At 48.2% G+C, this 71,402-nt stretch overlaps 1 protein-coding gene across 1 annotated transcript; it reads left to right on the forward strand.

Moving 5' to 3' along the window:
• The first annotated feature begins 5,947 nt into the window (after positions 1-5,947).
• Positions 5,948-54,799, forward strand: LOC135525493 (N-lysine methyltransferase SMYD2-A-like). Its single transcript, XM_064953165.1, has 12 exons — positions 5,948-6,488; positions 23,253-23,316; positions 30,102-30,209; positions 31,282-31,342; positions 40,843-40,967; positions 41,867-41,934; positions 42,227-42,329; positions 43,407-43,517; positions 46,863-46,983; positions 48,588-48,762; positions 54,237-54,345; positions 54,690-54,799. Exons 1-12 carry the CDS (start codon positions 6,304-6,306, stop codon positions 54,771-54,773), a joined length of 1,314 nt encoding a protein of 437 aa, XP_064809237.1. The 5' UTR covers positions 5,948-6,303; the 3' UTR covers positions 54,774-54,799.
• Positions 54,800-71,402: the final 16,603 nt, after the last annotated feature.

Here is a 71,402-nt window from a genome sequence, read left to right on the forward strand (position 1 = left end):
TTATATCTGATATTATCTGATGTTCAAAATGATTTCTTATCCTCTTTGTTGTGCGGAGCTTCCTTTTCTGGTAAATGTACGGCCGTTTGTCTTTCCCAATGGAAATTGCCTGAGCAATAATGAAATGATTAAAGTAGTTAGCAGATGTTTCCACTTAGCTCATTTAGATGTGCAGATAGACCAGTTTTACCAGATCATTTAAATAAAGGTTAAATAAATAAATCACTTACAAATGTAACAGCACAACATCATGCCACTTCTCCTAAAACTATTCATTAGCCAGGTGAATTTGTAGATACAGTATATCTAGCCAGCCAGTTTAATTGGAATGATTAACTGACAACATTTAAATTTAACTGACAATATTTCAAATTAACTGACAACATCAAAGCAAAAGGCATCTGGAATCATCCCCCATTACCATTCAACTCCAAATAAGAAGTAAGTCGAGTTGGATAGGATACACCCATCGAAAATAATATGGACTGATTATATGAGTGAGTGAGTGAGTGAGTGAGCGCGAGAGAGCGAGAGCGAGAGAGAGAGAGAGAGAGAGAGGGGGGCAGAGAGAGAGAGAGAGAGAGAGGGAGACAGAGAGAGACAGAGAGAGACAGAGAGAGAGAGAGAGCAAGAGAGAGACAGAGAGAGAGAGAGAGAGAGAGAGAGAGACAGAGAGAGAGAGAGAGAGAGAGAGCATCTAAGGATGGGAGAGACATTACTCCCAGCAGATCTCCTTGCGGGGTGTAGTGTGGATCATGCACTGCTTCTCGTGGGGTGATCCTGATGTTCCCCATGTCACACCTCATGTCTAAAACATGGGGAAAAGGGGACATGAAGTCAAAATGTTGATGCATCTACAAATTCAATGTTTTTACACAATATCGTATCATATTGACTTACTGACCTGTTTGTCTAATATCTTTTCTGGTAAATACAGGGCAACTTCTCTTTCCGGTTTACTAGCGAGGTTGATAACATCGATATTAAAATTACCATAACCCATAGACTTGACTCGAGTAATGGTAAAATAGACTGGACTTTGGTCCATCTCCATGTCTAAAATCCTACTATGTGGATAGGACATTTCTGCTAAGATGGAGGAATTACAGTGCCTTGCGAAAGTATTCGGCCCCCTTGAACTTTGCGACCTTTTGCCACATTTCAGGCTTCAAACATAAAGATATAAAACTGTATTTTTTTGTGAAGAATCAACAACAAGTGGGACACAATCACGAAGTGGAACGACATTTATTGGATATTTCAAACTTTTTTAACAAATCAAAAACTGAAAAATTGGGCGTGCAAAAGTATTCAGCCCCCTTAAGTTAATTCTTTGTAGCGCCACCTTTTGCTGCGATTACAGCTGTAAATCGATTGGGGTATGTCTCTATAAGTTTTGCACATCGAGAGACTTTTTTTATATCTTTATGTTTGAAGCCTGAAATGAGGCAAAAGGTCGCAAAGTTCAAGGGGGCCGAATACTTTCGCAAGGCACTCTAACTGGAATGCTCAACAAGATGATCAGGACAGTCTAGGGTAAATATTAGCCCGAATAGGTGAAGTATTACAATGCACTATATGACTGTACTTCTGATTCTAATTCTGAAGAGAAAAGTTAAAAACCCTTTGAGATCACTGAGGAAGACCAACGGTGACAGTGGGATCGTCTGAATGGGATGTAAACTGAAGGATTTTGGGCACTTTACCAGCAGACTTCCAAGTCCTAAATCTGTGATGTTTCCTGTGTCAGGCTAGTTTGGCACATTATCTACTAGCCCAGTCTGAAAAGTATTAGACTCGGGCTAGTTTAATTTCCATCCCTGCTGACATGTCTAACTGTCCTCACAGGTCATTTGATTAGTCGTGTACAATAGATGCACTCGTGGAACAAAACTGTTTGTGTTTTGTGAGCTAGCTAGCCAGCTAGGTGATATTAGCTCACTGTTCGTGCAGTCACTTTTCCACGTGGTGACATGCTAGCTAATGTTATTTCACCAGGGCAGGAGTATTTAGCTCAACTTTAGCTACCTAGTTATTTGTTAGTGTAACGGATGTGAAACGGCTAGCTTAGTTAGCGGTGTGCGCTCAATAGCGTTTCAATCGGTGACGTCACTTGCTCTGCGACCTTGAAGTAGTAGTTCCCTTTGCTCTGCAAGAGCCACGGCTTTTGTGGAGCGATGGGTAACGATGCTTCGTGGTTGACTGTTGTTGATGTTTGCAGAAGGTCCCTGGTTCACGCCCGGGTATGGGCGAGGGGATGGTTGAAAATTATACTGTTATAGTCAGACTTTCCCCCAGACCCCATGGATGGTCAGATGCTAACTAGTCCATGAGGGCAGGGATTTTCAATGTTTGCTAGTTAGCGCTAATCGGTATCGTTAGGCTCATTCACTAGCATTTCACCGCCTTTCAGGAAAATCTGACTGCACCATGGTGAGATACGGTGCAACCAAATATTTTTTTATAACTAAACCTGTCTGTGTTGCAACGTTAGCTAATGTAGCCAACCAAGGTGCCTAATTAGCTCGCCCACCAGGCAATATTTAGCTAGCTAGCTATACCCTTGCCCTGGTGGGCTAACATTAGCTACCGAGTCACCACATGACAAAGTATGACAACACAAATCCTGAGCTAATGTTAACGAGCTGGCTAGCTCACAAAGGACTTGTCACTAATAAGGTCATTATGCGGGTTTTGGACACACCTACTCATTCAAAGGTTTTTCTTTATTTTTACTATTTTCTACATTGTAGAATAATAGTGAAGACATCACAACTACGAAATAACACACATGGACTCATGTAGGAACCAAACAAGTGTTAAAATATATATTATATTTGAGATTCTTCAAAGTAGCCACCCTTTGCCTTGGTGACAGCCATGCACACTCTTGGCATTCTCTCAACCAGCTTCATGGGGTAGACACCTGGAATGCATTTTAATTAACAGGTGTGCCTTGTTAAAAGTTCATTTGAGGAATTTCTTTCCTTCTTAACACGTTTGAGCAAATCACTGTGTTGTGACAAGGTAGGGGTAGTATACAGAAATTAGCCCTATTTGGTAAAATACCAAGTCGGTATTATGGCAAGAACAGCTCAAATAAGCAAAGAGAATTTTTTAAATATTTTTTATTTTTTTTATTTCACCTTTATTTAACCAGGTAGGCTAGTTGAGAACAAGTTCTCATTTACAACTGCGACCTGGCCATGATAAAGCATAGCAGTGTGAACAGACAACACAGAGTTACACATGGAGTAAACAATTAACAAGTCAATAACACAGTAGAAAAAAAGGGGAGTCTATATACAATGTGTGCAAAAGGCATGAGGAGGTAGGCGAATAATTACAATATTGCAGATTAACACTGGATTGATAAATGGTCATGTACAGGTAGAGATATTGGTGTGCAAAAGAGCAGAAAAGTAAATAAATAAAAACTGTGGGGATGAGGTAGGTGAAAATGGGTGGGCTATTTACCAATAGATTATGTACAGCTGCAGCGATCGGTTAGCTGCTCAGATAGCTGATGTTTGAAGTTGGTGAGGGAGATAAAGGTCTCCAACTTCAGCGATTTTTGCAATTCGTTCCAGGCGGCAGAATGAGGTGTTGGCTTTAGGGATGATCAGTGAGATACACCTGCTGGAGCGCGTGCTACGGGTGGGTGTTGCCATCGTAACCAGTGAACTGAGATAAGGCGGAGCTCTACCTAGCATGGCCTTGTAGACGACCTGGAGCCAGTGGGTCTTGCGACGAATATGTAGCGAGGGCCAGCCGACTAGAGCATACAAGTCGCAGTGGTGGGTAGTATAAGGTGCTTTAGTGACAAAACGGATGGCACTGTGATAAACTGCATCCAGTTTGCTGAGAAGAGTGTTGGAAGCAATTTTGTAGATGACATCGCCGAAGTCGAGGATCGGTAGGATAGTCAGTTTTACTAGGGTAAGCTTGGCAGCATGAGTGAAGGAGGCTTTGTTACGGAATAGAAAGCCGACTCTTGATTTGATTTTCGATTGGAGATGTTTGATATGGGTCTGGAAGGAGAGTTTGCAGTCTAGCCAGACACCTATGTACTTATAGGTGTCCACATATTCAAGGTCGGAACCATCCAGTGTGGTGATGCTAGTTTGGCAAGCGGGTGCAGGCAGCGATCGGTTGAAAAGCATGCATTTGGTTTTACTAGCGTTTAAGAGCAGTTGTAGGCCACGGAAGGAGTGTTGTATGGCATTGAAGCTCGTTTGGAGGTTAGATAGCACAGTGTCCAATGACGGGCCGAAAGTATATAGAATGGTGTCGTCTGCGTAGAGGTGGATCAGGGAATCCTGGCAGCCCATCATTACTTTAAGGTATAAAGTTGAAAGTTTCTTCAAGTGGCATTACAAAAACCATCAAGCTCTATGATGAAACTGGCTCTCATGAGGACTGCCACAGGAAAGGAAGACCCAGACTTACCTCTGCTGCAGAGGATAAATTCATTAGAGTTACCAGCCTCAGAAATTGCAGCCCAAATAAATGCTTCACAGAGTTCAAGTAACAGACACATCTCAACATCAACTGTTCAGAGGAGTCAGTTGAACTGCTGCAAAGAAACTATGACTAAAGGACACCAATAATAAGAAGAGACTTACTTGGGCCAACAAACACGAGCAATGGACATTAGACCAGTGAAAATCTGTCCTTTGGCCTGATGAGTCCAAATTTGATATTTTTTGGCTCCAACCACCGTGTCTTTGTGAGGCGCAGAGTAGGTGAACGGATGATCTCCGCATGTGTGGTTCCCACCGTGAAGCATGGAGGTGGAGGTGTGATGTTGTTGGGGTGCTTTGCTGGTGACACTGTTTTATTTTGAATTCAAGGCACACTTAACCAGCATGGCTACCACAGCATTCTGTAGTGATACACCATCCCATCTGGTTTGCACTTAATGGGACTATCATTTGTTTTTCAACAGGACAATGACCCAACACACTTCCAGGCTGTGAAAGGGCTATTTGACCAAGAAGGAGAGTGATGGAGGGCCTCATCAGATGACCTGGCCTCCACAATCACCCAACTTCAACCCAATTGAGATGGATTGGGATGTGAAGGAAAAGCAGACAACAAGTGCTCAGCATATGTGGAAATCCTTCAAGACTGATGGAAAAGCATTCCAGGTGAAGCTGATTGAGAGAATGCCAAGAGTGTGCAAACCTGTCAAGGCAAAGGGTGGCTACTTTTAAGAATATCAAATATATTTGGATTTGTTTAACACTTATTTTGGTTACAACATGATGCCATATGTGTTATTTCATAGTTGTAATGTCTTCACTGTTATTCTACAATGTAGAAAATAGTAAATTTAAAGAAAAACCCTTGAATGAGTAGGTTTGTTCAAACTTTTGACTGGTACTGTATGTGTAGATAGTACATTTTATGTTTAGGTTTTCAATATGTCACCAACTGTTTCTGCTTATTGGCTGTTTATTAACATGCCTTGTCAATAATAAGCAGCGACAGCACCATTTTCAACTTAAGTTCTAGGAATATAAATTGAACTTTCAACATTAATGTCCAATGGTAATATACTAAATCGGATAAAAAAAACAACTGAATTTGTCCAAAAACGTGCCATGATGATATACCAGAAATCACCCAAACGGGGTTACCCTGCCTAGATAGACGACACCGTGTCGTTTCCAATGGGAGGCTAGTGAGTGTGATATTACCACAGACATACAGAACAATGAGCTTGTTATAAAACATATTTCGATATTATCTCCAGCAACATCTAAACCATTCCTCACACTGAAACTATCGGGGCATTATGCCACGTTCACTACCAAGTCGAGAAATAGGAAACTCGGACATGTCCGAAGTGCTCATTGGTTGAACGCGGCACGTGTATTACTACAACTTGTTTGTAAGTCTGAAACGTGTCGTCGTTCCGACTGGCACTTGAACGTGGCATTAAGGACCTCGGTATCCTGTAGTTCAATGTGTCGTAGTCAAGGACTGGTCGTAGAAGTGACAAGCTAACCATATGATGCTAGGCTAGTTAGCCTTGCGGTTTGCTATTGGTGAGAGGCTGTAGTCCGTGTGTGTAGCTGAAGCCAGCTAGCCAAAAGACATACAAGGAACAACGCTAGCAAGTCTGATCATTGCATTTATTTATTTTCTTTGCATAAGGACACAACCAATGTTATCTAGGTCGCTGTCTTGCTAACGTAAACACACTCGGGGTAGTCAACAAGCAAGTAAAAAACAAAACAAACAAAACGATTGCGGTAGCTAGTCACCTAGGTGAACAGACCACACACGGCATTGAAGATGAATGGCTTAATGAAGAACGAGGGAATAGCGGGGACGGAGAGGTTCGCTAGCCCGGGGAAGGGCAGGGGACTACGGGCTGTGAAGCACTTTGCTGTCGGAGACCTCGTGTTTGCCTGTCCTGCCTATTCCTACGTCCTGACGGTGAATGAGAGAGGAGCGCACTGTGAATATTGCTTCACCAGGTATGGGACTGGACAACTGTCTGAACACGACGTGTTTGTTTGTTTATATAATATCAATTTATATTTTAAGAGTAATGTTTGTGGTTCTATCAAGCTAGCTGGTCAACCTTATTCTGCATGAATAGGATATTTCTCTCTGTTGTCACCTTGATATACGGTTGTTATGTTGTTGATTTGACGACAGTAAGGTGTTCTCAAACCATACCAAAAACGTTGTAGAAATAATTCGACACGATGTTAGTCATTGACTAGAAGTGGATGTCACTCCGAACCATGTGGGTTCAGCATGGCTTTCAGCAGCTGACAAACACACAGCTGTTTCTTCTGAGAAGGCCCATTCAGTAGCATGTCGCGTTCACGTACTAGTTGAAACTAGGAAACTCGGGCATTTCCGACTTGCTAACTGGTTGTAGTTATACACGTGCCGCGTACAACGGATCATCAAGTCAGACGTTTCCGAGTTCTGACAAGTATGAGAACGCGGCATCAGGCTCAGCTTGTTGTTCTGCCAATAAGGAATTCATGAAGTTGCGTTTTGACCAATGAGGGTATATAAACCCTGGATTGCTGATGCTGTGTATTTGCCATTGAGAGGGTTTGAAGCCTCTGGTCTGCCATATTGGCACTCCCTAACAGTCATTCATAAGAATGAATGGAATTCTACAGTCCAATTCAAGGTTTAAAGGACAAAATGTACATGTATTTTTGTTGTAAAGGGGACAGTAAACATTAGTAAAAACATTTTTTTTTAAGGAAGTGGGATAGCGTATCGCTTCAGAATGCTATGGTAGTCATTCTGGTTAAGTGTGCCTTGAATTCTAAATAAATCACTGACAGTGTCACCAGGAAAGCACCATCACACCTTCTCCTCCATGCTTCACGGTGGGAACCACACATGCAAAGATCATCCAAAAATCGCACATTTGGACTCATCAGACAAAAGGACCGATTTCCACCAGTTTAATGTCCATTGCTCGTGTTTCTTGGCCCAAGCAAGTCTCTTCTTCTTATTGGTGTCCTTTAGTAGTGGTTTCTTTGCAGCAGTTCGACCATGAAGGCCTGATTCACACGGTCTCCTCTGAACAGTTGATGTTGAGGTGTGTCTGTTACTTGAACTCTGTGAAGCATTTATTTGGGCTGCAATGTCTGAGCCTGGTAACTCTAATGAACTTATCCTCTGTAGCAGAGGTAACTCTGGGTCTTCCTTTCCTGTGGCGGTCCTCATGACAGCCAGGTAACTCTAATGAACTTATCCTCTGTAGCAGAGGTAACTCTGGGTCTTCCTTTCCTGTGGTGGTCCTCATGACAGCCAGATTCATCATAGAGCTCGAGGGTTTTTGCGATGCCACTTGAAGAAACTTTAAAAGTTATTGGAATTTTGCGTATTGACTGACCTTCATGTCTTAAAGTAATGATGGACTGTCATTTCTCTTTGCTTATTTGAGCTGTTCTTGCCATAATATGGACTTGGTCTTTTACCAAATAGGGCTATCTTCTGTATACCACCCCTACCTTATTGGTTGAGAGAATGCCAAGAGTGTGCAAAGCTGGGTGGCTATTTTGAAGAATCTCAAATATTAAATATATTTTGATTTGTTTAACACTTTTTTTGTTTGTTTTTGGTTACTACATGATTCCATATGTGTTATTTCATAGTTTTGATGTCTTCACTATTATTCTACAATGTAGAACATAGTGAAAATAAAGAAAAACCGTGAATGAGTTGGCGTGTCCGAACGTTTGACTGGTACTGTTTATGGAATGCTTTCTGAAGAGGCATGCTTCTCAGCGACTCCCTCATTTATACCAAAGATTATCACATACACATGGTTAGCTGATGTTATTGGTCACATGGTTAGCTGATGTTATTGGTCACATGGTTAGCAGATGTTATTGGTCACATGGTTAGCAGATGTTAATGGTCACACGGTTAGCAGATGTTAATGGTCACACGGTTAGCAGATGTTATTGGTCACATGGTTAGCAGATGTTAATGGTCACATGGTTAGCAGATGTTATTGGTCACATGGTTAGCAGATGTTAATGGTCACATGGTTAGCAGATGTTATTGGTCACATGGTTAGCAGATGTTAATGGTCACATGGTTAGCAGATGTTAATGGTCACATGGTTAGCAGATGTTAATGGTCACATGGTTAGCAGATGTTAATGGTCACATGGTTAGCAGATGTTAATGGTCACATGGTTAGCAGATGTTAATGGTCACATGGTTAGCAGATGTTAATGGTCACATGGTTAGCAGATGTTAATGTGAGTGTAGGGAAATGCTTGTGCTTCTAGTTCCCGACAGTGCAGCAATATCTAACATGTCATCGAACAATTCCACAACTACTACCTAATACACACATATCTAAGTAAAGGAATGGAATAAGAATATATAAACATATAAATATATGGATGAGCAATGACAGAGCGACATAGGCAAGATGGTATAAAATACAGTATGAAGATATGAGAAATGCAAGATATGTAGACATTATTAAAGTGACTAGTGATCCATTTATTAGTGGCCAATGATTTCAAGTCTGTATGTAGGCAGCAGCCTCTCTGTGTTAGTAATGGCTGTTTAACAGTTTGGTGGCCTTGAGATAGAAGCTATTTTTCAATCTCTCGGTCCCAGTTTTGATGCACCTGTACTGACCTCTCCTTTTGGGTGGTAGCGGTGTGAATAGACAGTGGCTCGGGGGGGGGTTGTTGTCCTTGATTCTTTTTTTGTTTGACCTTCCTGTGACATCGGGTGCTGTAGGTGTCCTGGAGGGCAGGTAGTTTGCCCCCGGTGATGCGGTGTGCAGACCGCACCAGCCTCATATCACCACCCATATAATATCTATTATAGTGACAAGATAGCCGAGTGACCGCTCTAACAATGGAAATACATGTCCTCAATTATTGAAGGCAGGCGAGATCAGGTATCATTTTGGTATTTATTAGGGATCACACATTAGCTGCTGTCACGTAATTTGACACGCTCGGAGACCATACAAAAAAGGGTCTCATCTCACGCGGACAGATTTTGCACGGAGTAAGTCCATTCGCTTCGCCTCTTCCTCAATGTTTACACTCAGTTGAAGGATAAACACACACACATAGTTTGCTTTCAGTTGGGTTTCCCAAAAGCATCGTAGCAATAAGATCATCTTAATTCCATTGAAACAAAATGGAGGAGCGAGACAGACATCTCTCTCTATTTTCTCTCCTCTTTTCTCTCTTTCAGCTATTTGAAGCTGCTGTACAAAAGTGAAAGACATTAAAAAACAAAACTTTCTCTCTCTGACACGCCCTCTCTGTCTCTCTGACACGCCCTCTCTGTCTCTCTGACACGCCCTCTCTGTCTCTCTGACACGCCCTCTCGGTCTCTCTGACACGCCCTCTCTGTCTCTCTGACTGACACACGCCCTCTCTGTCTCTCAATTCAATTTAAGGGGCTTTATTGGCATGGGAAACATATGTTTACACTGCCAAAGCAAGTGAGGTAGATAATAGACAAAAGTGAAGTAAACAATAAATAATTAACAAACATTACTCACAGAATTTCCAAAAGAATAAAGACATTTTCAAATGTCATACAGTCATTCAGTGTTGTAACGATGTGCAAATGGTTAAAAGTACAAAAGGGGAAAGTAATTAAACACTAAATATGGGTTGATTTTTATCATGATGTTTGTTCTTCACTGGTTGCCCTTTTTCTTGTGGCAACAGGTCACACATCTTGCTGCTGTGATGGCACACTGGAATTACATTTACATTTAAGTCATTTGGCAGACGCTCTTATCCAGAGCGACTTACAAATTGGTGAATTCACCTTATGACATCCAGTGGAACAGCCACTTTACAATAGTGCATCTAAATCATTTAAGGGGGGGGGTGAGAAGGATTACTTTATCCTATCCTAGGTATTCCTTAAAGAGGTGGGGTTTCAGGTGTCTCCGGAAGGTGGTGATTGACTCCGCTGTCCTGGCGTCGTGAGGGAGTTTGTTCCACCATTGGGGGCCAGAGCAGCGAACAGTTTTGACTGGGCTGAGCGGGAACTGTACTTTCTCAGTGGTAGGGAGGCGAGCAGGCCAGAGGTGGATGAACGCAGTGCCCTTGTTTGGGTGTAGGGCCTGATCAGAGCCTGGAGGTACTGCGGTGCCGTTCCCCTCACAGCTCCGTAGGCAAGCACCATGGTCTTGTAGCGGATGCGAGCTTCAACTGGAAGCCAGTGGAGAGAGCGGAGGGGCGGGGTGACGTGAGAGAACTTGGGAAGGTTGAACACCAGACGGGCTGCGGCGTTCTGGATGAGTTGTAGGGGTTTAATGGCACAGGCAGGGAGCCCAGCCAACAGCGAGTTGCAGTAATCCAGACGGGAGATGACAAGTGCCTGGATTAGGACCTGCGCCGCTTCCTGTGTGAGGCAGGGTCGTACTCTGCGGATGTTGTAGAGCATGAACCTACAGGAACGGGCCACCGCCTTGATGTTAGTTGAGAACGACAGGGTGTTGTCCAGGATCACGCCAAGGTTCTTAGCGCTCTGGGAGGAGGACACAATGGAGGTGTCAACCGTGATGGCGAGATCATGGGAGGAAGAGCAGTTCCATCTTGCCGAGGTTCAGCTTGAGGTGGTGATCCGTCATCCACACTGATATGTCTGCCAGACATGCAGAGATGCGATTCGCCACCTGGTCATCAGAAGGGGGAAAGGAGAAGATTAATTGTGTGTCGTCTGCATAGCAATGATAGGAGAGACCATGTGAGGTTATGACAGAGCCAAGTGACTTGGTGTATAGCGAGAATAGGAGAGGGCCTAGAACAGAGCCCTGGGGGACACCAGTGGTGAGAGCGCGTGGCGAGGAGACAGATTCTCGCCACGCCACCGGTAGGAGCGACCTGTCAGGTAGGACGCAATCCAAGCGTGGGCCGCGCCGGAGATGCCCAACTCGGAGAGGGTGGAGAGGAGGATCTGATGGTTCACAGTATCGAAGGCAGCCGATAGGTCCAGAAGGATGAGAGCAGAGGAGAGAGAGTTAGCTTTAGCAGTGCGGAGCGCCTCCGTGATACAGAGAAGAGCACTCAGTTGAATGACTAGTCTTGAAACCTGACTGATTTGGATGAAGAAGGTCATTCTGAGAGAGATAGCGGGAGAGCTGGCCAAGGACGGCACGTTCAAGAGTTTTGGAGAGAAAAGAAAGAAGGGATACTGGTCTGTAGTTGTTGACATCGGAGGGATCGAGTGTAGGTTTTTTCAGAAGGGGTGCAACTCTCGCTCTCTTGAAGACTGAAGGGACGTAGCCAGCGGTCAGGGATGAGTTGATGAGCGAGGTGAGGTAAGGGAGAAGGTCTCCGGAAATGGTCTGGAGAAGAGAGGAGGGGATAGGGTCAAGCGGGCAGGTTGTTGGGCGGCCGGCCGTCACAAGAAGCGAGATTTCATCTGGAGAGAGAGGGGAGAAAGAGGTCAGAGCACAGGGTAGGGCAGTGTGAGCAGAACCAGCGGTGTCGTTTGACTTAGCAAACGAGGATCGGATGTCGTCGACCTTCTTTTCAAAATGGTTGACGAAGTCATCTGCAGAGAGGGAGGGGGGGGGAGGGGGAGGAGGATTCAGGAGGGAGGAGAAGGATTCAGGAGGGAGGAGAAGGTGGCAAAGAGCTTCCTAGGGTTAGAGGCAGATGCTTGGAATTTAGAGTGGTAGAAAGTGGCTTTAGCAGCAGAGACAGAGGAGGAAAATGTAGAGAGGAGGGAGTGAAAGGATGCCAGGTCCGCAGGGAGGCGAGTTTTCCTCCATTTCCGCTCGGCTGCCCGGAGCCCTGTTCTGTGAGCTCGCAATGAGTCGTCGAGCCACGGAGCGGGAGGGGAGGACCGAGCCGGCCTGGAGGATAGGGGACATAGAGAGTCAAAGGATGCAGAAAGGGAAGAGAGGAGGGTTGAGGAGGCAGAATCAGGAGATAGGTTGGAGAAGGTTTGAGCAGAGGGAAGAGATGATAGGATGGAAGAGGAGAGAGTAGCGGGGAGAGAGAGCGAAGGTTGGGACGGCGCGATACCATCCGAGTAGGGGCAGTGTGGGAAGTGTTGGATGAGAGCGAGAGGGAAAAGGATACAAGGTAGTGGTCGGAGACTTGGAGGGGAGTTGCAATGAGGTTAGTGGAAGAACAGCATCTAGTAAAGATGAGGTCGAGCGTATTGCCTGCCTTGTGAGTAGGGGGGAAGGTGAGAGGGTGAGGTCAAAAGAGGAGAGGAGTGGAAAGAAGGAGGCAGAGAGGAATGAGTCAAAGGTAGACGTGGGGAGGTTAAAGTCGCCCAGGACTGTGAGAGGTGAGCCGTCCTCAGGAAAGGAGCTTATCAAGGCATCAAGCTCATTGATGAACTCTCCGAGGGAACCTGGAGGGCGATAAATGATAAGGATGTTAAGCTTGAAAGGGCTGGTAACTGTGACAGCATGGAATTCAAAGGAGGCGATAGACATATGGGTAAGGGGAGAAAGAGAGAATGACCACTTGGGAGAGATGAGGATCCCGGTGCCACCACCCCGCTGACCAGAAGCTCTCGGGGTGTGCGAGAACACGTGTGCGGACGAAGAGAGAGCAGTAGGAGTAGCTGTGTTATCTGTGGTGATCCATGTTTCCGTCAGTGCCAAGAAGTCGAGGGACTGGAGGGAGGCATAGGCTGAGATGAACTCTGCCTTGTTGGCCGCAGATCGGCAGTTCCAGAGGCTACCGGAGACCTGGAACTCCACGTGGGTCGTGCGTGCTGGGACCACCAGATTAGGGTGGCCGCGGCCACGCGGTGTGGAGCGTTTGTATGGTCTGTGCAGAGAGGAGAGAACAGGGATAGATAGACACATAGTTGACAGGCTACAGAAGAGGCTACGCTAATGCAAAGGAGATTGGAATGACAAGTGGACTACACGTCTCGAATGTTCAGAAAGTTAAGCTTACGTAGCAAGAATCTTATTGACTAAAATGATTGAAATGATACAGTACTGCTGGAGTAGGCTAGCTGGTAGTGGCTGCGTTGTTGACTTTGTAGGCTAGCTGGCAGTGGCTGCGTTGTTGACACTACACTAATCAAGTCGTTCCGTCGAGTGTAATAGTTTCTACAGTGCTGCTATTCGGGGGCTAGCTGACCTGGAATTTCACACAATAGATATGGGGATTTTATTTGTTTTTTAAATTTATTTGTGGATCTGTGTAATCTGAGGGAAATATGTCTCTCTGATATGGTCATACATTTGGGCAGGAGGTTAGGAAGGGCAGCTCAGTTTCCACCCCATTTTGTGGGCTGTGTGCACATAGCCTGTCTTCTCTTGAGAGCCAGGTCTGCCTACGGGGACCTTTCTCAATAGCAAGGCTAAGCTCACTGTCGAACTGTGCCGGAGAGGATGGCAAATGTTTTACGTGCTCCTAACCAACTGCTATTTAGTTCGTTTTTTTTGCGTTGTTTAACTTATTTTTGTTTTTTTTGTAACTGATTTTGTACATAATGTTGCTGCTACTGTCTCTTATGACCGAAAAATAACTTCTGGACATCAGAACAGCGATTACTCGACACGGACTGGAAGGAGAGTTTTCCTTTAACGAGTCCGACGTGAAGGATATACTGCTTTCTCGGGAACAGGCCCAAATCCCTGTCATTTCCTGGAAGAGAAGAGTGAAGGCGGCAGAGGTCGGGCTCCCGTATAAGAATTCGTAGGCGAGCGAGTAAACCCCCACTTCCATCCTTATTGGCTATTGTGAAATCATTGGATAATAAAATCAACAACTGTAATCTTATGTTTCACCAAGTCGTGGCTGAACGACGACACGGATAATATAGAACTGGTGGGACTTTCCATGCACCGGCAGAACAGAGAAGCTACATGTGGTAAGACGAGGGGTAGGGGGTGTGTGTGTGTCTATTTGTCGATAACAGTTGGTGTGTTGTCTAAAAAAAAAAAAAAAAAAAAAAAAAAAAAAAAAAAAAAAAAAAAAAAAAAAAAAAAAAAAGCAAGCATTTCGCTACACTCGCACTAACCATGTGTATGTGACAAATACATTTGATTTAATATTAAAGAAGTCTAGAGGTATTGCTCGCCTGAGGTAGAGTACCTCATGATAAGCTGTAGACCACACTATCTACCAAGAGAGTTCTCATCTATATTATTCGTAGCCGTCTATTTACCACCACAAACTGATCCTGGCACTAAGACCTCAACCAACTGTATATAAGACCGCACTCAGCCAACTGTATATAAGACCGCACTCAGCCAGCTGTATATAAGACCGCACTCAGCCAGCTGTATATAAGACCGCACTCAGCCAACTGTATATAAGACCGCACTCAGCCAGCTCTATAAGGCCATAAGCAGAACATGCTCATCCTGAAGCGGCGCTCCTAGTGGCCGGGGACGTTAATGCAGGCAAACTTAGATCTGTTTTACCTCATTTCTACCAGCATTTCACATGTGCAACCAGAGGGGGAAAAAAAAGTCTAGATCACCTTTACTCCACACACAGACATGTACAAAGCTATCTCTCTATTTTGAAAATTTTACCATAATTATATCCTCCTGATTCCTGCTTACAAGCAAAAAATTAAAGCAGGAAGTACCAGTGACTTGCTCAATACAGAAGGGGTCAGATGACGCGGATGCTACGCTACAGGACTATTTTGCTAGCACAGACTGGAATATGTTCCGGGACTCAGCCAATGGCATTGAGGAGTATACCACCTCAGTCATCGGCTTCATCAATCAGTGCATCAACGACGTCTTCCCCACTTTGACCGTACGTACATATCCCAATCAGAAGCCATGGATTACAGGCAACACCCGCATCAACTGTTCTGCATGTGATTATTATTATTTGACCATGCTGGTCATTTATGAACATTTTAACATCTTGGCCATGTTCTGTTGTAATCTCCACCTGGCACAGCCAGAAGCGGACTGGCCACTCCACATAGCCTGGTTCCTCTCTAGGTTTCTTCCTAGGTTTGGGCCTTTCTAGGGAGTTTTTCCTAGCCACCGTGCTTCTACACCTGCATTGCTTGCTGTTTTAGGCTGGGTGGCTGTACAGCACTTTGATATATCAGCTGATGTACAAAGGGCTCTATAAATACATTTGATTTGATATTATCAAGCTAAAGGCTAGAGCTACCACTTTCAAGGAGCGGGACACTAATTCGGATGCTCATAAGAAATCCCACTCTGCACTCAGACGAACCATCAAACGGACAAAGCGTCAATACAGGATTAAGATTGAATCCGACTACATTGGCTCTGACGCTCGTCGGATGTGGCAGGGCTAAAACGTTTACGGACTAGAAAAGGAATCGCAGACGCGAGCTGCCCAATGACGCTAGCCTACCAGATGAGCTAAACGCCTTCATCAAAAAAGTTAGCTTATAACGGTGAACCTTTTTCTGTGGGATACACAAGGTATTTCTAGGTATTGTGACATATTTTCGTTAACTTCTTGGTGACTGGGGCAGTGTTGAGTAGCTTGGATGAATAAGGTGCCCAAAGTAAACTGCCTGCTACTCAGGCCCAGTTGCTAATATATGCATATTATTAGTAGTATTTGGATAGAAAACACTCTGAAGTTTCTAAAACTGTTTGAATGATGTCTGTGAGTATAACAGGTGAAAACCTGAGAAAAATCCAACCAGGAAGTGGGAAATCTGAGGCTTGTAGGTTTTCAAAGCTTGGCCTATCGAAAACACAGTGTCTATGGGGTCATTTTTCACTTCCTAAGGCTTCCATGTTTGAGAAATATGATTTATGAGATTTATGTTTCGTATTTGCAATTTCATTGGCTGTTGGCGAGGGGTTCCGTTGGCGGAACGGGCTTAAACTACCCCCAATTCAATGGAATTGCAACCCTCTGCAAGTACAGTGCATTCTTCCATCACATGTACAGCTGATTCTCAAGTTCTTGCACACTACTGAGATGCTATTGAGCCCACACTACTACACTGTCTGAGCCAAGGACGACATGCTTTCTGGTAAGTTTTAATTACAATACTGGGTGGGGTGAATATATTTTATATTACATACTTAGATTTTTTTTTAACTAGTAAATAGTAGCCTACAGCAAAGTGTGTTTTTTAAATTGTGTATAATTGTTAACAATTTCTCTTAGTTTTTGCTACCATGTGGGTTTTTAGCTTTCTGAGTGTTAATTCACCTGTTTCCATACAGCAAGAAAAAGTATTGGTACCTCGAGTGTTTTTTTTTTTTTGGAGATGCGATCAATATTCAATATTTTCATCCCATATGAAGAGTCAACTCGTTTAATGAAATTTCAATCTGTAACTAAATTGTTTAAAAATGTATATTTTGGAAGGATTTAACCATTTGCAATTATGTCTACTTATGGTAAGGTAAAAATTTTCTGTCTCCATATTATAAATAATATAAAATATAAGTAAATATATTCAATGCAATACATAATAATCTACATTTTAAATGGTATTAATATTAATTACCATATATTCCTGTTAATTCATTAATTTAATTTATAAATAATATAAAATATAAGTAAATATATTCAATGCAATACATAATAATCTACATTTTAAATGGTATTAATATTAATTACCATATATTCCCGTTAATTCATTAATTTAATTTATAAATAATATAAAATATAAGTAAATATATTCAATGCAATACATAATAATCTACATTTTAAATGGTATTAATATTAATTACCATATATTCCAAGTTAATTCATTAATTTAATTTATAAATAATATAAAATATAAGTAAATATATTCAATGCAATACATAATAATCTACATTTTAAATGGTATTAATATGAATTACCATATTAATATAAATTTGCATATATTCCTGTTAATTAACACGGAAAGGTTCCACCTCTGAATATTACCCAACATGCAACACTGAACCATGCATGAAAGCATTAGCTGTGTGATAAAACTCTCGGAAGCCGATGTGAGCAAGACCTTTTAACAGGTCATCATTCACAAAGCCGCAGGGCCTGACGGATTACCAGGACGTATATTCAAAACATGCGCGGAACAACTGGCAAGTGTCTTCACTGACCTTTTCAACCTCTCCCTGACTGAGTCTGTAACACCTACATGTTTCAAGCAGACCACCATAGTCCCTGTGCCCAAGGAAGCGAAGGTTACCAGCCTAAATGATTACCGCTATGAAGTGATTTGAAAGGCTGGTCACGGCTCACATCAACAGCATCCTCCAGGATACCCTAGACCCACTCCAATTCGCGTACCGCCCCAAAAGATCCATAGTTGACGCAATCTCACTATACACTGCCCATTCCCAACTGGACAAAAGGAGCACCTATGTGAGAATGCTGTTCATTGACTACAGCTCAGCGTTCAACTCCATAGTGCCCACGAAGCTCATTACTAAGCTAAGGACTCTGGGACTAAACACCTCCCTCTGCAAGTGGATCCTTGACTTCCTGACGAGCCGCACCCATGTGGTAAGAGTAGGCAACTGCCACGCTGACCCTTAACACTGGGGCCCCTCAGGGGTGTGTACTTAGTCCCCTCCTGTACTCCCTGTGTACCCACAACTGCGTCGCCAAACATGACTCCAACACCATCATTAAGTTTGCTGACAACACAACAGTGGTAGGCCTGATCACCGACAACAATGAGACCGCCTATAGGAAGGAGGTCAGAGTGTGTTGCCAGGACAACGACCTCTCTCTCAATGTGAGCAAGACAAAGGAGGTGATCGTGGACTACAGGAAAAGGCGTGTTGAACAGGCCCCCATTAACATCGATGGGGCTATAGTGGAGTGGGTCGAGAGTTTCGTGTCCACATCAAGGACACGGTCCAAACACACCAAGATGGTCCTTAAGAAGGCACAACCTTCTCCCCCTCAGGAGACTGAAAAGATTTGACATGGGTCCCTAGATCCTCAGCAAGTTCTACAGCTGCACCATCGAGGGCATCCTGACCTGTTGCCAAGCAGTTGCCATACCAGGCAGTGATGCATCTGACCGCAAGCTGCTGCAGAGGGTAGTGCGTACGGCCCAGTACATCACTGGGACCAAGCTTCCTGTCATCCAGGACCTATATAATATGGCGGTGTCAGAGGAAAGCTCATAAAATTGGTTGAGACTCCAGTCACCCAAGTCGTAGACTGTTTTCTCTGCTACTGCTGCACGGTAAGTGGTACCGGAGCACCAGGTCTAGGACCAAAAGGCTCCTTAACAGTTTCTACCCCCAAGACTCCTGAACAATTTAATCAAATGGCCACTGGACTATTTGCACTGACCCCCCCCCCCCCCTCACTTCACACCTACCTACATGTACAAATTACCTCAACTAACCTGTACCACCACACACTGACTCGGTACCCATAGCCTCGTTATTCTTATTTTGTGTTCATTTGTATATTTTTTTTATGTTAGTTTATTTGGTAAATATTTTCTTAACCAAAAGTGATGTTCTAGAAATAGAGTTAAGGTCTACCTACACCTGTTGAATTCGCCTATACATAGATTTGAGTCTGTACATAGTCAAAGTTTTCCTTCATTTTGGGTCAATCACTGCGGTCAGGTATTCTGCCGCTGTGTACTCTCTGTTTAGGGCCAAATAGCATTCTAGTTTGCTCGGTGTAAATTGTTTCCAATGTGTCAAGTAATTATCTTTTAGTTTTCTCATGATTTGGTTGTGTTAATTGTGTTGCTGTCCTGGGCGTCTGTTTGTGTTTGAACAGATCCCCAGGACCAGCTTGCTTCGGGGACTCTTCTCCAGGTTCATTTCTCTGTAGGTGATGGCTTTGTTATGGAAGGTTTGGGAATCGCTTCCTTTTAGGTGGTTGTAGAATTTAACGTCTCTTTTCTGGATTTTGATAATTAGCGGGTATCATGCGTTACTTCAGTATAATTTTTGGTATATTCGACATGCAGAGTCTCAATTGGGTGTTTGTTATTTTGTGAGTTCTTGGTTGGTGAGCGTACCACAGACTGCAATGGGCTCTATAATGGATTCAAGTATTGTTTTTAGCCAGATCCTAATTGGTATGTTGAATTTTATGTTCCTTTTGATGGCATAGAAGGCTCTTCTTGCCTTGTCTCTCAGCTCGTTCACAGCTTTGTGGAAGTTACCTATGGTGCTCATGTTTAGGCCAAGGTATGTATCGTTTTTTGTGTGCTCTTGGGCAACGGTTCCTAGATGGAATTTGTATTTGTGGTCTTGGCAACGGGACCTTTTTGGAAAACCGTTATGTTTGTCTTACTGAGATTTACTGTCAGGCCCAGGTCTGACCGAATCTGTGCAGTATATCTAGGTGCTGCAGTAGGTCCTCCTTGGTTGGTGACAGAAGCACCAGATCATCAGCAAACCGTAGACATTTGACTTCAGATTCTAGTAGGGTGAGGCCGGGTGCTGCAGACTGTTCTAGTACCCGTGCCAATTTGTTGATATATATGTTGAAGAGGGTGGGGCTTAAGCTGCATCCCTGTCTCACCCCACTGCCCTGTTCTGCCCTGAAAGTACCCTGAAATCCCAATTCTCTTCAATGCTTCTCAACGAGGAAGATTTGGTTTCGTTTCTGAATTTATTGGAATTACATTGACCCAGCCTTGGTCTTGTATGGTCTGAAGGCTACAGGCTGAGACCTAGAGTGTATCGGAACCTGCTTTAGTTAGTGACACACCGTGAGGCTGAGCGAGCGGAGCGGAACCTGCTTTAGTTAGTGACACACCGTGAGGCTAAGAGAGTGTAGCGGAACCTGCTTTAGTTAGTGACACACCGTGAGACTGAGAGAGCGGAGCGGAACCTGCTTTAGTTAGTGACACACCGTGAGGCTAAGAGAGTGTAGCGGAACCTGCTTTAGTTAGTGACACACCGTGAGGCTAAGAGAGTGTAGCGGAACCTGCTTTAGTTAGTGACACACCGTGAGGCTAAGAGAGTGTAGCGGAACCTGCTTTAGTTAGTGACACACTGTGAGGCTAAGAGAGTGTAGCGGAACCTGCTTTAGTTAGTGACACACCGTGAGTCTGAGAGAGTGTAGCGGAACCTGCTTTAGTTTGTGACACACCGTGAGACTGAGAGAGTGTAGCGGAACCTGCTTTAGTTTGTGACACACCGTGAGGCTGAGAGAGTGTAGCGGAACCTGCTTTAGTTAGTGACACACTGTGAGACTGAGAGAGTGTGTAGCTGAGAGAGTGTAGCGGAACCTGCTTTAGTTAGTGACACACCGTGAGGCTGAGAGAGTGTAGCGGAACCTGCTTTAGTTTGTGACACACCGTGAGGCTGAGAGAGCGGAGCGGAACCTGCTTTAGTTAGTGACACACTGTGAGACTGAGAGAGCGGAGCGGAACCTGCTTTAGTTTGTGACACACCGTGAGGCTGAGAGAGCGGAGCGGAACCTGCTTTAGTTAGTGACACACTGTGAGACTGAGCGAGCGGAGCGGAACCTGCTTTAGTTTGTGACACACCGTGAAGCTGAGAGAGCGGAGCGGAACCTGCTTTAGTTTGTGACACACCGTGAAGCTGAGAGAGCGGAGCGGAACCTGCTTTAGTTTGTGACACACCGTGAGGCTGAGAGAGCGGAGCGGAACCTGCTTTAGTTTGTGACACACCGTGAGGCTGAGAGGAGCGGAGGCGGAACCTGCTTTAGTTTGTGACACACCGTGAGTTTGTGCTGTGAGGCTAAGACCGGAGCAGAACCTGCTTTAGTTTGTGACACACCGTGAGGCTGAGAGAGCGGAGGGAACCTGCTTTAGTTTGTGACACACCGTGAGGCTGAGAAGCGGAACCTGCTTTAGTTTGTGACACACCGTGAAGCTGAGCTGAAGCTGAGAGAGCGGAGCAGAACCTGCTTTAGTTTGTGACACACCGTGAGGCTGAGAGGGAGGGGAACCTGCTTTAGTTTGACACACCGTGAGGCTGAGAGCGGAGCGGAACCTGCTTTAGTTTGTGACACACCGTGAGGCTGAGCGGAGCGGAACCTGCTTTAGTTTTTGTGACACACCGTGAGAGAGCGGAGCGGAACCTGCTTTAGTTTGTGACACACTGAGAGGCTGAGCGGAGCAGAACCTGCTTTAGTTTGTGACTCACCGTGAGGCTGAGCGAGCTGAGTTTGTTGTGAGGCTGAGCGGAGGAGCGGAACCTGCTTTAGTTTGTGACTCACCGTGAGGCTGAGCGACGGAGCAGAACCTGCTTTAGTTTGTTGTGAGGCTGAGCGACTGAACCTGCTTTAGTTTGTGACACACCGTGAGGCTGAGAGAGCGGAGCGGAACCTGCTGTTTGTGACACACTGTTGAGTTGCTTTAGTTAGTGACACACCGTGAAGCTGAGAGAGCGGAGCGGAACCTGCTTTAGTTTGTGACACACTGTGAGACTGAGCGACGGAACTGCTTTAGTTAGTGACACACTGTGAGACTGAGCGAGCGGAGCGGAACCTGCTTTAGTTTGTGACACACCGTGAGGCTGAGAGAGTGTAGCGGAACCTGCTTTAGTTAGTGACACACTGTGAGACTGAGCGAGCGGAGCGGAACCTGCTTTAGTTTGTGACACACCGTGAGGCTAAGAGAGCGGAGGGGAACCTGCTTTAGTTTGTGACACACTGTGAGGCTAAGAGAGCGGAGGGGAACCTGCTTTAGTTTGTGACACACTGTGAGGCTAAGAGAGCGGAGGGGAACCTGCTTTAGTTTGTGACACACCGTGAGGCTGAGAGAGCGGAGCGGAACCTGCTTTAGTTTGTGACACACCGTGAAGCTGAGAGAGCGGAGCGGAACCTGCTTTAGTTTGTGACACACCGTGAAGCTGAGAGAGCGGAGCGGAACCTGCTTTAGTTTGTGACACACCGTGAGGCTAAGAGAGCGGAGCGGAACCTGCTTTAGTTTGTGACTCACCGTGAGGCTGAGCGACCGGAGCAGAACCTGCTTTAGTTTGTGACTCACCGTGAGGCTGAGCGACCGGAGCAGAACCTGCTTTAGTTTGTTGTGAGGCTGAGCGACCGGAGCGGAACCTGCTTTAGTTTGTGACACACCGTGAGGCTGAGAGAGCGGAGCGGAACCTGCTTTAGTTTGTGACACACTGTGAGACTGAGAGAGCGGAGCGGAACCTGCTTTAGTTTGTGACACACCGTGAGGCTGAGAGAGCGGAGGGGAACCTGCTTTAGTTTGTGACACACCGTGAGGCTGAGTGAGCGGAGGGGAACCTGCTTTAGTTTGTGACACACCGTGAGACTGAGAGAGCGGAGCGGAACCTGCTTTAGTTTGTGACACACTGTGAGACTGAGAGAGCGGAGCGGAACCTGCTTTAGTTTGTGACACACTGTGAGACTGAGAGAGCGGAGCGGAACCTGCTTTAGTTTGTGACACACTGTGAGGCTAAGAGAGCGGAGGGGAACCTGCTTTAGTAGTGGCATTCCTGACTCTCTAGGACAGGCCTTTTTATATGTAGCCTACACAGACACACCACAGCCTCACTTGTTTCTGGAGACATGCCCAGCTTTATTTATATATTTATATATATATATATATATATAGAAAAGTGACCTTTCTTTGCACCATCTGCCCTTAAGAGAGATGGATGCGAACCCACACCGGAGTGTGTGTGTGTGTGACAGCGAGAGCTTGGTGTGTAGGTAATATCTTAGTATCCTTGATGTCTCGCTCATATCAACTTTCAACAACCAGATTTGACAACATTCTCTCCTCTCTCTCTCTCTCCTCTTCCTCTTTCTCCTCTTCTTCTCTCCTCCCCCCCATTCCTCTCCCCCTTCTCTCCTGCCCCCATTCCTCTCTCTCCCCTCTCTCTCTCTCTCTCTGCAGGAAGGAAGGCCTCTCCAAATGTGGAAAGTGTAAACAAGCTTACTACTGTGAGATCGACTGCCAGGTATAGTGTGTTTGTGGTTATGATGCTTACTATATGACAGTGTGTGAATACTGTAATGTTGACCTTGTAACATCCCCAGGATATTCGGTAATTCAGGCACTGAAGACAAAGGGTGCTATTTTCAAACGCCACTGATCCTCTTGAGATCCAAATGTTAGCAACGCTAACAAGTACATGTCAAATCCCATAGCAAATGCTAATGCTAGCGCATTATGATCCATTTTTATAGTCTCTGACCTAAACTATTTGCAGGACATCCCAGCTCATAAAGTTATACAAGTAACAAAAAAAGGCTACTCAAAGTTTGCTGCACGCCAAAAAAACAAATAAATATTAGACGGCAAGGCTCTTGATCCAGGAGGGGATTCTCTGCTGTTAACCAAGCGACGCTTGATTTAGCAAGAAGCTCAGTACTTAACTAGATAGCTAACTGGCTACAAAATTAGCAAACCTTAGCATTTAGCATATCTTAGACATTTTTAACATCGTAAAAAAAAAAAAAATGTGTTACAAACTTTGGTCCCATCCACTATCTCAGTTGTTTTAAGCTTTTTATTTTGTTACAGTCTACACACATTTAGTTTTTCCACAGTCCTTACATAGCAAGAATAAAGTAATTTGATATACATTATATCTGGTTAGATAGGACTGAAAACACATTGTAGTATAAGTACCAACTATTATAGAACAGGAGGTTTTAATCCCACACCTTAGCTACTCTGTCCATAAAACAGCAACAGGAAACCGCCATCTTGTGTTTTCCATGTGCAGATTGTAAGATAAGGATAAATATTTTTACTTAAAAGTATTATCATATTGTTGTTTTGACTATGGCTTTTCAAATCTCCCAACAGTGGAGGGTTTATTTGAGATAAATGTTGTGATTTTTCAGCCTTTATCCTAAACCTGTGACCAGAAACAAGCTACGAAGGGACAATACCAAAATAAGTGGTCTAATGACTCTGTTTTTCCCGAAGCAAAATCTGCTGAGATGGTTGTATTCCCCCATATACATAGCATTCTGTTTGTGGCAAGAAGTTTTGTATTTAAATAGAAAAACTCACTTTTAAAAAAAAATCTAGATTTGTGTGTCAGTTCATAAACCATGTGCCACGGAATCGGCACATCAAACCTCTTCCCAACTCTTTGCCACCTGTATGGCGCCGCTGTCAGCGTTTTGGTCCTCAAGTAAAACTTATATATTTTTTTATTTGTTTTGTGTGTAAATTTTGATCTGTAATGAAGTTCAGACAAACAAGTTCCTTACCTTCTCCCCTTTCGCTTGTCTCCTCCAGGTTTGCGTTAATGCTGCAATCAGTTGGTTGTAATTTTGTATAGAGCATTTTCATATATTTTTGTTAATGCCACAACTCCACCTTTCCTATTCATAATATCATTCACAAAGATAATTCATTTTTAAAACAATTTTATTACATGAAAAAAAAAAAATATATATATAAACGATTTTTTTAACATTATTAATATTTGAATCTAACCATAATACACTGCTCCAAAAAAAATAAAGGGAACACTTAAACAACACAATGTAACTCCAAGTCAATCACACTTCTGTGAAATCCGCCACCTCATCATGAGCATGCCCAGGTGTTGTAGGGAGGTCATACAGGCACGTGGAGGCCACACACACTACTGAGCCTCATTTTGACTTGTTTTAAGGACATTACATCAAAGTTCGATCAGCCTGGGAATCTTCTGTTCTACCGTAAAAAAAAAAACAAACTGCACTCCGGATTGAATAGAGAGAAAAATACTTGGAAGTCAATTATTCTACCGTAAAGTGGGTTTGAATTCAATGAGAAGCTGGGACATTGTCGGGCCTTTAGGCCACTTCGTGACTATGAAACACAGTCAGAAAAAGAGGAGGAATTTATTCTGCTGATCGTGGAAAATAAAATGGATTCCTTGGCTTATTTCAAACAAATGCTAGAAAATATATAGAAAATAGCTCTACTCACTAGTGGCGAATGATCATCTTATCTTATTTACCTGTTATTGTTTTTGTTGTTGTTGTAATGAATAAGCATGTGTTAATTTTCACTAAACATTAGACTACTGCCTGCGTACGGTCTAAAGACCCTAGACCTAAACACAATTGCTCTCGTCAATTTCACTTTTGATAAATGCCAACTTTTTCCCTGAACTGGCGCGCGCATGTTTTGGAGTATATTAAGTGTGTGTGTGTGTGTGTTTCCAGAGAAATGGATCCCCCTAAGGAAAGGTCATAGTGAACCCACACAACGAGTGTAACACAACTACTAGGCTGCGTTCAACAGCATTGGACCTTCCTCTGAAACAGAGCTGTGTTCAACAGCACTGGGCCTTCCTCTGAAAATAGAGCTGTCTTCAACAGCACTGGGCCTTCCTCTGAAAATAGAGCTGTCTTCAACAGCACTGGGCCTTCCTCTGAAACAGAGCTGTGTTCAACAGCACTGGGCCTTCCTCTGAAAATAGAGCTGTCTTCAACAGCACTGGGCCTTCCTCTGAAAATAGAGCTGTCTTCAACAGCACTGGGCCTTCCTCTGAAAATAGAGCTGTCTTCAACAGCACTGGGCCTTCCTCTGAAAATAGAGCTGTCTTCAACAGCACTGGGCCTTCCTCTGAAAATAGAGCTGTCTTCAACAGCACTGGGCCTTCCTCTGAAAATAGAGCTGTGTTCAACAGCACTGGGCCTTCCTCTGAAAGTAGGAAGCTCTGGGCCTTCCTCTGTCGGACAGGGCTAGGCAACTCAGTTCCTGGAGTGCTGCAGGTTAACTGAACAAAAATATAAATGCAATATGCAACCATGTCAACGATTTTACTGAGTTACAGTTCATATAAGGAAATCAGTCAATTGAAAGGGCCTAAGTCACATGACTGGGAAATACAGATATGCATCTTGTTGGTCACAGATACCTTAAAAGGTAGAGGCATGGATCAGAAAACCAGTCCGCATCTGGTGTGACCATTTTCCTCATGCAGCACGACACATCTCCTACACATAGAGTTGATCAGGCTGTTGATTGTGGCCCGTTGAATGTCCCAGTCGTCTTCAAAGGCTGTACGAAGTTGCTGGAAATTGGCGGGAACTGGAAAACGCTGTCCTACACATCAATCCAGAGCATCCCAAACATGCTCAATGGATAACATCTGGTGACTATGCAGGCCATGTAAGAACTGTAAAATGTTCAGCTTCCAGGAATTGTGTACAGATCCTTGTGACATGGGGCCGTGTATTATCATGCTGAAACATGAGGTGATGGAGGTGGATGAATGGCACGACAATGGACCTCAGGATCTCATCACGGTATCTCTGTGCATTCAAATTGACATCGATAAAATGCAATTGTTTGTTGTCCGTAGCTTAGGCCTGCCCATACCATAACCCCATCGCCACCATGGGGCACTCTGTTCACAACATTAACATCAGCAAACCGCTCCCCCACACGACTCCATCTTGCTGGGATTCGTCCGTGAACTTTCCCAGCATGCCAGTGGACATCGAAGGTGAGCATTTGCCAATTTTAGTCGGTTACGACACCAAACTGCAGTCGGATGAAGACCCTGGTGAGAACAACGAGCATACAGATGAGCTTGTGCAGAAGTTCTTTGGCTGTGCAAACCCATAGTTTCATCAGCTGTCTGGGTGGCTGTTCTCTGACGATCCCACAGGTGAAGAAGCCAGATGTGGAGGTCCTGGGCTGGCGGGGTTACACGTGAGGTCGGTTGGACTTACTGCCAAATTCAAAACTTGAGACATCTGTGGCATTGTGTTGTGTGACAAAAGTGCACATTTGAGTGGCATTTTATTGTCCCAGCACATTGTGCACCTGTGTAATGATCATGAATCACTACTGTATCAACAATTAGTATAATCAACTGTCAATTACTATGTTTTCATTCTGAATAGTCGTTAGCTCTGGAGCTGCAAAAACCCAAATGACTTCAAGGCCACAAATAATTAATTAAATTGTTTTATTTACTAGACTAAGTTGAAAATTAGGTAGTTAAAAGATGCGATATCAAGACCGGATACAACACAGCTATTGAGGTGAGAGGCTCTGCAGATCAATATGAATGGGCTTCTGGGAAATACATTCACAGGACTTCTGCAAATGATATGATCTTATTCATAAAAAGATTGAATGGGAGAGGACTATGTCAACACAGGCTTTCACATCCCTGAAACTATAGAGATCACCAACCAGGAATAGACATGAAATAGGCTACCAGTTAGCATCCTCATTGACTTCCACCACTTTTGCACAATCGCAGCGCCCCTTTCAGAGGAAATTAATAATGTACTCGGTGTATATTGACTTGTATGTCGGTTGTTGCCTCTCTCTCAGTTCTCAGTCCAGGAAAGTAATGTGTTTTTTACAGCTTTAATTCTTCCCTCTGATCCCCAGGATGGATTGTCAAAATTTAAATCGGTTAGTCTTGAATGCTAACAGTGCATTCCACAAGATCTCCCCAGGGTTGATTTCCCTCTGTCTGAGTACGATCGGGAGAGTCGATGGGGGTGTGTGTGTGTGTGTGTGGTTTCCATGGAGATGGAGGTCTGGCTCCTCCCCCCGGTCACAGAAAGAATCGCGTGGTTTATCCATGTTTAGCGGAGATATGTGTATAAAGTGTCGTGGGAGGGAGGAAAAACAGCATCTAAAGACACACTTAGCTGTTGGAGTGGTCTGAGGCGGGCGTTAGCTTAGCGGTGGTCTGAGGCGGGCGTTAGCTTAGCGGTGGTCTGAGGCGGGCGTTAGCTTAGCAGTGGTCTGAGGCGGGCGTTAGCTTAGCAGTGGTCTGAGGCGGGCGTTAGCTTAGCAGTGGTCTGAGGCGGGCGTTAGCTTAGCAGTGGTCTGAGGCGGGCGTTAGCTTAGCAGTGGTCTGAGGCGGGCGTTAGCTTAGCAGTGGTCTGAGGCGGGCGTTAGCTTAGCAGTGGTCTGAGGCGGGCGTTAGCTTAGCAGTGGTCTGAGGCGGGCGTTGGGTTAGCGGTGGTCTGAGGCGGGCGTTGGGTTAGCGGTGGTCTGAGGCGGGCGTTGGGTTAGCGGTGGTCTGAGGCGGGCGTTGGGTTAGCGGTGGTCTGAGGCGGGCGTTGGCTTAGCGGTGGTCTGAGGCGGGCGTTGGCTTAGCGGTGGTCTGAGGCGGGCGTTGGCTTAGCGGTGGTCTGAGGCGGGCGTTGGCTTAGCGGTGGTCTGAGGCGGGCGTTGGCTTAGCGGTGGTCTGAGGCGGGCGTTGGCTTAGCGGTGGTCTGAGGCGGGCGTTGGCTTAGCGGTGGTCTGAGGCGGGCGTTGGGTTACCGGTGGTCTGAGGCGGGCGTTGGGTTACCGGTGGTCTGAGGCGGGCGTTGGGTTACCGGTGGTCTGAGGCGGGCGTTGGGTTACCGGTGGTCTGAGGCGGGCGTTGGGTTACCGGTGGTCTGAGGCGGGCGTTGGGTTACCGGTGGTCTGAGGCGGGCGTTGGGTTACCGGTGGTCTGAGGCGGGCGTTGGGTTAGCGGTGGTCTGAGGCGGGCGTTGGCTTAGCGGTGGTCTGAGGCGGGCGTTGGCTTAGCGGTGGTCTGAGGCGGGCGTTGGCTTAGCGGTGGTCTGAGGCGGGCGTTGGCTTAGCGGTGGTCTGAGGCGGGCGTTGGCTTAGCGGTGGTCTGAGGCGGGCGTTGGCTTACATTTAAATAACGATGGTTTCGGGGGAAACGGCTCTGACATTTTTAACGATGCTGCTACGAAGGTTTTAACGATTAACTTGGCCTTAAGATGCTTTTGGGAAACCTGGCCCACCGCTCTCCAACCCTGTTCCCGGGGAGAAACCCTCCTGTAGGTTTAAACCAGGCCTCTCCAACCCTGTTCCTGGAGAGATACCCTCCTGTAGGTTTAAACCAGGCCTCTCCAACCCTGTTCCTGGAGAGATACCCTCCTGTAGGTTTAAACCAGGCCTCTCCAACCCTGTTCCTGGAGAGATACCCTCCTGTAGGTTTAAACCAGGCCTCTCCAACCCTGTTCCTGGAGAGATACCCTCCTGTAGGTTTAAACCAGGCCTCTCCAACCCTGTTCCTGGAGAGCTACCCTCCTGTAGGTTTAAACCAGGGCTCTCCAACCCTGTTCCTGGAGAGCTACCCTCCTGTAGGTTTACTCCAACCCTGTTCCTGGAGAGCTACCCTCCTGTAGGTTTAAACCAGGCCTCTCCAACCCTGTTCCTGGAGAGCTACCCTCCTGTAGGTTTACTCCAACCCTGTTCCTGGAGAGCTACCCTCCTGTAGGTTTACTCCAACCCTGTTCCTATAGAGCTACCCTCCGGTAGGTTTAAACCAGGGCTCTCCAACCCTGTTCCTGGAGAGATACCCCCCTGTAGGTTTAAACCAGGGCTCTCCAACCCTGTTCCTGGAGAGCTACCCTCCTGTAGGTTTAAACCAACAGGGTTATCTCTCCAGGAACAGGGTTGGAATTAACCTACAGGAGGGTATCTCTCCAGGAACAGGTGTAGGGTTAGGGGTTGTGGATTTGATTCCAGAATAGGCCATATATACTGAATAAGTCTGGATAACAACATCTGCTAAAATAATAATAATGACAGCATTTAGGAATATGTAAATCAGACAAATAGTTCTGGTGGTTGCCATGCCGATCTTTCATGCCTCTGGCTCTCTGTCAGAAACCGTTTTGAATAGATAGTAGTTTGTTTGCCAAGGCAAGTGGGGCACACATCAGATGGCTTGCCTGCAGACTTGCGTTCTGTGTCCTTGAGTAAAGCACGTCTCTAATATGTTCTGTCTGCCTTCTTTTCACACACCTGTAGAAGGGAGACTGGCCGATGCACAAGTTGGAGTGTACAGCCATGTGTTCCTATGGGGAGAACTGGTGTCCAGAGACCGTCAGATTGGTGGCCAGGATCATCATGAAACAGGTGGGTCGATGGGTGGGTTGGTCTGTGGGTGGGTTGGTGGGTGGGTGGGTCTGTGTATGTGGGTGGGTTGGTGGATGGGTCTGTGTGTGTGGGTTGGTGGGTGGATGTGTGTGGGTTGGTGGGTGGATCTGTGTATGTGTGGGTTGGTGGGTGGATCTGTGTATGTGTGGGTTGGTGGATGGGTCTGTGGATGTGTGGGTTGGTGGGTGGATCTGTGTGTGGGTTGGTGGGTGGGTCTGTGGGTGGGTGGGTCTGTGGGTGGGTGGGTCTGTGGGTGGGTGGGTTGGTGGGTGGGTTGGTGGGTGGGTGTGTGGTTGGTGGGTGGATGGGTCTGTGGATGTGTGGGTTGGTGGATGGGTCTGTGGGTGGGTGGGTCTGTGGGTGGGTCGGTGGGTGGGTGGGTTGGTGGATGTGTGGGTTGGTGGATGGTGGATGTGTATGTGTGGGTTGGTTGGTGGATGTGTATGTGTGGGTTGGTTGGTGGATGTGTATGTGTGGGTTGGTTGGTGGATGTGTATGTGTGGGTTGGTTGGTGGATGTGTATGTGTGGGTTGGTTGGTGGATGTGTATGTGTGGGTTGGTTGGTGGATGTGTATGTGTGGGTTGGTTGGTGGATGTGTATGTGTGGGTTGGTTGGTGGATGTGTATGTGTGGGTTGGTGGGTGGGTCTGTGTATACATTTACATTTAAAGTCATTTGGCAGACGCTCTTATCCAGAGCGACTTACAAATTGGTGAATTCACCTTATGACATCCAGTGGAACAGCCACTTTACAATAGTGCATCTAAATCATTTAAGGGGGGGGGTGTATGTGTGGGTTGGTGGGTGGATGTGTGTATGTGTGTGTGGGTTGGTGGATGTGTGTGGGTTGGTGGATGTGGGTGGGTTGGTGGATGGGTCTGTGTATGTGTGGGTTGGTGGATGGGTCTGTGTATGTGTGTGTGGGTTGGTGGATGTGTGTGGGTTGGTGGATGTGTGTGGGTTGGTGGATGTGGGTGGGTTGGTGGATGGGTCTGTGTGTGTGTGTGGATGAATTCCCCCTAAATGTGTTCTGCTTCGTCTGTGTCACCAGAAAGTCACAACGGAACGGACACAGTCAGAGAGGCTGTTACTCCTCAGCGAGTTTGAAGCCCGTAAGTACACAGATTAGATACATAGTACTAAAACTCCCAAAAGGGTTTTCAGAAATCCTAGTTGGAGGATTCCCGGAATCATGGCGGGAATAAACAGGAATTCCCGAGTGCTCCAACCGGGATTTCTGGAAAACCAGTGGATTTGGGGGAAATTACCAGAATATTGCAACCCCACATAGGACATACAGTTGAAGTTGGAAGTTTACATACACTTCAGCCAAATACATTTAAACTTTTTTTTCACAATTCCTGACATTTAATCCCAGTAAAAAAATTCACTGTTTTAGGTCAGTTAGGATCACCACTTTATTTTAAGAATGTGAAATGCCTGAATAATATGTGGAGAATGATTTTATTTCTTTCATCACATTCCCAGTGGGTCAGAAATTTACATAAACTCAATTAGTATTTAGTCGCATTGCCTTTAAATTGTTTAACTTGAGTCCAATGTTTCGGGTAACCTTCCACAAGCTTCCCACAATAAGTTGGGTGAATTTTGGCCCTGACTGAGCTGGTGTAACTGAGTCAGGTTTGGAGGCCTCCTTGCTCGCACACACTTTTTCAGTTCTGCCAACAAATGTTCTATAGGATTGAGGTCAGGGCTTTGTGATGGCCAATCCAATACCTTGACATTTTTGTCCTTAAGCCATTTTGCCAGTTTTTCCATCCTTGGAGTCATTGTCCATTTGGAAGACACATTTGCGACCAAGCTTTAACTTCCTGACTGATGTCTTGAGATGTTGCTTCAATATATCCACATAATTTTCCAACCTCATGCAGCCATCTATTTTGTGAAGTGCAACAGTCCCTCCTACAGCAAAGCACCCCGACAACATGATGCTGCCACCCCCGTGCTTCACGGTTGGGATGGTGTTCTTCAGCTTGCAAATCTTCCCCTTTTTCCTCCAAACATAACGATGGTCATCATGGCAAAACAGTTCTATTTTCGGTTCATCAGACCAGAGGACATTTCTCCAAAAAGTACCATCTTTGTCCCCATGTGCAGTTGCAAACCGTAGTCTGGCTTTTTTTATGGTGGTTTTGGAGCAGTGGCTTCTTCCTTGCTGAGCGGCCTTTCAGGTTGTGTCGATATAGGACTCGTTTAACTGTTATAACTGATATAGATACTTTTGTACCCGTTTCCTCCAGCATCTTCACAAGGTCCTTTGCTGTTGTTCTGGGATTGATTTGCACTTTTCGCACCAAAGTACGTTCATCTCTAGGAGACACAACGCGTCTCCTTCCTGAGCGGTATGACGGCTGCGTGGTCCCATGGTGTTTATACTTGCGTACTATTGTTTGTACAGATGAACTTGGTACCTTCAGGCGTTTGGAAATTGCTCCCAAGGATGAACCAGACTTGTGGTGGTCTACAAATATTTTTTTCTGTGGTCTTGGCTGATTTCTTTTGATTTTCCCATGATGTCAGGCAAGGAGGTTCTGAGTTTGAAGGTAGGCCTTGAAATACATCCACAGGTTCACCTCCAATTGACTCAAATTATGTCAATTAGCCTATCAGAAGCTTCTAAACCCATGACATAATTTTCTGGAATTTTCCAAGCTGTTTGAAGGCGCAGTCAACTTAGTGTATGTAAACTTCTACCCACTGGAATTGTGATACAGTGAATTATAAGTGAAATAATCTGTCTGTAAACAATTGTTGGAAAAATTACTTGTCATGTACAAAGTAGATGTCCTCACCGACTTGCCAAAACTATAGTTCGTTAACAAGAAGTTTGTAGAGTGGTTGAAAAATGAGTTTTAATGACTCCAACCTAAGTGTATGTAAACTTCCGACTTCAACTATATGTCACACTATATTGAGGTAAAAATCGGAGCAAAATGCTTGTATAGATGTCATCAAATATTTTTGGTCACATGCAGATGTTAATGCGAGTGTTGCGAGTTGCTTGTGCTTCTAGTTCCCAACAGTACAGTAATATCTAACAAGTTCCCCAACAAATACCTTATACACACACATCTAAAAGGGGTGAATGAGAATATGTACATGTAAATATGTGGATGAGCGATGGCCGAGCGGCATAGGCAAGATGCAGTAGATACAGTATATACATTTATGAGTAGTGTCAGAAATGTCAACATTGTTAAAGTGGCCTGTGATTGGTTGGCAGCAGCCTCTCTGAGTTAGTGATTGCTGCATGGTGTGACCTACAGTAGAACTAGAGCTGGTCACATGGTGTGACCTACAGTAGAACTAGAGCTGGTCACATGGTGTGACCTACAGTAGAACTAGAGCTAGTCACATGGTGTGACCTACAGTAGAACTAGAGCTAGTCACATGGAGTGACCTACAGTAGAACTGGGGCTGGTCACATGGTGTGACCTGCAGTAGAACTAGGGCTGGTCACATGGTCTGACCTACAGTAGAACTGGGGCTGGTCACATGGTGTGACCTGCAGTAGAACTATTAATAGATGATCTATAGTACAGGCTCACTGCCAAATGAGGAAGGAGTGAACACACACACACACACACACACACACACACACACACACACACACACACACACACACACACACACACTTGTATCCTGGACTGTACATACTGAGAGAGGGGGATAGGCAGAGTCTGTGTGGGACTGGACCAACATGGAGGAGGCCTCCCCTTCCTCTAGTCTAGGGAGGCCTCTCGCTTCCTCTAGTCTAGGGGAGGCCTCTCGCTTCCTCTAGTCTGGGGAGGCCTCTCGCTTCCTCTAGTCTAGGGAGGCCTCTCGCTTCCTCCTCTAGTCTAGGGGAGGCCTCTCGCTTCCTCTAGTCTAGGGAGGCCTCTCGCTTCCTCTAGTCTAGGGAGGCCTCTTCCTCTAGTCTAGGGAGGCCTCTCGCTTCCTCTAGTCTAGGGAGGCCTCTCGCTTCCTCTAGTCTGGGGAGGCCTCTCGCTTCCTCTCTAGTCTGGGGAGGCCTCTCGCTTCCTCTCTAGGAGGCCTCTGGGGAGGCCTCTCGCTTCCTCTCGTCTGGGGAGGCCTCTCGGTTGGGAGGCCTCTCGGGTTCCTCTAGGGGGAGGCCTCTCGGGTTCCTCCTGGGGAGGCCTCTCGGGTTCCTCTAGTCTGGGGAGGCCTCTCGGTTCCTCTAGTCTGGGGAGGCCTCTCGGGTTCCTCTAGTCTGGGGAGGCCTCTCGCTTCCTCTCGTCTGGGGAGGCCTCTCGCTTCCTCTCGTCTGGGGAGGCCTCTCGGGTTCCTCTAGTCTGGGGAGGCCTCTCGGGTTCCTCTCGTCTGGGGAGGCCTCTCGTTCCTCTAGGGGAGGCCTCTCGGTTCCTCTAGTCTAGGGAGGCCTCTCGGGTTCCTCTAGTCTGGGGAGGCCTCTCGGGTTCCTCTAGTCTAGGGAGGCCTCTCGGTTCCTCTAGTCTGGGGAGGCCTCTCGGTTCCTCTAGTCTGGGGAGGCCTCTCGGTTCCTCTAGTCTGGGGAGGCCTCTCGTCTCTAGTCTGGGGAGGCCTCTCGCTTCCTCTAGTTCTCTTCCTCTAGTCTAGGGAGGCCTCTCGCTTCCTCTAGTCTAGGGAGGCCTCTCGCTTCCTCTAGTCTAGGGAGGCCTCTCGCTTCCTCTAGTCTGGGGAGGCCTCTCGGGTTCCTCTAGTCTGGGGAGGCCTCTCGGTTCCTCTAGTCTGGGGAGGCCTCTCGGTCTAGGGAGGCCTTCCTCTAGTCTGGGGGCCTCTCGGCCTCTAGTCTAGGGAGGCCTCTCCTCTAGTCTAGGGAGGCCTCTCGCTTCCTCTAGTCTGGGAGGCCTCTCGCTTCCTCTAGTCTGGGGGCCTCTCGCTTCCTCTAGTCTGGGGAGGCCTCTCGCTTCCTCTCGTCTGGGGAGGCCTCTCGCTTCCTCTAGTCTGGGGAGGCCTCTGGGGGGAGGCCTCTCGCTTCCTCTAGTCTGGGGAGGCCTCTGGTCTGGGGAGGCCTCTCGCTTCCTCTCGTCTGGGGAGGCCTCTCGCTTCCTCTCGTCTGGGGAGGCCTCTCTTCCTCTCGTCTGGGGAGGCTTCCTCTCCTCTCGCTCTGGGGAGGCCTCTCGCTTCCTCTCGTCTGGGGAGGCCTCTCTCTTCCTCTCGTCTGGGGAGGCCTCTCGCTTCCTCTCGTCTGGGGGCCTCTCGCTTCCTCTCGTCTGGCCTCTCGGCTTCCTCTCGTCTGGGGAGGCCTCTCGGCTTCCTCTCTCGTCTGGGGAGGCCTCTCGCCTCTCGTCTGGGGAGGCCTCTCCTCCTCTCGTCTGGGGAGGCCTCTCGGCTTCCTCTCGTCCTCTCGTCTGGGGAGGCCTCTGGTCTGGGAGGCCTCTCGGCTTCCGTCTCGTCTGGGGGAGGCCTCTCGGCTTCCTCTCGTCTGGGGAGGCCTCTCGGCTTCCTCTCTCGTCTGGGGAGGCCTCTCGGCTTCCTCTCGTCTGGGGAGGCCTCTCGGCTTCCTCTCGTCTGGGGAGGCCTCTCGGCTTCCTCTCGTCTGGGGAGGCCTCTCGGCTTCCTCGTCTGGGGAGGCCTCTCGGCTCTGGGGAGGCCTCTCGGCTTCCTCTCGTCTGGGGAGGCCTCTCGGCTTCCTCTCGTCTGGGGAGGCCTCTCGGGTTCCTCTCGTCTGGGGAGGCCTCTCGGCTTCCTCTCGTCTGGGGAGGCCTCTCGGGTTCCTCTCGTCTGGGGAGGCCTCTCGGGTTCCTCTCGTCTGGGGAGGCCTCTCGGGTTCCTCTAGTCTGGGGAGGCCTCTCGGGTTCCTCTCGTCTGGGGAGGCCTCTCGGGTTCCTCTAGTCTAGCTGTTCGTAGAGGAGGCCTTTCGGGTTTCTGCACAGACAGCAGGCTGCTGGCATATATCATGACCCCTCACACCTGTCACATGACCTAGCAGGTGCACAGACTCCAGCCCCCCTTCCAAGAACGTATCCCCCTCCTTCTGATCCACAGGGACTTTTGCAGACAGCAATGCAGTTGACAAGAGCAGATCTGGGTACAGGCTAGTCTCGGTCTGACCTCATTGTGCCAACAAGAAAGCATCTGACTCATATGTTGTGTTCTAGATGACTATAGTACACTGAACAAAAAATATAAACCAAATAATTGAAAATATTTTACTGATTTCTTTTTTTATTTTTTTTATTTTTTTTTACATTTCATATAAGGAAATCTGTCAATAAAAAAAAAATTAGGACCTAATCTATGCATTTCAGATGACTGGCTATTCAGATGCTGTACCAAAATGAAAGAGAAAAAAAAGGAAGGGGCGTGGATCAGAAAACCAGTCAGTATCTGGTGTGACCATTTGCTTCATGCAACGCGACACATCTCCTTCTCACAGAGTTGATCAGGCTGTTGATTGTGGCCTGTGGAATGTTGTCCCACTCTTCTTCAATGGCTGTGTGAAGTTGCTGGATATTTGCGGGAACTGGAACACGCTGTCGTACACGTCGATCCAGAGCATCCCAAACATGCTCATTGGGTGACCTGTCTCGTGTGTTTCTAGGCCAGGGAATAACTGGGACATTTTCAGCTTCCAGGAATTGTGTACAGAGTCTTGTGACATGGGCCTGTGTATTATCATGCTGAAACATGAGGTGATGGTGGTGGATGAATGGCACGACAATGGACCTCAGTATCTTGTCATGGTATCTCTGTGCATTCAAATTGACATCGATAAAATGCAATTGTGTTTGTTGTCCGTAGCGTATGTCAGCCTATACCATAACCCCATCGCCACCATGGGGCACTCTGTTCCCAACGTTGACGTCAGCAAACCTCTCGCATAAACAACTCCACACACGCTGTCTGCCATCTGCCCGGTAAAGTTGAGACCAGGATTCGTCCGTGATGAGCACACTTCTCCAACGTGCCAGGTTCCATCAGAGGTGAGCATTTCCCCACTGAAGTCGGTTACAGCTGAACTGCAGTCGGGTCGAGACCCTGGTGAGGACGACGAGCACACAGATGAGCTTCCCTGAGACGGTTCCCGACAGTTTATGTAGTCGATCCCGCAGGTGAAGAAGCCGTATGTGGAGGTCCTGGGCTGGTTACATGAGGTCTACAGTTTTGAGGCTGGTTGGACGTACTGGTAAATTGTCTAAAGTAACGTTTGGAGGCGGCTTATGGTAGAGAAATGATCAATAATTTCTCTGGCAACAGCTGTGTTGGACATTCCTGCGGTCAGCATGCCAATTGCACGCTCCGTCAAAACTTGAGACATCTGTGGCATTGTGTTGTGACACAACTGCACATTTTAAAGTGGCCTTTTATTGTCCCCAGCACAAGGTGCACCTGTGCAATCATGCTGTTTAATAATCAGCTTCTTGATAGGCCACACATGTCAGGTGGATGGATTATTTTGACAAATGAGAAATGCTCACAAACAAGGATGTAAACAAATTTGTGCACAACATTTGAGAGAAATAAGGTTTTTGTGTGTATGGAACATTTCTGGGGTCTTTTATTTCAGCTCATGAACCATGGGACTAACACTTTATATTGAGTTTATATGTTGTTCAGTGTATGACCTGAAATGGGAAGATTAATGTTTCTCTGCCTCCTCCCCTCCACCACCTCCTCTCTCCCCTTTCTCTCTCCTCCACCACCTCCTCTCTTCCCTTTCTCTCTCCACCACCTCCTCTCTCCCCTTTCTCTCTCCTCCACCACCTCCTCTCTCCCCTTTCTCTCTCCTCCACCACCTCCTCTCTCCCCTTTCTCTCTCCTCCTCCACCACCTCCTCTCCCCTTTCTCTCTCCTCCACCACCTCCTCTCTCCCCTTTCTCTCTCCTCCACCACCTCCTCTCTCCCCTTTCTCTCTCCTCCACCACCTCCTCTCTCCACTTTCTCTCTCCTCCACCACCTCCTCTCTCCCTCCACCACCCCCTTTCTCTCTCCTCCACCACCACCACCTCCTCTCCCCTTTCTCTCTCCTCCACCACCTCCTCTCTCTCCCTCTCTCCACCACCACCTCTCTCTCCTCCACCACCTCCTCTCTCTCTCTCCTCTCTCCACCACCCCCCTCTTCTCTCTCCTCTACCACCTCCTCTCTCCCTCTCTCTCTCTCCTCCACCACCTCCTCTCTCCACTTTCTCTCTCCTCCACCACCTCCTCTCTCTCTTTCTCTCTCCTCCACCACCTCCTCTCTCCCCTTTCTCTCTCCTCCACCACCTCCTCTCTCCCCTTTCTCTCTCCTCCACCACCTCCTCTCTATCCTCCACCACCTCCTCTCTCTCTCCACCACCCCCCCTCCTCTCTCTCTCTTCTCCTTTCTCCACCACCCCCCCTCCTCTCTCTCCTTTCCCTCTCCACCCCCCCCCCTTCCCTCTCTCTCCTTTCCCCCACCACCCCCCCTCTCTCTCTCTCTCTCCTTTCCCTCCACCCCCCTTCTCTCTCTCCTTTCCCTCCACCCCCCCCCCTCTCTCTCTCCTTTCCCTCCACCCCCCTTCTCTCTCTTCCTTTCTCCCTCCACCCCCCTTCTCTCTCTCCTTTTTCCTCCACCCCCCCCCTCTTCTCTCTCTCCCCTCTTCCCCTCCACCCCCCCCCTTCTCTCTCTCCTTCCCTCCACCCCCCCTTCTCTCTCTCCTTTCCCTCCACCCCCCCTCCTTCTCTCTCTCTCTTTCCCTCCACCCCCCCCTTCTCTCTCTCTCTTTCCTTTCCTCCACCACCCCCCCCCCTCTCTCTCTCTCTCTCCTTTCCCCCTCCACCCCCCCCCTCTCTTTTCCCTCCCCCCCCTCTCTCTCCTTTCCCTCCACCCCCCCTTCTCTCTCTCCTTTCCCTCCACCCCCCTTCTCTCTCTCTCCCCCCCTTTCCCTCCACCCCCCTCTCTCTCTCTCTTTCCCTCCACCCCCCCCTTCTCTCTCTCTCTTTCCCTCCACCCCCCCTTCTCTCTCTCCTTTCCCTCCACCCCCCCCCTTCTCTCTCTCCTTTTCCCCACCACCCCCTTCTCTCTCTCCTTTCCCTCCACCCCCCTTCTCTCTCTCCTTTCCCTCCACCCCCCCCCCCTCTTCTCTCTCTCCCTTTCCCTCCACCCCCCCCTTCTCTCTCTCTCCTTTCCTCCACCCCCCCCTCTCTCTCTCTCTCCCTTTCCTCCACCACCCCCCCCCTCTCTCTCTCTCCCTTTCTCTCCACCCCCTCTCTCTCTCTCTCTCCTTTCCTCCACCCCCCTCTCTCTCTCTCCTTTCCCTCCACCCCCCTCCTCTCTCTCCTTTCCCTCCACCCCCCCTTCTCTCTCTCCTTTCCTTTCCCTCCACCCCCCCCTTCTCTCTCTCTCTTTCCTCCACCCCCCCCTCTCTCTCCTTTCCCTCCACCCCCTCTCTCTCTCTCCTTTCCTCCACCCCCCCCCTCTCTCTCTCTCTCCTTTCCCCTCCACCCCCCTCTCTCTCTCCTTTCCCTCCACCCCCCCCTCTCTCTCTCTTCTCTCTCTCCTTTCCTCCACCCCCCTTCTCTCTCTCCTTTCCCTCCACCCCCCCCCTCTCTCTTCTCTCTCCCTTTCCCTCCACCCCCCCTTCTCTCTCTCCTTTCCCTCCACCCCCCCCTCTTCTCTCTCTCCTTTCCCTCCACCCCCCTTCTCTCTCTCTTTCCCTCCACCCCCCCCCTCTCTCTCTCTCTCCTTTCCTCCACCACCCCCCTCTCTCTCTCTCCTTTCCCTCCACCCCCCCCTTCTCTCTCTCTCTTTCCCTCCACCCCCCCCTCTCTCTCTCCTTTCCCTCCACCCCCCTTCTCTCTCTCCTTTCCCTCCACCCCCCTTCTCTCTCTCCTTTCCCTCCTTTCTCTCCACCCCCCTCCCTCTCTCTCCTTTCCCTCCACCCCCTTCTCTCCCTCTCCTTTCCTCCACCCCCCTCTCTCTCTCCTTTCCCTCCACCCCCCTCCCTCTCTCTCTCCTTCCCTCCACCACCCCCCCTTCTCTCTCCCTTTCCCTCCACCCCCCTTCTCTCTCTCCTTTCCTTTCCCTCCACCCCCCCCCTCTCTCTCTCCACCCCCCTCTCCTTTCCCCCCTCCACCCCTTCTCTCTCTCCTTTCCCTCCACCCCCCCCCTTCTCTCTCTCTCTCCTTTCCCTCCACCCCCCCCTCTCTCTCCTCCTTTCCTCCACCACCCCCCTCTCTCTCTCTCTCTCTCCTTTCCTCCACCCCCCCCCCTTCTCTCTCCTTTCCTCCACCCCCCTTCTCTCTCTCCTTTCCCTCCACCCCCTTCTCTCTCTTCTCCCTTTCTCCACCCCCCTTCTCTCTCTCCTTTCCCTCCCACCCCCCTCCCCTCTCTCTCTTCCTCCACCCCCCCTCTCTCCTCTCTCCCTTTCCTTTCTCCACCCCCCCCCCTTCTCTCTCTCTCTTTCCCTCCCACCCCCCCTCCCCTCTCTCTCCTTTCCCTCCACCCCCCTTCTCTCTCTCTCTCCTTTCCCTCCACCCCCTTCTCTCTCTCTCTTTCCCTCCACCCCCCCCTCTCTCTCCTTTCCCTTCACCCCCCCACCCCCTTCTCTCCACCACCCCCCTCTCCTTTCTCTCCACCACCCCCCCCCCTCTCTCTCTCTCTCTCTCCTTTCCCTCCACCACCCCTCCCCCCACCCCCTCCCCTCAGACCTGGATAAGTTGGACAGTGAGAAGAATGAGATGAACCAGACGGATATAGCTGCACTGCATCATTTCTACTCTCGACACATAGACTTCCCTGATGACCAAACCCTCACTGTGCTCTTTGGACAGGTAAGGAGGATAGGGATCTAGTTTGTATACATCTATGCTACAGCAGCTCTGCATCATCACTACTGCTGTGGTCACAGTCACGGGTAGCCTGGCTGACTCGACTCGCGTGGGACACGGGTAGCCTGGCTGACTCGACTCGCGTGGGACACGGGTAGCCTGGCTGACTCGACTCGCGTGGGACACGGGTAGCCTGGCTGACTCGACTCGCTGGGACACGGGTAGCCTGGCTGACTCGACTCCTGCGTGGGACACGGGTAGCCTGGCTGACTCGACTAGCGGCGTGGGACACGGGTAGCCTGGCTGACTCGACTCACGGGTAGCCTGGCGTGGGACACGGGTAGCCTGGCTGACTCGACTGGACACGGGGAGCCTGGCTGACTCGGGACACGGGTAGCCTGGCTGACTCGACTCCTGGCTGTGGGACACGGGTAGCCTGGCTCGCGTGGGACACGGGTAGCCTGGCTCTCTCTCACTCACACACATAATCCCCTGAATGCCTCCATGACACTAGACTTCTCACCCACTCAGGACAGCCCTGAGGACCTGACCTTTAGACTTTAGTTACATTAGTCAGGACAGACCACTAGCATTTATTGTCTGCTTCCACGAGGAGTAGAGATATTTGGCCTTACACGTCTGCTCTCTCTCTCTCCCACCTCTCTCTACCCCCTCCCCTCCCCTTTTCCCATCTGTCTCTCTACCCCCCATCCCCTCACCTCCCCTCACCTCCCACCTGTCTCTCTACCCCCCTCCCCTCTCCTTCTCCCACCTGTCTCTCTACCCCCTCCCCTCCCCTTCTCCCACCTGTCTCTCTACCCCCCTCCCCTCACCTTCTCCCACCTGTCTCTCTACCCCCTCCCCTCTCCTTCTCCCACCTGTCTCTCTACCTCCCCCTGTAGGTAAACTGTAATGGTTTCACCATAGAGGATGAGGAGCTGTCTCACCTGGGCTCTGCTGTGTTCCCTGAGTAAGTCTACAATGTGGTCACTGTCTGGGCCCATTCACACCAATGCAATGGCAGTATTCAAAATGTTGGATTCAACATTTTAAACATTGAGATATTAAATACATGATAGGAATGATAGAATCGCAATCATTGCGAATGGATGACACAAAGACGTTATCTTAATTTCTCCTCTCTCGTCCCTCTCTCGTCCCTCTCTCTCTCCCTCTCTCTCGTCCCTCTCTCTCGTCCCTCTTTCCTCCCTCGTCATCCTCTCTCTCGTCCCTCTCTCGTCCCCTCTCTCTCCTCCCTCCAGTGTAGCGTTGATGAACCATAGTTGTAGTCCTAACGTCATCGTCACCTATAAGGGGACAGTAGCTGAGGTACGAGCCGTGCAGGACATCCAGCCTGGAGACGAGGTGAGACCTGGCCTGAACACACGCTGAGACACACGCGCGCGCTGAGACGCACGCACGCACACACATTTTCCTTGTTTTCCTTTTTAGGGTTTTTAGGTTCACACAAGGATAGAATAACCAAGCCACACACACTGAACACTCACACACCATACCAAACACCCAATAAACCTGAACTCTAACCCTGGTCTAGTTAACCCTCCCTCTCTCTCTCTGTAGAGGTCCTGTTCACCCTTCCTCTCTCTCTCTCTCTGTGGAGGTCATGTTAACCCCTTCTCTCTCTCTCTCTGTGGAGGACCTGTTCACCCTTCCTCTCTCTCTCTCTCTCTCTCTCTCTCTCTCTCTGTGGAGGTCATGTTAACCCTTCCTCTCTCTCTCTCTCTCTGTGGAGGTCCTGTTCACCCTTCCTCCTCTCTCTCTCTCTCTCTGTGGAGGTCCAGTTAACCCTCTCTCTCTCTCTCTCTGTGGAGGTCATGTTAACCCTTCCTCTCTCTCTCTGTAGAGGTCCTGTTCACCCTTCCTCTCTCTCTCTCTCTCTCTCTCTCTCTCTCTCTCTCTCTCTCTCTCTCTCTCTCTCTCTCTCTCTCTCTCTCTCTGTGGAGGTCATGTTAACCCTTCCTCTCTCTCTCTCTCTGTGGAGGTCCTGTTTCACCCTTCCTCCCTCTCTCTCTCTCTCTCTCTGTGGAGGTCATGTTAACCCTCTCTCTCTCTCTCTGTGGAGGTCATGTTAACCCTTCCTCTCTCTCTCTGTGGAGGTCCAGTTAACCCTCTCTCTCTCTCTCTCTCTCTCTCTCTCTCTCTCTCTCTCTGTCTCTCTCTGTCTCTGTCTCCCTCTCTCTCTCTCTGTCTCTCTCTCTCTCTCTCTCTCTCTCTCTCTCTCTCTCTCTCTCTCTCTCTCTCTCTCTCTCTCTCTCTCTCGAGGTCCAGTTAACCCTGTCTGTCTGTCAACCCTCCCTCTCTCTCTCTCTCTCTCTCTCTCGAGGTCCAGTTAACCCTGTCTGTCTGTCAACCCTCCCTCTCTCTCTCTCTCGAGGTCCAGTTAACCCTGTCTGTCTGTCAACCCTCCCTCTCTCTGTGTAGGTCTTCAACAGTTACATTGACCTGCTCTACCCGACGGACGACAGGAACGAGAGACTGAGAGATTCCTACTTCTTTACCTGCGTGTGTAATGAGTGTGCCACACGGTCTAAGGTACAGTAACTTACTACCCTCAGACGTACAAACCAGACCATAATAGCTAGCACATAGCCTATGAGAACACTACTACCATTGCTGCTACTAGTATTACAACTACTACTACTACTACCAATGCTATTACCAATACTACTATTACTACTGCCATTTTACAACTACTACTACTAGTATTACTACTGCTACTACCAATGTTATTACTACTACTACTACCACCAACACCATTACTACTACTACTACTACTACTACTACTACTACTACCACCAATACCATTACTACTACTACTACTACTACTACTACTACTACTACCACCAATACCATTACTACTACTACTACTACTACTACTACCACCAATACCATTACTACTACTACTACTACTACTACTACCACCAATACCATTACTACTACTACTACTACTACCACCAATACCATTACTACTACTACTACCACCACCAATACCATTACTACTACTACTACCACCACCAATACCATTACTACTACTACTACTACCAATACCATTACTACTACTACTACTACCAATACCAATACCATTACTACTACTACTACTACTACCACTACTACTACTACTACTACTACTACTACTACTACTACTACCACCACCACCAATACTACTACTACTACTACCACCACCACCAATACTACTACTACTACTACCACCACCACCAATACTACTACTACTACTACTACCACCACCAATACTACTACTACTACTACTACCACCACCAATACTACTACTACTACTACTACCACCACCAATACTACTACTACTACTACTACCACCACCAATACCATTTACTACTACTACTACCACCACCAATACTACTACTACTACCACCACCAATACCATTACTACTACTACCACCACCAATACCATTACTACTACTACTACTACCACCACCAATACCATTACTACTACTACTACTACCACCACCAATACCATTACTACTACTACTACTACCACCACCAATACCATTACTACTACTACTACTACCACCACCAATACCATTACTACTACTACTACTACCACCACCAATACCATTACTACTACTACTACTACCACCACCAATACCACTACTACTACTACTACCACCACCAATACCACTACTACTACTACTACCACCACCAATACCACTACTACTACTACTACCACCACCAATACCACTACTACTACCACCACCAATACCACTACTACTACTACTACCACCACCAATACCATTACTACTACTACTACTACCACCACCAATACCATTACTACTACTACTACTACCACCACCAATACCATTACTACTACTACTACTACCACCACCAATACCACTACTACTACTACTACCACCACCAATACCACTACTACTACTACTACCACCTACAATACCATTACTACTACTACTACTACCACCACCAATACCATTACTACTACTACTACTACCAGCAATACCATTACTACTACTACTACTACCAGCAATACCATTACTACTACTACTACTACCACCACCAATACCATTACTACTACTACTACTACTAGCAGCCCTGGTTTAAACCTACAGGAGGGTAGCTCTCCAGGAACAGGGTTGGAGAGGCCTGGTTTAAACCTACAGGAGGGTATCTCTCCAGGAACAGGGTTGGAGAGGCCTGGTTTAAACCTACAGGAGGGTATCTCTCCAGGAACAGGGTTGGAGAGGCCTGGTTTAAACCTACAGGAGTGTATCTCTCCAGGAACAGGGTTGGAGAGGCCTGGTTTAAACCTACAGGAGGGTATCTCTCCAGGAACAGGGTTGGAGAGGCCTGGTTTAAACCTACAGGAGGGTATCTCTCCAGGAACAGGGTTGGAGAGGCCTGGTTTAAACCTACAGGAGGGTATCTCTCCAGGAACAGGGTTGGAGTGGCCTGGTTTAAACCTACAGGAGTGTATCTCTCCAGGAACAGGGTTGGAGAGGCCTGGTTTAAACCTACAGGAGGGTATCTCTCCAGGAACAGGGTTGGAGAGGCCTGGTTTAAACCTACAGGAGGGTATCTCTCCAGGAACAGGGCTAACATTCTCCTCTTCCCTCTCCATACAAGACAAGGACAATTCTTAAAACTGGGTGGGTCACACACTGTGACTGCAGTAAAGGTGTGAGACGCACTGCAGTAAAGAAGACTGCAGCTGTGTGTGTGTTAGTTATTGGTCTGCGTGTCCTCGTGTGAAAACTAGAATACATGCAATCCTCTCTGGAGCCATTCTCGCCCTCATTTCTTTCAGTTTCAGATGTCTTTCTTTTGTCTCTCTCTCTTCTGTCTCTCTCCCTCTCTTCTGTCCCTCTCTTCTGTCCCTCTCTTCTGTCCCTCTCTTCTGTCCCTCTCTTCTGTCCCTCTCTTCTGTCCCTCTCTTCTGTCCCTCTCTTCTGTCCCTCTCTCTTCTGTCTCTCTTTTGTCTCTCTTCTGTCCCTCTCTTCTGTCCCTCTCTTCTGTCCCTCTCTTCTGTCCCTCTCTTCTGTCCCTCTTCTGTCCCTCTCTTCTGTCCCTCTCTCTTCTGTCTCTCTTCTCTCTTCTGTCTCTCTCTTCTCTCTCTCTTCTCCCTCTCTTCTGTCCCTCTCTTCTCCCTCTCTTCTGTCCCTCTCTTCTGTCCCTCTCTTCTGTCCCTCTCTTCTGTCCCTCTCTTCTGTCCCTCTCTTCTGTCCCTCTCTTCTGTCCCTCTCTTCTGTCCCTCTCTTCTGTCCCTCTCTTCTGTCCCTCTCTTCTGTCCCTCTCTTCTGTCCCTCTCTTCTGTCCCTCTCTTCTGTCTCTCTTTTGTCTCTCTTCTGTCTCTCTCTTCTGTCCCTCTCTTCTGTCCCTCTCTTCTGTCCCTTTCTTCTGTCCCTTTCTTCTGTCCCTTTCTTCTGTCCCCTCCTTTCTGTCCCTCTCTTCTGTCCCTTTCTTCTGTCCCTCTCTTCTGTCCCTCTCTTCTGTCCCTTTCTTCTGTCCCTTTCTTCTGTCCCCCTCCTTTCTGTCCCCCTCTCTTCTGTCCCTCTCTTCTGTCCCTCTCTTCTGTCTCTCTTTCTTCTCTTTCTCTTCTCTCTCTCTCTCTTCTCTTTCTCTTCTGTCTCTTCTGTGTGTCTCTCTCTCTCTCTTCTGTGTCTCTCTCTCTCTCTTTCTGTTTTTTTTACCTTTATTTTACTAGGCAAGTCAGTTAAGAAAAATTTTATTTTCAATGACAGCCTAGGAACAGTGGGTTAACTGCCTGTTCAGGGGCAGAACGACAGGGTTTGAACTTGCTAGTCCACCTCTCTAACCACTAGGCTACCTGCCGCTGTATTGAGTCTCTGTGTCTCTCTCTTGTCTCTATTGTCTCTCTCTACTGTCTCCTAGGATGGAGGTAAGATGGCGCTTCAAAAGTTGAGCTCTCCCCCACAGCCAGAGGAGGTCAGAAAGATGGTTCACTATGCCAGGAATGTTATTGAAGAGTTCCGTAGAGCAAAGCACTACAAGAATATCCTTTTCCCTGTTATACACCTCTTAGCATCTTTCGCTTTCTCCATCCCCACACTCACTTTATCTACCTCCTCCTCCGCAAAACTGACTATCCTACCGATCCTTGACTTCGGCGATGTCATCTACAAAATAGCCTCCTACACTCTACTTACTGTGCCTTGCGAAAGTATTCGGCCCCCTTGAACTTTGCGACCTTTTGCCACATTTCAGGCTTCAAACATAAAGATATAAAACTGTATTTTTTTGTGAAGAATCAACAACAAGTGGGACACAATCATGAAGTGGAACGACATTTATTGGATATTTCAAACTTTTTTAACAAATCAAAAACTGAAAAATTGGCCGTGCAAAATTATTCAGCCCCTTTACTTTCAGTGCAGCAAACTCTCTCCAGAAGTTCAGTGAGGATCTCTGAATGATCCAATGTTGACCTAAATGACTAATGATGATAAATACAAGCCACCTGTGTGTAATCAAGTCTCCGTATAAATGCACCTGCACTGTGATAGTCTCAGAGGTCTGTTAAAAGCGCAGAGAGCATCATGAAGAACAAGGAACACACCAGGCAGGTCTTTGTTTGAAGCCTGAAATGTGGCAAAAGGTCGCAAAGTTCAAGGGGGCCGAATACTTTCGCAAGGCACTGTAGCTAATTGGATGCAGTCTATCACAGTGCCATCCGTTTTATCACCAATGCCCCATATACTACCCACCACTGCAACCTGTACACTCTCGTTGGTTGGCCCTCGCTTCATATTTATTGCCAAATCCACTGGCTCCAGGTCATCTATAAGTCTTTGCTAGGTAAAGCCCCGCATTATGTCAGCTCACTGGTCACCATAGCAACACCCACCTGTAGCACGCACTCCAGCAGGTATATTTCACTGGTCACCATAGCAACACCCACCTGTAGCACTCGCTCCAGCAGGTAGATTTCACTGGTCATCCCCAAAGCCAACTCCGACCTTTGGCCGCCTTTTCTTCCAGTTCTCTGCTGCCAATGACTGGAACGAACTGCAATAATCAATGAATCTTGAGACTTATATCTCCCTCACTAACTTTAAGCATCAGCTGTCAGAGCAGCTTACTGGTCACTGCACCTGTACAAAGCCCATCTGTAAACAGCCCACCCAACTACCTCATCCCCATGCTGTATTTATCTTGCTCCTTTGCACCCCAGTGCCTCTACTTGCACATTCATCTTCTGCACATCTATCACTCCAGTGTTAATGCCAAATTGTAATTATTTCACCTCTATGGCCCATTTATTGCCTTACCTCCCTACTCTTCTACATTTGCACACACACTATATAGATTTTTCTATTGTGCTATTATCTGTTAACTCCATGTGTAACTCTGTTGTTGTTTGTGTCACACTGCTTTGCTTTATCTTGGCCAGGTCACAGTTGTAAATAAGAACTTGTTCTCAACTGGCCTACCTGGTTAAATAAAGGTGTCCTCAACTAGCCTACCTGGTTAAATAAAGGTGTTCTCAACTTGCCTACCTAGTTAAATATAGGTGTCCTCAACTAGCCTACCTGGTTAAATAAAGGGGAAATGAAAAATAAAATAATCTGTTGTATTGAGTCCTTGACCCTCTAGCACCCCCTAGTGACCTGCTGGAGATCTGTGAGTTGAGCCAGGAGAAGATGAGCTCTATATTTGCAGACACTAACGTGTACGTGCTTCACATGATGTACCAGGCCATGGGAGTCTGTCTGTACATGCAGGACTGGGACGGAGCCATGAGCTACGGAGAGAAGATCATTCATCCATACAGGTGACTAAAACATACAGCAGACGCTTTTATCCAAAGAGACTTAGTCATGTGTACAACAAACGCTATTCTTGAGTGAAGTCAGTCTCCTCTGGGCGGAGTCGGTCTCCCTCTGGGCGGAGTCGGTCTCCCTCTGGGCGGAGTCGGTCTCCCTCTGGGCGGAGTCGGTCTCCCTCTGGGCGGAGTCGGTCTCCCTCTGGGCGGAGTCGGTCTCCCGCTGAGCGGAGTCGGTCTCCCGCTGAGCGGAGTCGGTCTCCCGCTGAGCGGAGTCGGTCTCCCGCTGAGCGGAGTCGGTCTCCCGCTGAGCGGAGTCGGTCTCCCGCTGAGCGGAGTCGGTCTCCCGCTGAGCGGAGTCGGTCTCCCGCTGAGCGGAGTCGGTCTGGCGCTGAGCGGAGTCGGTCTCCCGCTGAGCGGAGTCGGTCTCCCTCTGAGCGGAGTCGGTCTGGCGCTGAGCGGAGTCGGTCTCCCGCTGAGCGGAGTCGGTCTCCCTCTGAGCGGAGTCGGTCTGGCGCTGAGCAGAGTCGGTCTGGCGCTGAGCGGAGTCGGTCTGGCGCTGAGCGGAGTCGGTCTGGCGCTGAGCGGAGTCGGTCTGGCGCTGAGCGGAGTCGGTCTGGCGCTGAGCGGAGTCGGTCTCCCGCTGAGCGGAGTCGGTCTCCCGCTGAGCGGAGTCGGTCTCCCGCTGAGCGGAGTCGGTCTCCCGCTGAGCGGAGTCGGTCTCCCGCTGAGCGGAGTCGGTCTGGCGCTGAGCGGAGTCGGTCTGGCGCTGAGCGGAGTCGGTCTCCCTCTGAGCGGAGTCGGTCTGGCGCTGAGCGGAGTCGGTCTGGCGCTGAGCGGAGTCGGTCTGGCGCTGAGCGGAGTCGGTCTGGCGCTGAGCGGAGTCGGTCTGGCGCTGAGCGGAGTCGGTCTGGCGCTGAGCGGAGTCGGTCTGGCGCTGAGCGGAGTCGGTCTGGCGCTGAGCGGAGTCGGTCTGGCGCTGAGCGGAGTCGGTCTGGCGCTGAGCGGAGTCGGTCTGGCGCTGAGCGGAGTCGGTCTGGCGCTGAGCGGAGTCGGTCTGGCGCTGAGCGGAGTCGGTCTCCCTCTGAGCGGAGTCGGTCTCCCTCTGAGCGGAGTCGGTCTGGCGCTGAGCGGAGTCGGTCTCCCGCTGAGCGGAGTCGGTCTCCCTCTGAGCGGAGTCGGTCTGGCGCTGAGCGGAGTCGGTCTGGCGCTGAGCGGAGTCGGTCTGGCGCTGAGCGGAGTCGGTCTGGCGCTGAGCGGAGTCGGTCTCCCTCTGAGCGGAGTCGGTCTCCCGCTGAGCGGAGTCGGTCTCCCGCTGAGCGGAGTCGGTCTCCCGCTGAGCGGAGTCGGTCTCCCGCTGAGCGGAGTCGGTCTGGCGCTGAGCGGAGTCGGTCTCCCTCTGAGCGGAGTCGGTCTGGCGCTGAGCGGAGTCGGTCTCCCCGCTGAGCGGAGTCGGCTCCCTCTGAGCGGAGTCGGTCTGGCGCTGAGCGGAGTCGGTCTGGCGCTGAGCGGAGTCGGTCTCCCGCTGAGCGGAGTCGGTCTCCTCTGAGCGGAGTCGGTCTCCCTCTGAGCGGAGTCGGTCTCCCGCTGAGCGGAGTCGGTCTGGCGCTGAGCGGAGTCGGTCTGGCGCTGAGCGGAGTCGGTCTGGCGCTGAGCGGAGTCGGTCTGGCGCTGAGCGGAGTCGGTCTGGCGCTGAGCGGAGTCGGTCTGGCGCTGAGCGGAGTCGGTCTGGCGCTGAGCGGAGTCGGTCTCCCTCTGAGCGGAGTCGGTCTCCCTCTGAGCGGAGTCGGTCTGGCGCTGAGCGGAGTCGGTCTCCCTCTGAGCGGAGCCGGTCTGGCGCTGAGCGGAGCCGGTCTGGCGCTGAGCGGAGTCGGTCTCCCTCTGAGCGGAGTCGGTCTCCCTCTGAGCGGAGTCGGTCTCCCTCTGAGCGGAGTCGGTCTCCCTCTGAGCGGAGTCGGTCTCCCTCTGAGCGGAGTCGGTCTCCCTCTGAGCGGAGTCGGTCTCCCTCTGAGCGGAGTCGGTCTCCCGCTGAGCGGAGTCGGTCTGGCGCTGAGCGGAGTCGGTCTGGCGCTGAGCGGAGTCGGTCTGGCGCTGAGCGGAGTCGGTCTGGCGCTGAGCGGAGTCGGTCTGGCGCTGAGCGGAGTCGGTCTGGCGCTGAGCGGAGTCGGTCTGGCGCTGAGCGGAGTCTGTCTCCCCTCTGAGCGGAGTCTGTCTCCTCTGAGCGGAGTCTGTCTCCTCTGAGCGGAGTCTGTCTCCCTCTGAGCGGAGTCTGTCTCCCTCTGAGCGGAGTCTGTCTCCTCTGAGCGGAGTCGGTCTCCCTCTGAGCGGAGTCGGTCTCCCTCTGAGCGGAGTCGGTCTGGCGCTGAGCGGAGTCGGTCTGGCGCTGAGCGGAGTCGGTCTGGCGCTGAGCGGAGTCGGTCTGGCGCTGAGCGGAGTCGGTCTCCCTCTGAGCGGAGTCGGTCTGGCGCTGAGCGGAGTCGGTCTCCCTCTGAGCGGAGTCGGTCTCCCTCTGAGCGGAGTCGGTCTCCCTCTGAGCGGAGTCGGTCTCCCTCTGAGCGGAGTCGGTCTGGCGCTGAGCGGAGTCGGTCTCCCTCTGAGCGGAGTCGGTCTGGCGCTGAGCGGAGTCGGTCTCCTCTGAGCGGAGTCGGTCTGGCGCTGAGCGGAGTCGGTCTGGCGCTGAGCGGAGTCGGTCTGGCGCTGAGCGGAGTCGGTCTGGCGCTGAGCGGAGTCGGTCTGGCGCTGAGCGGAGTCAGTCTGGCGCTGAGCGGAGTCAGTCTGGCGCTGAGCGGAGTCAGTCTGGCGCTGAGCGGAGTCAGTCTGGCGCTGAGAGGAGTCAGTCTGGCGCTGAGCGGAGTCAGTCTGGCGCTGAGCGGAGTCAGTCTCCCTCTGAGTGGAGTCAGTCTGGCGCTGAGTGGAGTCAGTCTGGCGCTGAGTGGAGTCAGTCTGGCGCTGAGTGGAGTCAGTCTGGCGCTGAGTGGAGTCAGTCTGGCGCTGAGTGGAGTCAGTCTGGCGCTGAGTGGAGTCGGTCTCCCTCTGAGTGGAGTCAGTCTCCCTCTGAGTGGAGTCAGTCTCCCTCTGAGTGGAGTCAGTCTGGCGCTGAGTGGAGTCAGTCTGGCGCTGAGTGGAGTCAGTCTGGCGCTGAGTGGAGTCAGTCTGGCGCTGAGTGGAGTCAGTCTGGCGCTGAGTGGAGTCGGTCTCCCTCTGAGTGGAGTCAGTCTCCCTCTGAGCGGAGTCAGTCTGGCGCTGAGCGGAGTCAGTCTGGCGCTGAGCGGAGTCAGTCTGGCGCTGAGCGGAGTCAGTCTGGCGCTGAGCGGAGTCAGTCTGGCGCTGAGCGGAGTCAGTCTGGCGCTGAGCGGAGTCAGTCTGGCGCTGAGCGGAGTCAGTCTGGCGCTGAGCGGAGTCAGTCTGGCGCTGAGCGGAGTCAGTCTGGCGCTGAGCGGAGTCAGTCTCCCGCTGAGCGAAGGCAGTCTCCTTTACTTTCAATGCATTTTCCTCAAAATCTGTGGAAACGCGCTCCCCAAATAAAACAAAATACAAAAAGTCTGTAAACAGCGTTTACATTCCACTACCCAGCCTGTTCTCTGATTGGTTCATCTCTCCTGTGTGTCCAGTGTCCACTACCCAGCCTGTTCTCTGATTGGTTCATCTCTCCTGTGTGTCCAGTGTCTACTACACAGCCTGTTCTCTGATTGGTTCATCTCTCCTGTGTTTCCAGTGTCCACTACCCGGCCTGTTCTCTGATTGGTTCATCTCTCCTGTGTTTCCAGTGTCCACTACCCAGCCTGTTCTCTGATTGGTTCATCTCTCCTGTGTTTCCAGTGTCCACTACCCAGCCTGTTCTCTGATTGGTTCATCTCTCCTGTGTTTCCAGTGTCCACTACCCAGCCTGTTCTCTGATTGGTTCATCTCTCCAGTGTTTCCAGTGTCCACTACCCAGCCTGTTCTCTGATTGGTTCATCTCTCCTGTGTTTCCAGTGTCCACTACCCAGCCTATTCTCTGATTGGTTCATCTCTCCTGTGTGTCCAGTGTCTACGACCCAGCCTGTTCTCTGATTGGTTCATCTCTCCTGTGTTTCCAGTGTCCACTACCCAGCCTGCTCTCTGATTGGTTCATCTCTCCTGTGTGTCCAGTGTCCACTACCCAGCCTGCTCTCTGATTGGTTCATCTCTCCTGTGTGTCCAGTGTCTACGACCCAGCCTGTTCTCTGATTGGTTCATCTCTCCTGTGTTTCCAGTGTCCACTACCCAGCCTATTCTCTGATTGGTTCATCTCTCCTGTGTGTCCAGTGTCCACTACCCAGCCTGCTCTCTGATTGGTTCATCTCTCCTGTGTGTCCAGTGTCTACGACACAGCCTGTTCTCTGATTGGTTCATCTCTCCTGTGTTTCCAGTGTCCACTACCCAGCCTATTCTCTGATTGGTTCATCTCTCCTGTGTTTCCAGTGTCCACTACCCAGCCTATTCTCTGATTGGTTCATCTCTCCTGTGTGTCCAGTGTCCACTACCCAGCCTGCTCTCTGATTGGTTCATCTCTCCTGTGTGTCCAGTGTCCACTACCCAGCCTGTTCTCTGATTGGTTCATCTCTCCTGTGTTTCCAGTGTCCACTACCCAGCCTGTTCTCTGATTGGTTCATCTCTCCTGTGTGTCCAGTGTCCACTACCCAGCCTGCTCTCTGATTGGTTCATCTCTCCTGTGTGTCCAGTGTCCACTACCCAGCCTATTCTCTGATTGGTTCATCTCTCCTGTGTGTCCAGTGTCCACTACCCAGCCTGTTCTCTGATTGGTTCATCTCTCCTGTGTGTCCAGTGTCCACTACCCAGCCTGCTCTCTGATTGGTTCATCTCTCCTGTGTGTCCAGTGTCCACTACGCAGCCTATTCTCTGATTGGTTCATCTCTCCTGTGTGTCCAGTGTCCACTACCCAGCCTATTCTCTGATTGGTTCATCTCTCCTGTGTGTCCAGTGTCCAGTACCCAGCCTGATCTCTGATTGGTTCATCTCTCCTGTGTTTCCAGTGTCCACTACCCAGCCTGATCTCTGATTGGTTCATCTCTCCTGTGTTTCCAGTGTCCACTACCCAGCCTATTCTCTGATTGGTTCATCTCTCCTGTGTTTCCAGTGTCCACTACCCAGCCTATTCTCTGATTGGTTCATCTCTCCTGTGTTTCCAGTGTCCACTACCCAGCCTATTCTCTGATTGGTTCATCTCTCCTGTGTTTCCAGTGTCCACTACCCAGCCTGCTCTCTGATTGGTTCATCTCTCCTGTGTTTCCAGTGTCCACTACCCAGCCTATTCTCTGATTGGTTCATCTCTTCTGTGTTTCCAGTGTCCACTACCCAGCCTGTTCTCTGATTGGTTCATCTCTCCTGTGTTTCCAGTGTCCACTACCCAGCCTGCTCTCTGATTGGTTCATCTCTCCTGTGTTTCCAGTGTCCACTACCCAGCCTATTCTCTGATTGGTTCATCTCTCCTGTGTTTCCAGTGTCCACTACCCAGCCTATTCTCTGAACGTGGCCTCCATGTACCTGAAACTGGGCCGTCTCTACCTGGGACTTGAGAGGAAGACCCAGGGAGTCAAGGCATTAAGGAAGGTAAGCCCCGTCATTCACCAGGGCATTCAGGAAGTACACACACACACACACACACACACATTGATCAACTGAATCAGGTGTGTTACTGCAGAGATGGAGTACCCAGGGTTTTGTATTTCTGTAGCTCTCTGGTGTAGTCAGATATCCCTGACCTCGGGTTCCCACTAGATGTCCAAGCTGCAAAGTCTAGATGAGCTGAATCGTGAAAAATAAATAATAATAATAATAATTCAAAGTTAGGCATACGCTTTTCAGAGTGGTTAGGTTTAAAATCAGTTTTTCGAAAATATATAGATGGTGACGATCAACAAACGATGATGTGTAACGTGTCACTTCCTGTCCAGGCGATCGCCATCATGGAAGTGGCTCATGGGAAGGATCACCACTACGTAGCAGAGGTCAAACAAGAGGTGGAGGAGCTGAAATAAGGAGGAGGTGAAGAAGAGGAAGGAGTGAGGGGAGGAAGAGAGCACAAAGGGCTTCTCCAAACCCTGGGTCAAAAAACCAACCATTTTTTTTTTTTTTTTTTAATTTTTAATCTACAAAACTAAACAGCTGCACGGCATGCATCCTATACCTCTCTTTTCATGTGTATCTCTCTCCGTCTCCCTCTCGGTCTCTGGTCAAATCAGTTATTTTTGTTTGTCATACAGGCAGGCAGTTAGCCAGTCAGTGAAAGAGACAATGTGACCCCAGTATTTCTGTTCATCGGTTGTCTTAGACAGTACGTGATGAGTGTGTTTTTATGTACTGGGTAGCAGTATTGCTGTAACTGGCAAGGACAGTTGTAGTTTTTAGTTTTGTTATTGGCCTGGACTAGCCTCGTATCTGCCTGAACTGTTATGAAAAGTGAACAAATTATGTTTGTATTAAGCGATGACGGGTTTCTCTCCTCTCATACAAGGTAGCAAAGTGAGAGAACAATACCAACAAAAATAAATCATTGTTGTTATAAATATGTCCGAACTTTAAATAATTTGCATTTGTCTTACAACACAAACCGTGTGGAACAACTTTTGTCCCTTTTGCCTGTTTTATAAAATCAGAAGTTTTGCATGTTGCATCTCTCACTCATATACTGTCTTTGTACCGACCCGTAGGGAAGCAGGGTTGTAGTCTTTGTACCGACCCGTAGGGAAGCAGGGTTGTAGTCTTTGTACCGACCCGTAGGGAAGCAGGGTTGTAGTCTTTGTGCCGACCTGTCGGGAAGCAGGGTTGTAGTCTTTGTACCGACCTGTAGGGAAGCAGGGTTGTAGTCTTTGTACCGACCTGTAGGGAAGCAGGGTTGTAGTCTTTGTGCCGACCTGTAGGGAAGCAGGTTTGGCCTCAAATTCTGTTTTAATTCCAAAAGTAAATCAAATTCCAAATGTTTCTCATTGGCGAGAATTTAAATTTCAACGTACTTCCTGAATTGACTGGAGTTGATATGGGAATTGGCCCCCAACCCTGAAGGGAAGTAATTTTCCACATCGTTCATTCAATGTCATTACATAGATTTTGTTGTTGTTGATTAACCAGATTTTTGCCAAGTAAGATGACTGTAAAACCCTCAATATTAACCTTAACCTTTAGGGGAATGAAAACGTACCTGGCCCTGGATCACAATCTCTTTCCTGGGAACCCCAAGGGGTGCATGCTTCTGTTGTTGCCCGAGCATTACGGACGATTTCAAACAATCAACACAATATCAAGCTTTGCTAATTTGAAGAGGCTCTGTAGCTCAGTTGGTAGAGCATGACGCTTGTAAACGCCAGGGTAGTGGGTTCGATTCCCGGGACCACTCATACGTAAAATGTATGCTTGTGTGGGATAAAGGCGTCTGCTGTGTGTGTATATATATATGCTTGTGGGGAGTGTGTTTACCCAGCTTTTGAGGGAAAATGCATTGAAAGTAAAGGGAGACTGCCTTCGCTCAGAGGGAGACTGCCTTCGCTGCCTCAGAGGGAGACTGCCTTCGCTCAGAGGGAATCGAACCCACTACCCTGGCGTTCCCTCACAAACGCCAAGCTCTACCAACTGAGCTACAGAGCCGCTTCAATATAGAGGGAATATATATATGGCGTTTTTTGGTCCTAAAAAAAATATATATATATATATTTTTTAGGACCAAAAACCAAAACTTTGAGATCCCCAGACCTGAGTTCAGAAAACATCTGGCTGACGACTTCCGCTTCACCTCACTTCCCCTCTGTACTGTGGTTGGTTTGAGTGTGTCGGACATCTGACATGGAAACCCAAATAAAATCGAAAACAGAGAATGTTGTTATGTTTGTTTATTCACTTGGCTGTATGGTCTACAAACCTTTCTTTTCCTTTGAAACAAACTCCTTTTTATTCAGTTTGATCTGTTATGAATATTGTAACGATCCTCGGATGAACCAAGAGGAGGAGGAAGTCGGGTACTTCCTGGGAAGCTGATATAGTACACCTCACACACTGGTTGAGTTCCTACCCGACGACATGGATCAACCAATGGTTTCCTGCCACATCATCGCCTGTGCAGTCAGGCATTGGATGGTTATATATCATGATGTGGTTCGCAAGCACCAGTCCAAAGTTTGGACACACCCACTCATTCAAGGGTTGTTTAAAAAAAAAAAAGTTTTCTACATTGAAGAATAACAGTGAAGACATCAACTGTGAAATAACACATGGAATCATGTAGTAACCCCCTGAAAAAAGTATTAAACAAATCAAAATATATTTGAGATTCTTCAAAGTAGCCACCCTTTGCCTTGATGACAACTTTGCAAACTCTTGACATTTTGAGCAAAATGATTAATCATATCACTTCAGCGAATCATTTGGAATGGATTGATGACCTCATATTTGAACATGTATGGCCTCGTTCAGAAAATACTCATATCAAAAATATCTCTTTGGTGTTAATATCATTGGTGTTACTACTACTACTACTACCGGTGGGACAATTATCATAATGTTAAAAAACTAGAGTTCAATTGCGCAGACAGTTTGGTGATTTGAGGAGATATCTTTGGATACAGAAAGTCTCAAGGTTAATCCTCCACTTCAAGCCTGGATCTGCACTTGGTTTTCCAACACGGACAAAAACATTAGAAGCCAAGCTCACGCAGGTAGGCTGATTCGAATGGCACGAGAGCTGTGATTTGCCGATTTATCTTGTGAGAGCTGCGTAGTCCAGAACCGGAACTCGCTGTCTTTGCAAATGAAGTTCACAGGTCAGCTGATCCTGGATTTCCATGGAGAGATGAGAGATGTCGATGTCCACCAGAAAGGGGTGAGTGATCTGAATTCTGGGAGCTGTTCTCTGGGAAGTATTTTTTCCAGACTGGACTTCAAGGTTGTCAAGTAATCACTTGTTATCGCCAATGGCATCGTTCACTAGCGAGAATGGTATTGTGCCCGTTCTCAAGTGCTGTTTTCCACAGCTCTACCTTTCTTGAAAGTGGCTATCTTTCGGGAACATTTCAAAAAACCCTTGGTTTCTGACAATTGCAGAGACAGATTCAGGGAGTTCAACTTTTTAAAGATATCTGATATCAGCTCTTCTTCTTTTACCCAGAGTGGCAAGTGCTTCCCGTTGGATTATGTAGTGATTCCCACTGCACATAACGATTCTTTTTGTTGTTGTTGCTTTTAATTCTCCCCGCGACCCAGTAATAGCGGGGGTTCCATCTGTGTAGATAACACCGCAGGCATCCCATTTCAGATCATTCTCAAGGAAAAAAATCATTCAGGTTTTTTTTTTTTTTTTTTTTAACTCATGCCCAGTTACCTTCCCTTTTTGATTGATTTACAGAACAAAACATTTTCCTGAATTTGTACCTCACAACAGCAAAAAAAAATTGGCCTCCTTCACCACATCCGTTGCCTCAAATGTATGGCAAACTCCGACTCCCTAAATCGCAACATCAGCTGCTCGTTGGACGTATTTGACACTGCGCTGCTATCGCTGTCCTAACTGTGTCAATGGCAGCCTTCTATTCCCCAATAGATTACGGCTTGGAGATGAGATGGGACACTTGCAGGTGTGCATGTAACAGTAGAACTTTAACCGTCCCCGCCCATACCCGGGCTCGAACCAGGGACCCTCTGCACACATCAACCACAGTCACCCACGAAGCGTCGTTACCCATCGCTCAACAAAAGCCGCGGGGAACCACTACTTCAAGGTCTCAGAGCAAGTGACGTCACCGATTTGAAACGCTATTGAGCGCGAACACTGCTAACTAGCTAGCCGTTTCACATCCGTTACATGCAGGCCACATTCCTTATCACGCTCTTCTGACAATCCATCCCCTGTTACAAGTATCTTGTTTTTCCAACCAGATGCTTGGTTTCCAAATGGCGCTGTAATTTCGTTGGCTATACGGTCTCTCGTTGTCCAGAGACACTGAACATATGATACAGTGAGGCCACTTACCTTCCACGGACTTAAATCTGTATTCAAGGAAAACATCCAGGGGTTTTATTTCTTATTTATTTATTTATTGTTGAAAAGTTTCTTGTTCCACTCATGTGTTTTTGTGTAGCTGCTGAATTTTCCTTTGCAATGAGATTTTTGTTGTTGTTGTTGTTGCCTTTCTCTGTTTTTGCAAGTTAGTTTACATTAGCCTCACAGTAGTCCCCCTTGGAATTAGCCCACCTAACCTACACATAAAAATCCCAGACAAAAACACTTATTTTTTCTAATTATCTTTCTCAAAAGGATTGATAGTCCCATACAATAACCTGTATTTGTATTTTATATAACTTTTTTTACATTTTTAATTGGTGTGGCAAAAAAGGCTCTAAAGTAAAACTGATGAAAATGTGACGAAGAAATTCACTTTTTGTCCTGAATACGAAACGTTATGTTTGGGGCAAATCCAACACATCCCTGAGTACCAGCATGGTGGTGGCTGCATCATGTTATGGGTATGCTTGTCATTGGCAAGGAATAGGGAGTTAAAAAAGAAACAGAATACAGCTAAGCACTGGAAAAAATCCTAGTGGAAAACTTGGTTCAGTCTGCTTTCCAACAGACACTGGGAGACAAATTCACCTTTCAGCAGGACAATAACCTAAAACACAAGGCCAAATATACACTGGAGTTGGTAAGCAAGAGTCTACGACTGAGAACAGGAACAAGTACAGGAAGTCCTGCTCCGACCTCCGCAGAATCATCAAACTAGCAAAAGGACAATATAGGAATAAGGTGGAATCATACTACATAGGCTCTGATGCCTGCCCATGTGTCAGGGGCTAGCTACAGTCTCTATGATGGATTACAAAGGAAGACCCAGCCGTGAGCCGCCCAACGATGACTCTCTTCCAGACAAACGCAATGTATTTGATGCTTCGACAATAACAACACCGTGCCGTGCGTGAGTTCCCCCCTACCGACCCAGAGGACTGGGTGATCCACATAGCTTGGTTCCTCTCTAGGTTTCTTTCTAGGGAGTTTTTCCTAGCCACCGTGCTTCTACACTTGCATCGCTTGCTGTTTGGAGTTTTAGGCTGGGTTTCTGTACAGCACTTTGAGATATCAGCTTATGTACGAAGGGCTATATAAATAAATTTGATTTGATCCCGCTCTCCGAGGCCGGCGCGAGGAAGGTGTTTAATCAGGTTAACCTGTTGAAACTCCCCATCCCGGATCCGGGATCGTGACTAAAGCCTCAGGCTCATTAGCATAACGCAACGTTAACGATTTCTGAAAATCGCAAATAAAATGAAAATAATGCGCCTGCTCTCAAGCTTAGCCTTTTCTTAACAACACTGTCATCTCAGATTTTCAAAATATGCTTTTGAACCATAGAAATTTACTAATTTGTGTAAGAGTATGCTAAGCTAGCTTAGCATTTTGAGTAGCATTTAGCACGCAACATTTTCACAAAAACCAGATAACCAAATAAATAAAATCATTTACCTTTGAAGAGCTTCGGATGTTTTCAATGAGGAGACTCTCAGTTACATACCAAATGCGCAGTTTTTCCTGAAAGTGTCTGTGTGTAGGAGAAATCGTTCCGTTTTGTACATCGCATTTGGCTACCAAACGAACCGAAAATTCAGTCACCTACAACGTCAAACTTTTTCCGAATTAACTCCATAATATCGACCGAAACATGGCAAACGTTGTTTGGAATCAATCCTCAAGGTGTTTTTTCACATCTCTTCATTGATATATCGTTCGTGGAAGCTTGCATTCTTCTCTAAATTCCATGGAAAAATACTTGCAGCTGACTTTTGCGCACCAATTTCGGCGCAGGACACCGGGCGGACACCTGGTAAATGTGGTCTCTTATGGTCAATCTTCCAATGATATGCCTACAAATACGTCACAATGCTGCAGACACCTTGGGGAAACGACAGAAAGGGCAGACTTACCCTCTCGCATTCACAGCCATATAAGGAGACAATGGAAAACAGAGCCTCAAAAATCCTGCTCATTTCCTGGATGCCGTCTCATCTTGGTTTTGCCTGAAGCTCACGTTCTGAGGCACGCACAGAAAATATCTTTGTAGTTCTGGACACGTCAGAGTGTTTTCTTTCGAAAGCTATCAATTATATGCATAGTCGAGCATCTTTTTGTGACAAAATATCTTGTTTAAAACGGAAACGTTTTTCATCCAAAAATGAAATAGCGCCCCCATAGCATCAAGAGGTTTACAGAGGGCTAGAAGGTATTCCAGGGAGCGTTTCTCAGAGCAGTTCAGCTGGCAGGCATATTCAGGGTTATTTTCAACCTTTCCTTGTCCCAGTCTGTAATCCGCTCATGTCTTATAACCACCATCATTTATGTTCCCAAGAACTCTAAGGCCACAATGACTACCACCTTGTAGCACTCACATCTGTAATCAGGAAGTGCTTTGAGAGGCTGGTTATGGCAACACATCAACTTCCATCATCCCAGTCACCTTAGACCAGGGGTCTCCAGCCGTGTTCCTGGAGTGCTTACAATCCTGTAGGTTTACACTCTAACCCCAGTTGTAACTAACCTGATTCAATTTATTAACTAGCTAATCATTAGAATCAGGTGAAGCTAGATTAGGGTTGGACTGAACCTACAGGACGGTAGCTCTCCACTCCAATTTGCATACTGACCCCAACAGATCCATAGACGACGCAATCTCGATTGCCCTCACCAACCGAGATAAGAGGAATATCAGTGGTGTATTGTACTTAAGTAAAACATACTTTAAAGTACTACTTAATTGTTTTTTTGGGGGACTGTACTTTACTATTTATATTTTTGACAACTTTTACTTCACTTACATTCCTAAAGAAAATAATGTACTTTTTACTCCATACATTTTCCCCTGACACCCAAAAAGTACTTGTTTACATTTAGACAGGAAAATGGTCAGATTCTCTCACACTTATCAAGAAAACATCCCTGGTCATACCTATTGCCTCTGATCTGGTGGACTCACTAAACAGAGAACATCCCTGGTCATCCCTACTGCCTCTGATCTGGGGGACTCACTAAACAGAGAACATCCCTGGTCCTCCCTACTGCCTCTGATCTGGGGGACTCACTAAACAGAGAACATCCCTGGTCATCTACTGCCTCTGATCTGATCTGGTGGTCTCACTACACACAAATGCTTTGTTTGTAAATTATGTCTGAGTGTTGGAGTGTGACCCTGGCTATCCGTAAATAAAATAACTAGAAAATTGTGCCGTCTGGTTTTCTTTTAATGTAAGGATTTAAAAAATATTAAATTATTTAACTTTTGATACTTAAGTATATTTTAGCAATTACATTTACTTTGAATACTTAAGTATATTTCAGATCAAATACTTAGACTTTTACTCAAGTAGTATTTTACTGGGTGACTCACTTTTACTTGAGTAATTGTCTATTAAGGTACAGAACTAGTCAAAAGTTTGGACACACCTTATTCAAGGGTTTTTCTTTATTTTTACTATTTTCTACATTGTAGAATAATAGTGAAGACATCAAAACTATGAAATAGCACATATGAAAGCATTTAGTAACCAAAAAAGTGTTAACCAAATCAGAATATTCTCTCAACCAGCTTCATGAGGTAGTCACCTGGAATGCAGTTCAATTAACAGGTGTGCCTTCTTAAGTTAATTTGTGGAATTTCTTAACCTTCGTAATGTGTTTCAGCTAATCAGTTGTGTTGTGACACGGAAGGGGTGGTATACAGAAGATACCCCTATTTAGTACAAGACCAAGTCTATATTATGGCAAGAACAGCTCAACTAGGCAAAAAGAAACGACAGTCCATCATTTACAATACATTACTGATCACATGTATAGTACTGTACATGTGACCATTAAGGTACTGTACATGTGATCAGTAAGGTACTGTACATGTGACCATTAAGGTACTGTACATGTGACCATTAAGGTACTGTACATGTGACCAGTAAGGTAATGTACTGTACATGTGATCAGTAAGGTAATGTACATGTGATCAGTAAGGTAATTAACTATACATGTGACCAGTAAGGTAATGTACTATACATGTGACCAGTAATGTACTGTACATGTGACCAGTAAGGTAATGTACATGTGACCATTAATGTAATGTACTATACATGTGACCAGTAAGGTAATGTATATACACGTGATCAATAAGGTAATGTACATGTGATCAGTAAGGTAATGTACTATACATGTGACCAGTAAGGTAATGTATATACATGTGACCATTAAGGTACTGTACATGTGATCAGTAATAGGCATACTGGTTGGAGAGTCCTGGAGAGTCCTGGAGAGTCCTTGTTTCAACCTACAGGAGGGTAGCTCTCCAGGAACAGGGTTGGAGAGTCCTGGTTTCAACCTACAGGAGGGTAGCTCTCCAGGAACAGGGTTGGAGAGCCCGTTTTAATAGCCTACAGGAGGGTAGCTCTCCAGGAACAGGATTGGAGAGCCCTGGTTTAAACCTACAGGAGGGTAGCTCTCCAGGAACAGGGTTGGAGAGTCCTGGTTTCAACCTACAGGAGGGTAGCTCTCCAGGAACAGGGTTGGAGAGTCCTGGTTTCAACCTACAGGAGGGTAGCTCTCCAGGAACAGGGTTGGAGAGGCCTGGTTTCAACCTACAGGAGGGTAGCTCTCCAGGAACAGGGTTGGAGAGTCCTTGTTTCAACCTACAGGAGGGTAGCTCTCCAGGAACAGGGTTGGAGAGTCCTTGTTTCAACCTACAGGAGGGTAGCTCTCCAGGAACAGGGTTGGAGAGTCCTGGTTTCAACCTACAGGAGGGTAGCTCTCCAGGAACAGGGTTGGAGAGTCCTTGTTTCAACCTACAGGAGGGTAGCTCTCCAGGAACAGGGTTGGAGAGTCCTGGTTTCAACCTACAGGAGGGTAGCTCTCCAGGAACAGGGTTGGAGAGTCCTTGTTTCAACCTACAGGAGGGTAGCTCTCCAGGAACAGGGTTGGAGAGTCCTGGTGTAAACCTACAGGAGGGTATCTCTCCAGGAACAGGGTTGGAGAGTCCTGGTGTAAACCTACAGGCGGGTATCTCTCCAGGAACAGGGTTGGAGAGTCCTGGTGTAAACCTACAGGCGGGTATCTCTCCAGCAACAGGGTTGGAGAACCCAGGTTTAAACCTACAGGAGGGTATCTATCCAGGAACAGGGTTGGAGAGTACTGGTTTAAACCTACAGGAGGGCAGCTCACCAGGAACAGGGTTGGAGAGTCCTGGTGTAAACCTATAGGAGGTTAGCTCTCCAGGAACAAGGTTGGAGAGTCCTGGTTTAATAACCTACAGGAGGGTAGCTCTCCAGGAACAGGGTTGGAGAGCCCTGGTTTAATAGCCTACAGGAGGGTAGCTCTCCAGGAACAGGGTTGGAGAGTCCAGGTTTAAACCTACAGGAGGGCAGCTCTCCAGGAACAGGGTTGGAGAGTCCTGGTGTAAACCTACAGGAGGGTATCTCTCCAGGAACAGGGTTGGAGAACCCTGGTTTAAACCTACAGGAGGGTATCTCTCCAGGAACAGGATTTGAGAGCCCTGGTTTAATAGCCTACAGGGGGGTAGCTCTCCAGGAACAGGGTTGGGGAGCCCAGGTTTCATAGCCTACAGAAGGGTAGCTCTCCAGGAACAGGGTTGGAGAGCCCTGGTTTAATAGCCTACAGGAGGGTAGCTCTCCAGGAACAGGGTTGGAGAGCCTTGGTTTAAACCTACAGGAGGGTAGCTCTCCAAGAACAGGGTTGGAGAGTCCTGGTTTAAACCTACAGGAGGGCAGCTCACCAGGCACAGGGTTGTAGAGTCCTGGTGTAAACCTACAGGAGGGTAGCTCTCCAGGAACAGGGTTGGAGAGCCCTGGATTAAACCTACAGGAGGGTAGCTCTCCAGGAACAGGGTTGGAGAGCCCTGGTGAAAACCTACAGGAGGGTAGCTCTCCAGGAACAGGGTTGGAGAGTCCTGGTGTAAACCTACAAGAGGGTAGCTCTCCATGAACAGGGTTGGAGAGCCCTGGTGTAAACATACAGGAGGGTATCTCTCCAGGAACAGGATTGGAGAGCCCTGGTTTAAACCTACAGGAGGGTAGCTCTCTAGGAACAGGATTGGAGAGCCCTGGTTTAACAGCCTACAGGAGGGTCGCTCTCCAGGAACAGGGTTGGAGAGCCCTGGTTTAAACCTACAGGAGGGTATCTCTCCAGGAACAGGGTTGGAGAGCCCTGGTTTAAACCTACAGGAGGGTAGCTCTCCAGGAACAGGGTTGGAGAGTCCTGGTGTAAACCTACAAGAGGGTAGCTCTCCATGAACAGGGTTGGAGAGCCCTGGTGTAAACATACAGGAGGGTATCTCTCCAGGAACAGGATTGGAGAGCCCTGGTTTAAACCTACAGGAGGGTAGCTCTCTAGGAACAGGATTGGAGAGCCCTGGTTTAACAGCCTACAGGAGGGTCGCTCTCCAGGAACAGGGTTGGAGAGCCCTGGTTTAAACCTACAGGAGGGTAGCTCTCCAGGAACAGGGTTGGAGAGCCCTGGTTTAAACCTACAGGAGGGTAGCTCTCCAGGAACAGGGTTGGAGAGCCCTGGTGTAAACATACAGGAGGGTATCTCTCCAGGAACAGGATTGGAGAGCCCTGGTGTAAACATACAGTAGGGTAGCTCTCTAGGAACAGGATTGGAGAGCCCTGGTTTAATAGCCTACAGGAGGGTCGCTCTCCAGGAACAGGGTTGGAGAGCCCTGGTTTAAACCTACAGGAGGGTAGCTCTCCAGGAACAGGGTTGGAGAGCCCTGGTGTAAACCTACAGGAGGGTATCTCTCCAGGAAACGGGTTGGAGAGCCCTGGTTTAAACCTACAGGAGGGTATCTCTCGAGGAACAGGGTTGGAGAGTCATGGTGTAAACCTACAGGAGGGTAGCTCTCCAGGAACAGGGTTGGAGAGTCCTGGTTTTATACCTACAGGAGGGTAGCTCTCCAGGAACAGGATTGGAGAGCCCTGGTTTAATAACCTACTGGAGGGTAGCTCTCCAGGAACAGGGTTGGGGAGCCCTGGTTTCATAGCCTACATGAGGGTTGCTCTCCAGGAACAGGGTTGGAGAGCCCTGGTTTAAACCTACAGGAGGGTATCTCTCCAGGAACAGGGTTGGAGAGTCCTGGTTTAAACCTACAGGAGGGCAGCTCACCAGGAACAGGGTTGGAGAGTCCTGGTGTAAACCTACAGGAGGGTATCTCTCGAGGAACAAGGTTGGAGAGTCCTGATGTAAACCTACAGGAGGTTAGCTCTCCAGGAACAGGGCTGGAGAGTCTTGGTGTAAACCTACAGGAGCGTTTCTCTCCAGGAACAGGGTTGGAGAGTCCTGGTTTCAACCTACAGGAGGGTAGCTCTCCAGGAACAGTATTTGAGAGCCCTGGTTTAATAGCCTACAGGAGGGTAGCTCTCCAGGAACAGGGTTGAGGAGCCCAGGTTTCATAGCCTACAGAAGGGTAGCTCTCCAGGAACAGGGTTGGAGAGCCCTGGTTTAATAGCCTACATGAGGGTAGCTCTCCAGGAACAGGGTTGGAGAGTCCTGGTGTAAACCTACAAGAGGGTAGCTCTCCATGAACAGGGTTGGAGAGCCCTGGTTTAAAGCTACAGGAGGGTAGCTCACCAGGCACAGGGTTGTAGAGTCCTGGTGTAAACCTACAGGAGGGTATCTCTCGAGGAACAGGGTTGGAGAGCCCTGGATTAAACCTGCAGGAGGGTAGCTCTCCAGGAACAGGGTTGGAGAGCCCTGGTGTAAACCTACAGGAGGGTAGCTCTCCAGGAACAGGGTTGGAGAGTCCTGGTGTAAACCTATAAGAGGGTAGCTCTCCAGGAACAGGGTTGGAGAGCCCTGGTTTAAACCTACAGGAGGGTATCTCTCCAGGAATAGGGTAGCTCTCCAGGAACAGGGTTAGAGAGTCCTGGTTTAAACCTACAGGAGGGTATCTCTTGAGGAACAGGGTTGGAGAGCCCTGGTTTAAACCTACAGGGGGTAGCTCTCCAGGAACAGGGTTGGAGAGCCCTGGTGTAAACCTATAAGAGGGTAGCTCTCCAGGAACAGGGTTGGAGAGTCCTGGTGTAAACCTACAGGAGGGTATCTCTTGAGGAACAGGGTTGGAGAGTCCAGGTTTAAACCTACAGTAGGGCAGCTCTCCAGGAACAGGGTTGGAGAGTCCTGGTGTAAACCTACAGGAGGGTATCTCTCCAGGAACAGGGTTGGAGAACCCTGGTTTAAACCTACAGGAGGGTATCTCTCCAGGAACAGGATTTGAGAGCCCTGGTTTAATAGCCTACAGGGGGGTAGCTCTCCAGGAACAGGGTTGGGGAGCCCAGGTTTCATAGCCTACAGAAGGGTAGCTCTCCAGGAACAGGGTTGGAGAGCCCTGGTTTAATAGCCTACAGGAGGGTAGCTCTCCAGGAACAGGGTTGGAGAGCCTTGGTTTAAACCTACAGGAGGGTAGCTCTCCAAGAACAGGGTTGGAGAGTCCTGGTTTAAACCTACAGGAGGGCAGCTCACCAGGCACAGGGTTGTAGAGTCCTGGTGTAAACCTACAGGAGGGTAGCTCTCCAGGAACAGGGTTGGAGAGCCCTGGATTAAACCTACAGGAGGGTAGCTCTCCAGGAACAGGGTTGGAGAGCCCTGGTGAAAACCTACAGGAGGGTAGCTCTCCAGGAACAGGGTTGGAGAGTCCTGGTGTAAACCTACAAGAGGGTAGCTCTCCATGAACAGGGTTGGAGAGCCCTGGTGTAAACATACAGGAGGGTATCTCTCCAGGAACAGGATTGGAGAGCCCTGGTTTAAACCTACAGGAGGGTAGCTCTCTAGGAACAGGATTGGAGAGCCCTGGTTTAACAGCCTACAGGAGGGTCGCTCTCCAGGAACAGGGTTGGAGAGCCCTGGTTTAAACCTACAGGAGGGTATCTCTCCAGGAACAGGGTTGGAGAGCCCTGGTTTAAACCTACAGGAGGGTAGCTCTCCAGGAACAGGGTTGGAGAGTCCTGGTGTAAACCTACAAGAGGGTAGCTCTCCATGAACAGGGTTGGAGAGCCCTGGTGTAAACATACAGGAGGGTATCTCTCCAGGAACAGGATTGGAGAGCCCTGGTTTAAACCTACAGGAGGGTAGCTCTCTAGGAACAGGATTGGAGAGCCCTGGTTTAACAGCCTACAGGAGGGTCGCTCCCAGGAACAGGGTTGGAGAGCCCTGGTTTAAACCTACAGGAGGGTATCTCTCCAGGAACAGGGTTGGAGAGCCCTGGTTTAAACCTACAGGAGGGTAGCTCTCCAGGAACAGGGTTGGAGAGCCCTGGTGTAAACATACAGGAGGGTATCTCTCCAGGAACAGGATTGGAGAGCCCTGGTGTAAACATACAGTAGGGTAGCTCTCCAGGAACAGGATTGGAGAGCCCTGGTTTAATAGCCTACAGGAGGGTCAGCTCTCCAGGAACAGGGTTGGAGAGCCCTGGTTTAAACCTACAGGAGGGTAGCTCTCCAGGAACAGGGTTGGAGAGTCCTGGTTTAAACCTACAGGAGGGTATCTCTCCAGGAACGGGTTGGAGAGCCCTGGTTTAAACCTACAGGAGGGTAGCTCTCCAGGAACAGGGTTGGAGAGGCCTGGTTTTATACCTACAGGAGGGTAGCTCTCCAGGAACAGGATTGGAGAGCCCTGGTTTAATAACCTACTGGAGGGTAGCTCTCCAGGAACAGGGTTGGGGAGCCCTGGTTTCATAGCCTACATGAGGGTTGCTCTCCAGGAACAGGGTTGGAGAGCCCTGGTTTAAACCTACAGGAGTGTAGCTCTCCTGGAACAGGGTTGGAGAGTCCTGGTTTAAACCTACAGGAGGGCAGCTCACCAGGAACAGGGTTGGAGAGTCCTGGTGTAAACCTACAGGAGGGTATCTCTCGAGGAACAAGGTTGGAGAGTCCTGATGTAAACCTACAGGAGGTTAGCTCTCCAGGAACAGGGCTGGAGAGCCCTGGTGTAAACCTACAGGAGGATTTCTCTCCAGGAACAGGGTTGGAGAGTCCTGGTTTCAACCTACAGGAGGGTAGCTCTCCAGGAACAGTATTGGAGAGCCCTGGTTTAATAGCCTACAGGAGGGTAGCTCTCCAGGAACAGGGTTGGAGAGCCCTGGTTTCATAGCCTACAGAAGGGTAGCTCTCCAGGAACAGGGTTGGAGAGCCCTGGTTTAATAGCCTACATGAGGGTAGCTCTCCAGGAACAGGGTTGGAGAGTCCTGATGTAAACCTACAAGAGGGTAGCTCTCCAGGAACAGGGTTGGAGAGCCCTGGTTTAAAGCCTACAGGAGGGTAGCTCACCAGGCACAGGGTTGTAGAGTCCTGGTGTAAACCTACAGGAGGGTATCTCTCGAGGAACAGGGTTGGAGAGCCCTGGATTAAACCTGCAGGATGGTAGCTCTCCAGGAACAGGGTTGGAGAGCCCTGGTGTAAACCTACAGGAGGGTAGCTCTCCAGGAACAGGGTTGGAGAGTCCTGGTTTAAACCAATAAGAGGGTAGCTCTCCAGGAACAGGGTTGGAGAGCCCTGGTTTAAACCTACAGGACCTCCAGGAATAGGGTATCTCCAGGAATAGGGTTGGAGAGTCCTGGTTTAAACCTACAGGAGGGTAGCTCTCCAGGAACAGGGTTAGAGAGTCCTGGTTTAAACCTACAGGAGGGTAGCTCTTCAGGAACAGGGTTGGAAGCCCTGGTGTAAACCTACAGGAGGGTATCTCTTGAGGAACAGGGTTGGAGAGCCCTCGTTTAAACCTACAGGGGGTAGCTCTCCAGGAACAGGGTTGGAGAGCCCTGGTGTAAACCTACAGGAGGGTAGCTCTCCAGGAACAGGATTGGAGAGCCCTGGTTTAAACCTACAGGAGGGTAGCTCTCCAGGAACATGATTGGAGAGCCCTGGTTTAATAGCCTACAGGAGGGTAGTTCTCCAGGAACAGGGTTGGAGAGCCCTGGTTTAATAGCCTACAGGAGGGTTGCTCTCCAGGAACAGGGTTGGAGAGCCCTGGTTTAAACCTACAGGGGGTAGCTCTCCAGGAACAGGGTTGGAGAGTCCTGGTGTAAACCTACAGGAGGGTAGCTCTCCAGGAACAGGGTTGGAGAGCCCTGGTGTAAACCTACAGGAGGGTATCTCTCCAGGAACAGGGTTGGAGAGCCCTGGTTTAAACCTACAGGAAGGAACAGGATTGGAGAGCCCTGGTTTAATAGCCTTCAGGAAGGAACAGGGTTGGGGAGCCCTGGTTTAATAGCCTACAGGAAGGAACAGGGTTGGAGAGCCCTGGTTTAAACCTACAGGAAGGAACAGGGTTGGATAATCCTGGTGTAAACCTACAGGAAGGAACAGGGTTGGAGAGTCCTGGTTTAAACCTACAGGAAGGAACAGGGTTGGGGAGCCCTGGTTTAAACCTACAAGAAGGAACATGGTTGGAGAATCCTGGTTTAATTGCCTTCAGTAAGGAACAGGGTTGGAGAGCCCTGGTTTAATAGCCTACAGGAAGGAACAGGGTTGGAGATTCCTGGTTTAATAGCCTACAGGAAGGAACAGGGTTTGGGAGCCCTGGTTTAATAGCCTACAGGAAGGAACATGGTTGGATAATCCTGGTTTAATAGCCTACATGAAGGAACAGGGTTGGAGAATCCTGGTTTAATAGCCTACAGGAAGGAACAGGGTTGGAGAATCCTGGTTTAATAGCCTACAAATACCGAAGGAACAAATATTAAAGGTTGGATTTATTATCCTGTGACAAAATGGGTCATTTTAAGATCCGACATATGTAGACTGCATTGACATCCCGTCTGGCGTACAGTCCGTAGCACCACCTCAGAGCCAGAGTGTCTGTTCCTCAACCTTTCTAGCGCAGGTCGACAACATTCCGCTGAAAATTCAAGAATATATTTTTAGAAACATGTAACTTTCACAAATTAACAAGTCCAATACAGAAAATGAAAGAAAAACATCTTGTTAATCTACACATCGTGTCCGATTTCAAAAATGCTTTACAGCGAAAGCACAACATATGATTATGATCATAGCCAAGTCAAAAAACACAGCCATTTTTTCCAGCCAAAGATAGGAGTCACAAAAAGCAGAAATATAGATAAAATTAATCACTAACCTTTGATGATCTTCATCAGATGACACTCATAGGACATCATGTTACATAATACATGTATGTTTTGTTCAATAATGTGCATATTTATATCCAAAAATCTCAGTTTACATTGACGCCTTAGGTCAGTAATGTTTTGATCAGAGACATTCACAAAACCTTCAGCCTACTAAATATGCACATTTGTTTGCAGTGGTGTGTATTCATAGATTCCAAGGGAAGCGAGGCTTCTCCCCCCAAAACATTTACCAATATTTTATTTATTTATATATATATATATATAAAAAAAAACATACAAAACAATTTATCTTTCTACTCTTTGTTTCATCATGTTGAATGTGCACTATGATGTCAGAGATACAATATATATACAAATAGGTGGATTGGGTTATTTAAGCCAGACCCGTTGCTGACAAGTGTATAAAATCGAGCACACAGCCATACAATCTCCACAGACAAACATGATCAGTAGAATGGCCTTAATGAAGAGCTCAATGACTTTCAATGTGGCACAGTCACAAGA

The sequence above is a fragment of the Oncorhynchus masou genome, chromosome 32 (genome assembly GCF_036934945.1).
Source record: "Oncorhynchus masou masou isolate Uvic2021 chromosome 32, UVic_Omas_1.1, whole genome shotgun sequence".
In the NCBI taxonomy this organism is placed as follows: Eukaryota; Metazoa; Chordata; class Actinopteri; order Salmoniformes; family Salmonidae; genus Oncorhynchus; species Oncorhynchus masou.

Bases quoted from the DNA above. Each gene is read 5' to 3' on its own strand.
- LOC135525493 (XM_064953165.1), top strand. From the start codon at position 6,304: ATGAATGGCTTAATGAAGAACGAGGGAATAGCGGGGACGGAGAGGTTC. The intron at 40,968-41,866 runs GTAAGGAGGATA...CTCCCCCTGTAG, and splicing joins TCACTGTGCTCTTTGGACAG to GTAAACTGTAATGGTTTCAC. The intron at 54,346-54,689 runs GTAAGCCCCGTC...CTTCCTGTCCAG, and splicing joins GAGTCAAGGCATTAAGGAAG to GCGATCGCCATCATGGAAGT.